Source organism: Ixodes scapularis, unplaced genomic scaffold, assembly GCF_016920785.2.
Source record: "Ixodes scapularis isolate PalLabHiFi unplaced genomic scaffold, ASM1692078v2 PGA_scaffold3__209_contigs__length_174095766, whole genome shotgun sequence".
Taxonomy (NCBI): Eukaryota; Metazoa; Arthropoda; class Arachnida; order Ixodida; family Ixodidae; genus Ixodes; species Ixodes scapularis.
Genome location: NW_024609868.1, coordinates 169506138 through 169578226, shown reverse-complemented (window position 1 = coordinate 169578226; position 72089 = coordinate 169506138). Strand labels below are relative to the sequence as shown.

General features: G+C 45.8%; 1 protein-coding gene across 1 annotated transcript; it reads right to left on the bottom strand.

The window, feature by feature from the left end:
* Positions 1-29937: 29937 nt before the first annotated feature.
* On the bottom strand, positions 29938-69152 carry LOC8043068 (peptidase M20 domain-containing protein 2). Its single transcript, XM_042292971.1, has 7 exons — positions 69138-69152; positions 68838-69045; positions 58841-58992; positions 54074-54223; positions 46415-46556; positions 32468-32713; positions 29938-30246 (listed from the first exon to the last, which is right to left on the bottom strand). The coding sequence occupies exons 1-7, from the start codon at positions 69150-69152 to the stop codon at positions 29945-29947; spliced, it is 1215 nt and encodes a 404-aa protein (XP_042148905.1). The 3' UTR covers positions 29938-29944.
* Positions 69153-72089: the final 2937 nt, after the last annotated feature.

Sequence of the window (72089 nt, the reverse complement as noted above, 5' to 3'; positions counted from 1 at the left end):
CAGTACCTCAGCGTCTCTTATGCTTACAAAGCATTTTCAAATCCAAAACATCCCTCCTACAGTGCCCTTCATACTTGCAGAAACTCACAGCTTTTCGAAAACAAGCCGAGCATTGTTAGACCATTAAGCCTCCGTTTGCAAAGTACTTGTCAATACTTTAATATCCCCCTTCATGAGATTCCCTTGCTTAAAAACACTCGTAGTGTTGCCCCTTGGGATGCTCTGCCGATTTTCTGTGACTGGTCACTCGCAAAATACAGTAAGAGGGTCATTTCACCACAAATTCTCCGGCAGGAGTTCCTCTCCTTGCAACAAAAATATGCAGACTACCTGGAGTTTTATACAGATGGGTCCAAATCGTCGTCTTTTGTAGGGTGTGCTCTGTATTCCGCCTCCTACAGCAAAGCCACAAAAGTTGACTGTAGGGCAAGCATTTTCACCGCAGAGCTTTATGCTATTTTACTTGCGGTCGAACATATACTCGACAATAGTATAATGAAAGCTGTAATTTTTGTCGACTCACAAAGTGCCTTATTGGCTGTGTCCTCCCTGATTCCCACAAAGAATCGCCTTGCACAACATCTACATAATAAGATCAATAGCGCCCTGTGACGAGGTCGGGACATTAAGTTCTGCTGGGTGCCAAGCCACGTTGGGATTTTGGGCAATGAAGAGGCGGATAAATTGGCCGTGTCTGCCCGAGGCTCGTCTATAACATTCAATTGCTTACCTTACCAAGATTTGAAACCAGTTCTGAGGAAATCTATTTTTCTCAAATGGCAGCTGGAATGGGATACGGAGAGCAACAATAAACTTCACATTATCAAGCCCCTTCTGGATGTTTGGGAGAGCTCCTATAACAAGGCACGTCGTGTGGAGGTTCTTCTGTGCCGTCTAAGAATAGGTCACACCCGCGTGACACATCAGTATCTGCTTCGTGGTGAGGATGTTGCACTATGTGAACATTGTGGAGAGCTTCTGACCGTGTTGCACATTTTGTGGCATTGTTCGTCCCATCAACCACTCCGTCAATCATGTTTTCTCGAACTGTTTAGGGATCATCTCCCATTTCATCCTTCGTTTTTGCTTGGTGATAAACCTTTAGTTCCTTTTAGCCGTGTCTTAGACTATTTAAAACAAACAGGATATTTATACCATTTGTAAATATGTAGCCTCAAAATAAACTTTTGTTATATTATGCTCTAAATATAAAGTTTGGCGCATTATGGCTTTCGTTGCTGCTGCGCCAATAAACTCGTAATCATCATCATCAACATCATTCAGCAATAAACTTTATAAAAAGAAATGCGTTAATCATTCGATATTTGCCAGTTGGTTCTGCAAAGATTGTTAGCGAGTGACAAGATTTTAGAGAATCTTCCCGGTCAGCAGAAAGAACAAGCCCTCAGGTTCTCAGAATTAGCTTATGCCTCGCACAATATTCAGACTGAATGCGTGTGGCGCGTTCAGTCATAACAGCTCAAACAAACAAACAAAAGCAAAGACAAAAAAAATAGCTGTTACAAAAAGAGCCCCGGCATGACAGATTTTCACAGAAACCGTTACACTGTGCGGTTATTGTACATAGTAATTTCGAAGCTCATTCACAGAAAGCGAGTCCAGTTGAAAGTCACGACTAATAAAGCTGGTAAGTAAATGTGGTAAAGTATAATTTAACATTTGCAGGCCATAGCTAGTTCTATGAGGTACCATCCTCCAATATTCAGCGTGCCGTGTAGGATAGGTTACAACATTTCTAGTTAACCTCGCGAGAGTCGTCAGGAATTGTGAGTTTCGTTTTTGATCTCTTTTAAAACCAGCGGTCAACCTGTAACTGTACAAGTTATGTATGGCTATGACAGCGTATTTTTTGAACATACCAGCAGTATGAAAGTCATGTGGGGCGTTGCAGATAATTCTAACCATTTTCTTTTGAAGCAGGAATATCTTTTCTAGGTTTCCAGCTGTGGTCGTGCCCCAGATAAGGTGGCAATAGCTGAGATAAGAGAAAAAAAGAGAGTTGTAAATAATCAGTTTGGCGGAAGTTGGTAAGATAGAGCGGTTGCGGTTTGCTAATCCAACAATGCTAGATAATTTAGATATTACATATTGTACATGGTTATCCCATCACATGCTCTCAGAAAAGATGACTCCAAGTGTCTTAAAACTATTAACGATTTCAATGGGCATTGTGTTTAAGATGAGGCTATTAGCGCATGATAAAGCCTTACTTTTCGGACGAAAAAGAATGGCTTTCGTTTTATTTGTGTTTATTTGCAATGAATTTGCCTGTGCCCAAGACTCCAGTTTTGATAACGTTATATTTGCATGGGCTATCAGTAAATTTGGCTCGTCAGCGGAAAAAAATATGCTAGTATCGTCCGCATAAATGACTAGTTTAATCGTTTGATCTATGTTCACTATATCGTTTACATATATATTGAATAGAAAGGGACCTAGAATGCTTCCTTGAGGGACACCTGACGTGATAGTTCTCGTTGCAGATGAATGGCCGTTTAGGTATACGTACTGTTGTCGGTGTTTAAGGTAGGAGTTCAGAAGCATTAACGGGCCGCCTCGAAAACCATAATGTTCGAGTTTCTGTAAGAGTATTTTATGATTTAGGCTATCGAAAGCTTTAGTGAAATCGATGAAAACACCAAGCACTAGTTTTCTATTTTCGAATTGCTCTAGAATATGTTCTTTTTGTGCTAGGAGGGCCGCTTCAGTTGAAAGATTTTTTCTAAAGCCAAATTGAGCCGAGTTTAATAAACCACACCTGCCAGAAAATTGGCTAAACCGGTGATGTAGCACTTTCTCAAGAACCTTTGAAAAGACTGGGAGTATCGAAATAGGGCGGTAGTTTCCTACGTCATCTTTCGCACCCTTCTTATGCAGCACTAACACTTTGGCCAATTGCATCCCTTTAGGAAAAACACTCGTAGCAATAGCAACATTAAAAAAATGCGTTAGCAAGGGAGCAATAAGATCTATAACATACTTCACCGGGCGAATCTGAATATTGTCGGCGTCAGTGGAACCACTATTTTTTAATAGCATTGTTATAGAGATTACTTCCATCGGAACAACTGGGTCCAAAAACATAGAGTTAACATTGCTTTGATCAATGTGTCTGTATGCATTAGGGTTGGTTGGAGTGTTGCCAAATTTAATAAAGAATTCATTAAACACATCTGCCAAGAGGCCTCCCGTTAATTTTTCTCCATTTAAAGTCAACTCGTCAACAGAACCCGATGAGCAATTACGATGTAGCAACATGTTTAGGTTTTTCCACATGATATCCGAACGCCCCTCGGATGACTTAAACAATGCATTGTAATAGCGCGTCCTCGCACGACGTAATTCTTTTGTCAGATTGTTGCGGTACGCTTTAAATATCCGAAGCTTTTCCGGCTCTCTTGTTCTTAAAAACCGCTTATATAATAAATCCTTGTGGTTAATTTGACATAAAAGATCTTTTGTTACCCACGGTTTTCGCGCATTTTTTGATTCCTTCATAAGTTTAGACGGGAAGTGAGAATCATATATATGTTTGAATTCATTCATGAACGCGTCATAAGCATCATCGGCATCATTTTTAAGGTACACCGCACTCCAATCGGCATTCGAAATGCACTGACGGAAAGCATCTAGCTTGTCTAAGGTTATAGGTTGAAAATATACTTCGCAATTGTTTTTAGCATTTTTTCGTAAAGTTGGTTCTACGCACAAAAATATAGGAAGATGGTCACTCAAATCACAGCCTATTACACCAGATTTGTGTTGTTTATCAAAATTAGTTATAAACAGATCGATAAGGGTCTCAGATTTTAATCGTACCCGAGTTGGAGCAGATACGGTGTTCACGCAGCAGTTTTCATTCATAATAGTGATCATATCGCGTTTCGTAGCACTGTCAACAAGCATGTTTATATTAAAATCACCGCCGCAGATAATATTGTAATTGCACTCGTTTACAAACCTAAGAAAAGTATGAAAAAACTCAAAAAATGTCGTGACGTTGCCATCGGGTGGTCGATAACAAACAGCAAACACATTCTGGTTATTACGCAAACATAGTATCTCATAATCTTTGGTGACAGCACTGAAGTCGCTAAGTATTTCACAGCACAAATTCTTTTTAGTTAAAAGGGCAACTCCCCCTCCACGCCTGCAGGTACGGTTTAAAAAGTTGGTGTTATAGGCTGGTAAGCAAAGTACGCTATCTTCGTCCGAATACCAAGTCTCGGTAAGCATGATTATATCGAACACAAAACCGAACTGGTCCAATAGTAGCTCAATATCGGAATGTTTGTTTCTAGCTGATTGAGCATTTAGATGAAAGCATTTCAATGAGTGGTCATTACCAATGTAGCGTTTTAAATCATGGGGAGCTATAAAACACCGTTCGGCCATTACGGTGTACAAAAACTAACTGTGAAGTCAAGACGATCGGAAACTTATACAATTTTAGACAGGTCATCTCGACACCGAACAACATGCGCTCGCTCCCCGTCAGCTTCCCTTACGAGCACGCTACCATTCCTATGCCAGACGTACTTGTACTGACTAGTGTTGCTCCATTCTTTTGCTGCCGACAGCAGCTCCCGGTTGCGCTTCGTCATGTTTTCTTGAATGTACACATAGGGTTTTATACCCTTCAGCTTTTTCCTCTGTTCTAGCCAAAGCTCCCTGCTGCTCTGTCTCGCGAAACGGACAATAATGCCCGGAATCTTATCTGGTCGTGAGGGGAGCCTGTGCATATCAGTTATGTCACTTTCAGTAAGGGGTGGAACTTCCATTCTGGCAGCGATTTCGTTAATTTTGCAGAGTAAGTTTTCTTTTTCAGTTTGGGCGATACCGTGGATCTCGAGATTTAACTTTCTGCTGCGCCATTCCAGTTCATGAACACTTGACTGAAGTTCCTGCTTTTCCATTCGTTCTAACCGTTTATGCAGATCTGTTATTTTTTCCTCCTGTTGGGCCACCTGCTTCATAATCCCGTCGTACTGGGACGATATCAGTTGCTGGGATTTTTCGATACTTTCAACAGTCTCTTTTAACGTCATGAGGGTGTCTAGTTTTGCATTGATTCCAGCAAGAATGACCGCCATGCTGTGTTCCTGCGCTTGCATACTCTTTTGATTGCCTGACGCACCACCTTTCGTGCAGCCGTGGCATTTCCACGAGTTTATGAGGCTATCACGCTTTGCTTTAAAGTTTCTGGCAGACACACCAGAGCAGTTACCCAGGTGGTACTGGGACTGACACTCAGTACAGGACATAAAACGACCGTCATCTGGAAGTAGATCGTCACATCGTGCGCAGAGCACATCATCATTGCTAGGCATCGACACAGTATGGCAAAGCAGCGGCAGCGGTACAGTTTGAAATTTTAGTCTATGCGTTAAAAAAAATGACCAACCTGCGAATAATACAGGTGATAAGTTGGAGCGTGCTTGCTCGAGCTGCCGCTGCTGCCAAGTGTGGTCCCGGTCGCTTGGGGTGCCTTGCGTAGGACGATTTCCGTCGATGATGTCGCAGTTGTCGCTGGGGGCGTTTCCGATGGAACCAAGGGACCAAAGCACGTGGTACTGACGTCGGCTTGATTGAAACTTGATGACCACGCCGAAAGATCACTGCGAATAATACAGGTGATAAGTTGGAGCGTGCTTGCTCGAGCTGCCGCTGCTGCCAAGTGTGAGCGAAGACGGCTTATTGCTTCGCTACATCCCAACGATCGATGAAGCGGAGGGTAGTGAGTCTCCCTTCTGGGTGATGGTTCCCAGAAAGCTACGGAAGAGGTTTATCGGGTACTTCGACGACTCGGCTCTGGCAGGTCATGGCAGTGGCAGCAAGACATTTATTAAGTGATGCCACGTCGCGACCTTGCCGGGGATAAGGCAAGACGCAGTCCGCTACGCGCACAGCTCTCCAGCCTTCCAGAAATCGAATCCCAGAGGGGGGAAGCCTCCGGGCTTGATGCAGTCGGTGGAGAGTCACTACTCGTATGAGATCGTCGTTTGCGACATCATTGGCCCGCTGCCGAGAAGTCCGCAGGGAAACCAGTACCTCTTGGTTATTAGCGATCATTTCTCAAAGTGGGCAGAGTTGTACCCGCTGAGGAAGCTGGTTTCAGAGCGGATCTGGGAAATGTTACTAGGCACTTTTCTACGCTTCGGCACATCCAGCTCTCTCATTAGTGATAACGCTAGTTATTTTACTAGTAAAGTGTTCGTGGACTCCTTCTTGGCTCTGAACATAAAGCACAAGAGGACAACACCGTACCATCCCCAAGCCAATATCACTGAGCGAATGAATCAAAATGTCAAGTTCATCCCGATCGCGCTAGCGGAGATCGACACCGAGACTAGGATGAGCACATCGCCGAGATGGGTTTTGCCATTCGGAATACTGTAAACAGATCGACTGGTTTCACGCCAGCGTTTCTGAATCTGGGTAAAGAGATACCGTCTCCGCTGGAGAACGGGTTACGGAGCAACCAAGGAAGACCAGGACGCCGGCTCGCTAGGTACGCGGAGCGGCTAGCGAACCACTTGTCTGGGGCGCTGCACGATGCTAGAGAGAATCTCCATGCCGCAAGGATCGAGCAAGCGGCGCAGTATGACAAGAGCCATAGGCATCTGGAATTCAAAGTTGGTGACTTGGTCCTGAGAAGAATTCACCCTCTGAGTAACGCAGCTAGCGGTTTCGCCGCATCTCTTGCTCAGAGATGGGAAGGGCCCTATGACGTAAAGACGCGAATGTCGCGGCTTACTTATAAACTCGCTCGAGGTGATACAAATGAGGAGTCGGGTCCAGTTCACATCACGGACTTGAAGGGGTACTGCCGTCGCGATGGGGAAGCTAGTTAATCAAAACTATCGTCGCCGTTCCGGTGTTGTAACAGTGTTCTTTCTACAAAGGATGCCTCCTTGGAGAATCCGACCAAGAGGGCCCTACCCAGGAGGCCTACCGGACGGGCCACGCCCCCTAAAGGGAAGGCACTGGTCCGGTCGGCCAAACCCTCTCGGCGACCGATCAAGGAAACGTCAACACCGAGGGTGGCCGAATGGCGGAACTGGAAAACGCCGCCTCGGCTCCGCAGGCACCGCGAGCCCGGCAGCAGGGGCGCCTGCGTGGCAATAGACAACGCCGTCCGCAACAACATCGCGGCACGGGGCAGGGCCGTCCGCGACGGCACCACGCACAACGCAGCGGTCCGTCTGCGATGAAGGGACCTGCATGAAGTCGGCCCCCCTGCCACATTATGGCCACCTGTACGCTGTGGGAGGAAGGAGGGGCTGTCCATTTCTTATCTCGCGGGCGTTGGAAGAGCCAACCGAAACCAACGCCCGGCCAGCCCGACCATGAAGTCCCACACCCGTTCCGTGGCCACATGCAGCCGTTGGCGACACGGATCTTGGAAGCGCCGGACACTTGCTGGCTGTGCGGGGTCTCAATCATACATCTGGAAACTCACGAAGGAGGTCGACTCCACCTCGGCCTGCTTAAGGCACGACCCCTCCCGGACAACGTGGTGGCAACGGTCCAGACCCTGAGAGCAAGTCGCCCGGACCTTCTGGCTCCCGCTGCATTGGCCTCCATCCAGCAAGCCCGGAATCCCGAGAACCGTGTCGCCGCACCAGTTACCGCAGCCACCGCCGCCGAATTCGCCACCACGACGGCCCCTCCCACATCGGCCCTCTCTACCTCTTCCGGCCCAAGCCATGGGGCCGGTGTCGTCCACCAGCCCCCTCCGTCCCCCTCGACTTTCGACGACGCCATATCATGGCCGAGGTGGAGGAACTCCTCTGCCAGACAGGTGAAACCCCGAGCACCCGGGGCCCCCCGAAGACCGGGCCTTGATGGGGGGGGGGGGGGGGGGGGGGGGAGTGTGGTAAGCCGAGGAGGAAGACGGCTCGGGGGGGCACATGCAGACCGGCGCTCGAGACGGGTGCGCGAGCAGTTTGAGACGAAAAGCGAGCGGGAACGGCCGCAAACGCAGCAAGCCCTGACGACTCGGCGATCCACGGTCAGGACACGGTCAAGTGGGAAGCACAGTAAAACGTTTTCTCGCATCTGCTCGAACGGTCTTGGGAGGGCGGCCCAGGCGGGGTCCGATTGGGCGGCAGTATAATAGAGCGATCCACAAACTTCACCTGTGCTGTTACCTGCATATCATTACACACCTCTTTACGCGATAAATGCATAATGCATAAACGACACATAATGCCTCCTACTAAAATCGAAGTCTGCAAACTATATAACTGGACACTCTGCGGTTTCTTGTAAACATCTTACAAGACATTTTACATTTTATTATCGCTGATTAACCTTTTTTTCTGATAGAAACATTCGATATTCAACTAGGTTTCGTTTTTGTTTAGTTACCATCATTAATTTCACATTAACCTCGTGGCAGCAAACCTTTAAAGGAGCTCCTATGCTACTCTCTGAATGTCACCAGCTCCCGATTCACGCGATAGATTCTAAAGGCGGCAAAGCAATATTTGGACCCCAAGTGGCAAAGCAACCCTGGCTGCGAAGCAACGTCCCGAGGATTATTTGGAAAAAAGGCCACCCAGTAGTGGAACCTAACACACTGCGGGCAGTAGGGCGAAAGGCAACTCAGCATCATTGAATGGATTAAAAAAAAAACGGATTTTCGTCAATTTATGTGTCAAATCGCATCGACTAACATTTAAGTTGGTTGATATGTGTGTATAAAAACGGCCGCCGACCCATGGCGCGCGTGAGGTAAGGTCAGCGATGACTCTCAAGGCCACATGGAGTATGGCGTCAAGGCTAAGCCTAGAGAAGCCGCGATGTTCAATGGTTCAATGGATTCATAACGGAGTTTAGTGGCTTCGTTACACTAATTATATATTTCGCTTCTCAGGACATATGTAACCATCAAAAAAAACAAAAAATGTACAAATCATTCAGACTGTTTTCATATGCTGTAAACCAGTGGTTCTCAAATGGGGGTCCGCGGATCCTTTGGGGTTCGCGATGTCATCCTAGGGGTCCGCGAACCCCTGTCTCATCAGCCAAGCCCGGCAATATAAATTGTCTTTTTTCACATTGAGAAGAAACGTTCAGAAAAATCTACTTCACACTAGAAAAATAGTTATATGCATTTATAAAATCATTATCATCATTAATCTATACCTTTTTATTCCCCTCACCCCAAACGGTGTCCTCCATCCTTTCCGCCTTCCTACAAGGGGTCCGCGAAACATTGATGGTTGAGAACCACTGCTGTAAACGATATAATATTCGCTGGGTGACAATTTTGAACATTCCGCAAAAAATGGCACCTAGAATACTTAGCCGATAAAAAAGTTCCCCATTTTTAGAGACAGGTATTATTTTGGTCACCATTAGGTGATACCTTCACAAATAACAAAGGATGACTCACCTAATAACTGCAGAAACTGAACGTCTAATGGGGCGAAATTGTGCCCAAAATAAAATTGAAGATGGTTAGTGTCGCAGGTGTCGAAATCGGCGAAACAGCAGGATCGAGCTCTGGGGCGAGACTGGCCTCGGACCGCCACGCGGAGAACACTTTGTACCCGCGTGGATTTTTTGAACATTCGGCTGAGAACGTTTGGCGTGTACAACATTCGTACCTCGGTTGTTAGAAGACCAGGTTCTCGAACTCACGAGAACGGTAACTTGAAATAATAAAGAAAAGAAGCGGCCGCTCCAAGGAATCGAACCCAGGGCCGCCGCGCGAAAGCCAACCACGCTAACGATTCGGAAACGCACTCGCTCGCTCCGCGATGCGCGTGGCATTAATTCCCCCTTTTAAAAAGGGCATTGTCCCGAGGCAGCAAAACAAGGCGAATCAGAAAGAGTGAGAAACTAAAGGTCCCCTGGAACACAAAACGGGCACAGTCATAAAGAGTCTAGAATAGCTTGAGTCGAACGAGGCTAACCACCTCGGGTCGCAGTGGGCGTCGTAATGGTGCGTGCATTTTGTCGGGCACCACTTCGTAATTGAGCTTCACTAAATGACGAAGTACTTTATATGGTCCAAAGCACCGATTCGACAGCTTCTCGCTGAGGCCGCGGCGACGGATGGGCGTCCACACCCACACCATCTCTCCGGGCTGGAAGTGCAAGCCCCGCGACGAAGATTGTAGTTGGCGTCGACGCTCCCGTCGGCAGCTGAATCGTTGGGTAACATAGCGGAGCATGGTCGTTCCCTTCCGAACATGTATCAACTCGACAGGTGTAACTCTGGTGGTCTCCTGAACCGCCATGTTGTAAGCGAACGCGACGTAGGTCTACACCTCGCCCCACGTCTTGTGCCCTACTTCGACGTACGTGGAGATTATGTCGGTGTTTGTCTTGTTGAGTAGCTCCACCAGCCTGGGAGTCTGCGGGTGCAACGCAGTGGTATGACGACGGCTGGTGTGACTGAGCTGAAGGATTTCTTGGGCCTGCTATGCCATGAAAGAGGATTCCCGGTCGGTGATCAGGACCTCGGGGGCACCGCGCCGAAGGACGATGCACTCAAGGAAAAACTTGGCGACTTCCATGGCAGTTCCAACCGGAAGGATTTCGCCTCGGCATATTGTGTGAGTTAATCGGTCGCCACGATTATCCGCCGATTGCCTTGCGTCGACGGAGGGAATGGTCCAGACAAATTCATTCGGACCTGCTGGAACGCTGTGGTCGGACGTGCAATTGACTGCAGGAGTCCCGCCGGCTTGGTTGCCGGTTTTTTGCGCAGTTGACACTCCTGGATTGTTTCGACGTAGAAATGGACAGTCTTCGGGAGCTTGGGCCAGTAGTACTTCTCGCGAATCCTGTCGAGTGTCCTGCTGTATCCAAGGCGTCTGGCTGTATGATACTCTACGCGGGCTAAAAGCAAACGTCTTCACGTCTCCTCTGAGAATCCCCAATTTCCGCTCTGAGTTGCTGATGCAGAAGTTCACTTTGTGGAGTATACCCTGTACCAGCACGAATGATTGCAGGATACGGGAAAAGACACTGGGAACTGCGCTTCCTCGGGCCTACAAGTGCTCGATCAGCCAACAGAGTTGAGGGTCGCGCCGCTGTAATGCTGCAATGTCACTCAGACTTATGTGACCAAAAAAAATCTTGCCATCGTCGTCAGTCCTAGCGACAGTTGACTCGACGGGGGCTCTCGAGAGCCAGTAGGCGTCACTATGCTTTCAGCCGGACATGTACACGACAGTCATGTCGAATTCTTGGAATCGGATACACCAGCGAGCAAGGCGTCTTGACGGGTCTTTAATGTTTCGGGCCAAAAGAGCCAAATGGTAGTCTGTTACCACTCGGAACGAATCGCGTACAGGTACAGGCGGAAATTAATTATCGCCTATACGACGGCAAGTCATTCCTTTTCAGTTGTCAAGTAATAGCCCTCGGCCTTTAAAAGTGTCAGACTGGCTTAGACGATTAGTCGTTCTGTGCCCACCTGCAGTTCGAGCAGCACCGTTCTGAGTCGCGTATTTCTTGCGTCGGTGTGAATCTCGGCCTCCGCAAATTGGTCGAAATCGCCGAAGATGGGAGGCTGGAATCCTCACTTCAGATCGCCGTGATCGTTGCTCCTCTTTTGTCAACTGGAACTTTACGCTGTCTTTTTTTAAATCTCTCAGCGGCGCAGACAGCTTTTCGAAATCTCAACAAAAGCGGCTATACTATGCACAAAGTCCGAGAAATCTTCGCACGTCCTTCTTGTCGAAAGGCGGCGAAACTTCTGCCATGGCGCGTGTATTCTCGAAGTCAGGGCGAACACCTTCGTTGCTCACAACGTGACGCAGGAACTTGAGTTTGCCGTAGGCTCAATGACACTTCGCTCACTTGAGCGTCAGCTCCCCGGTTTTGATGACGTGAATCACGCCCCGAAGGCATCTCAGGTGTTTGTCCATCCCGCGAAAATACGACGATGTAATCGAGGTAAACGAGGCAACTCTGTCATTTCAGACCTGCTAGCACGGTGCTCATGAAACGTTGAAAGGTAGCTGGTGCTGTACAAAGCCTGAAAATAATCACTTTTAACTCGTACATTCCGTCGCGCGTGACGAAGATAGTTTTCTCGCAGTCGCGTTTGTCAACTTCAGTCGGCCAGTAGCCACTCTTCAGGTCCATCGACAAAAAATATCGGGAGTGGCGCAGGCGGTCCAATGGGTCGTCGATGCGGGGAAGCGGATACATGTCTTTTTTGGTCATGGCGGTCAGTCGACGGTGGTACACGCAGAACCTTAGAGCTCTGTCCTTTTTCTTTACGAGTAAAACTGGAGAGGCCTAAGTACTGCTTTAGTTAGGATGATTTCGTCTTCGAGCAGTTCCTGCACTTGGTTTTGAATAAGCTGTTTTTCTTTCCAAGAGGATCGGCACACGGCTGGCGAACAAAGAGGGCGTGGTCGTCGGTGATAGGGTGCCTTCATGTCCCGCTTCGCTAAGGGTGGTGTCAACTGCCTGTTCCCCTCTCCCATATCCTCTCCCGACGCCATTTTGTAACCGCTACATTCCACTGAAACGTGCGAGCAACATTGACAATGTACGATTTGAGACAGACAACACTGGGTAGCCTCTTTCGCGAACGGGCTGTAAACTTCGTTCGCTAGATGGCGCAACCTACTGCACAATACGAAGAATAGACCCTCTACTATTTGTCCACCCATCCTGGACCAGCGGATGTGAAAAGAGATGTCGTCCCTACTGAAAAAAACCATTTCGCGCCCATATGAAAATAAACGGGTTCATACCGGTAACCGTTTAACCATACTGGTCACCAGTTTGTCAAAGGGGTCGCCCGTATGGCTCAAAGGGGTCCCCCGTATGAGCCATAACGGTCACCTATTTGGCAAACGGGTCGCTCGTCTGGACAAATGGGCGACTGGTTTGGGCAAAGTTGTCGCACGTTTGCTCAAACCGGTGACCATGTTGCAAACTGCACCGGTTTAATCAAACGGCTCTCCGGAGCCCGTTTGATATTGAACGTACAGATCGGCGGCGTGGGCAGGCCTAGCGTTTCAGCCGTGGCAGGCAATGTTTTCCGGAAGGCTGGCAGCGCCGGTTCATCGATTTCAGATCGTCCGCGTAATGCAAGTAATTATATTTATATTTCAATTGCGCTGATTTTCGATTATACTGCAACCAAAACTAACACATTTTTTTTGTTTTATGTAAACGCGCGACATTGGTGAGCCGATATTTTTGACAGACCTTTAATACTTTGTCCATCTTTGTTGCCTCAATTTACTTATTCAGCTCGAATCTCTCTCGCAGAAGACGCGACCGCGTGAAAGAAGGTACGTCTAGACTCCGTTTCACTTTACTTCAAGACGCAGCGAAGGTAGCACGCGTACACGCGGCTGCAAGAACATCGAGCATTGCGAGAGCTCGCCCGCCGTTGCAGCACTCAAACTACGAGCTTGCGCTGAGTACTTTCTTCGCTCGGGCGCAAGCCGAGCTTCTGGCCGCCCCGCCGCCATTTCCAAAGTTGGAGCGCGCGCGCGCGTTTGTTCTTCCGGACTACAAAAACGCATCTCCCTGGAATGCCTGGGGAGAGGGAGAGGGGCTGTACCGGTGGTCCCAGCGCCTTGACCTCGCCCCCTCCCTCCTCTCTTGTCACCCCTGTCACGTGACCCACAGCAGCGCGCGAGCTACACGCTGATAAGCATCGAGATCCGGAAGGACGCACCTTGCAGCCGCTTTTTTCTTTGTCTGCTTGTTGTCAGTCGCTGCTCGAAGTTCGCTCGTCCTACCTGCTTCAATCTGTCGCCTAACCCTGCGGTCTTATTGGGATGTCTCTCGACAACGTATTGGATGTGCACTAAAGCTATCAGTGTTCGAAAAGACCCACGTGTATGTCGGCAACGAGCGATTCTTCAAAAAAGTCGCAAATTCTCGCGGTTTGGTTGGGTTCGGCAAATGACAGCTTGTGCGCCGCATCGTGTTGAAACTTCCAAGGAGCCGTTCCCTCTCGTTTGTGTTTGTGTGGTTGTCCTGCTTTGACCGTGTCGACAAATATCACGGATTACATCTTTCAAGTCCGCAATTGTTATGGTAAGTGCACTGCAACCTACGTGTTGGCAACGATTGACCGTTCTTCTACGCGTACTCTTTTAGATTATCTAAAGAATTATGCAGCGCCTATTCGCGCGGCAGCCAGGAGAATAATTTCCCCGAAAGTCTACCTGTATAGTGTTCACAGATCGCTTGCACGTTTGTACTTGTCTACAGAAGAAGTAATAAACTTCGAGGAGAATTGAAAACAATATTTTGTGTCGGTTTTCCTGTCCACTTACAAGCACCTACGCGAGTGCATTTGTTCTACGTGTTTTCTCCATGTTATAAATACGTTTACGAGTTTCGGGACGTCTTAAATATGTTTAAGATAACCAACCTCCCAGACGATACCCATTTACGGCTTGCGCATAATTTTCCAATTCGAATGGCACGTTCAAACGTGTGGTCACGTGCCATGTCGAATGGATACTCGTACCATACGGCACCCGTATCAAACGGGCACCTGTACCAAACGGGTACCGTTTCGAACGGGTACCGTTTCCAAACGGGTACCTGTATCCCATAATCACGTTTGATCCAAACGGATCGACAAGTTTGATTCAAACGGGCGACCAGTTTGCCACCCGTTTGAATTTCAAATGTTTTTTTTCGGTAGGGGTCGCTGTGGCTACCGTGGCTGATGTGCGTCGCGTTGTTCCCATCGTTTACTCGATCGCTTCGCGCTCCAATACGGCAAGGCTGCCAAGGCAAGGGTACGTCGCCTCCAACGAAACACAAGCGCCTATTGGTGACTGGTCTGAAGTTCTGCCTCTTGCAGAGTAGTCAGCTGCGAGCTCGCTTCGCCAACGCCTTTGGCTTCGCTCGCCCGGTATTGTTCGACGTGCGTTCCTTAGTGTCAGTGCTTCGTCTTTTCTCGTGCGTGCCACAACGTGTGCCTCCGCGTGTATCACTTACGTGCACACCCTACTGAAAAAAACCATTTGAAATTCAAACGGGTGGCAAACTGGTAAATCAAACGGGTGCAAACTTGTCGACCCGTTTGGATCAAACGTGATTACGGGATACGGGTAGCCGTTTGAAACGGTACCCACTCGAAACGGTACCCATTTGATGCAGGTGCCCGTTTGATACAGGTGCCCGTTTCATGCAGGCGCCCGTTCGACCTTGCGCGTTACCACACGTTTGAACGTGCCATTCGAATCGGGACATAATGCGCTAGCCCTAAACGGGGATCGTCTGGTAGGTTGGTTATCTTAAACTTATTTAAGACGTTCCGAAACTCATAAACCTACTTATAACATGGACAAAATACGTAGAACAAATGTGCTCACGTAGGTGCTTGCAAATGGACAGGAAAACAGACACAAAAGATTGTTTTCAATTCTCGTCAAAGTTTATTACGTCTTCTGTAGACAAGTACAAACGTGCAAGCGATCTGTGAAGTGTGAGAGGCACTCTAAGCTTTTATACAACTGAGAAGATAGCAAGCCAAACAAGAACCGAGTTATTTCTAGACTATGAAGGAAGACTTTCGGGAAATTATTCGCCCGGCTGCCGCGAGAATAGTGGCTGCATAATTATATAGATAATCTGGAAGAGTACGAGTAGAAGAACGGTCAATCGTTGCCAAGAAGTAAGGTTGCAGTGCACTTACCATAAAAATAGCGGACTTGAAAGATGTAATTTGTGATATTTGTCGACACGGTCATAGCATGACAACCACACAAATGAGAGGGAACGGCTTGGAAGTTTCAACACGATGTGGCGCACAAGCTGTCAGTTGCCGAACCCAACCAAACCGCAAGAATTCCTGACTTCTTTGAAGAATCGCTTGTTGCCGATATAGACGTAGGACTTTTCGAACACTGATAGCTTTAGTGCACATCCAATACGTTGTCGACAGACATCCTAATAAGACCGCAGGGTTAGGCGACAGATCGAAGCACGGTAGACGCGCGAAGTTCGAGCTGGAACTGACAACAAGCAGACAAAGAAAAATGCGGCTGCTAGGCGCACCCTTCCGGATCTCGATGCTTATCAGCGTGCAGCTCGCACGCGGCCGCGGGTCACGTGACGTGTGACAAGAGAGGAGGTAGGGGGCGAGGACCACAAGGACGGCCCCTCTCCCTCTCCCCAGGCATTCCAGTGAGCTGTGTTTTTGTAACCTCGAAAAAAAAAAAAAAAAACCCGCGCGCGCGCATTTTACCACGCTCGAACCTTGGAAATGGTGGCGGGGCGGCCAGAAGCTCGGCTTGCGCCCGAGCGAAGAAAGTACTCAGTGCGCGAGCTCGTAGTTTGACTGCTGCAACGGCGGGCGTGCTCTCGCAATGCTCGATGTTCTTGCAGCCGCGTGTACGCGTGCTACCTTCGCTGCGTCTTGAATTTATGTGAAACGGAGTCTCGACGTACATTCTTTCACAGCGGTCCCGTCTTCTGCGAGAGAGATTCGAGCTGAATAAGTAAATTGAGGCAACAAAGATGGACAGAGTTTTAAAGTTCTGTCAAAAATATCGGCTCACCAACGTCGCGCGTTTACGTAAAACAACAACAAAAAAGGTGTTAGTTTTAGTTGCAGTATAAGCGAATATCAGCGCAATTGAAATATAAATATAATTACTTGCATTACGTGGACGATCTGAAATCGATGAACCGGTGCACCCAGCCTTCCGGAAACATTGGCTGCCACGGATGAAACGCTAGGCGTGCCCACGCCGCCGATCTGTACGTTCAGTATCAAACGGGCTCCTGAGTGCTGTTTGATTAAACCGGTACAGTTCGCAACATGGTCACCGGTTTGAGCAAACGTGCGACAACTTTGCCCAAACGAGTCGCCCATTTGCCCAGACGAGCTACCCGTTTGACAAAGGAGTAACCTGTTTGTCCAAATAGGTGACCGTTATGGCTCATACGGGAGACCCCTTTGACAAACTGGTGACCGGTATGGTTAAACTGTTACCGGTATGGACCCGTTTATTTTCATATACGCGGCAAATGGTTTTTTTCAGTAGGGCAGTTAGCGACCAACAACGTTCGTCGGCTTTAGATTGATCTGATCGGCGATCCGTAATAGTTCGACGGGGATCGGCTCGTCCGGTGTCGTTCGATGTGTTTTCCTCAATGCGGGTGCTTCTTCTCGTGCGTGCCCCAACGTGTGCTTCATCGTGCGTCAATAGACCTCTCACAAAATTACCCAAACATCAAAGAGCATACAGGAACGTAGTTACACGCGCTGCGCATTCCGGCGTTGGCAGCAGCAAGTTTTTAACGCAAAAATCTAAAGTGGCACCTCGCACCTGCGTCCGAGAATGCCTTTTTATTGTTATGTATTTCGCATCATTAATACAGGTAACTCGAGCACGCGCAGCGCGTATAACTACGTTCCCTCCATGGCTCTTTGAGCGCAAGTTCTTCGTGGAGTTCCGTTCGTGCACAGACCTGCGTGTCAGTGTTTATCTGTGCCACTGTGTCGCCTTTTTTTCTTGCTTGTTTCTAACCGTGCTCAGTGCTTAGTTTGTATTCGGCATGTCTTCCAAGATCTGCCTGGGTGCGTATTCGGTGCCTGTCTCAAGATGTATTCTGGTGGAGTGTGTCTCTATACTGAATGATTAGCACACAGTTTCGAAAGGTCAGTGGCCTGAACTCGTCCGTGCAAAGGTGCACTCACTTGCGAATGACAAACCAGGAAAGTGGGAGAAGCTGCACATGGAAACATATATTGCTTTTGGGGCCGTGACTGCCGAGTTCAGCAGATTTGAAGATGCCTATTCACGGTGCATATTAACAATGTAAGGAGACAGCACTCCACTTTGACTGTGTTGCAGGAAAAAAAAGCACACTTTTGACTTCTGGAAAAGCTCGAAACTCATGACTACAGAAGCGCTTCCTGTGCATTTATTCCTACCTGTCAAGATTTTTTGTAACATTTAGTTACTTCAATTTCTTTTATAGTTTCCGAGGTTCCTGCTGCTCCTCACCCTTCATTCCTGTTAAAAAAAGGTGCCTACAAATGTTTAATGTCTGGTGAAAGTGCTGCGTGTCATCAACACTGCCAAACGTTTTAGCTGTGTGGAGGAGCTGGTCTATGCAGATCACTGCGGAGAGCCTACTTGAAATCACGTGTTCGGCAATGGTTTCTTGATGCAGCCAACAGAGAACAGGCCCATCAAACAAATTTGTGCCTTCAGTTCTCTCAGTAAATAGGCACAGCCATGTTTCTTTCTAAGCTTTTTCTTTATTTTCTATGTGACAAACCCGTACATACACTCAGAAGCAGTGACAATCCAGTTGCTTACTGACTCTTAAGTAGTTTGCATCTGTTACAGAGGCTTTTTTGACATCAGAGCAATTTCCAAAGCAAAAACAGTAGTGTATCTTTAATTATTTACAGTGTATCTGGCAACATAAGCAGACATTGGGTTAACCGAGTTGCCTTTCAATAATTACTCTGCTCGGCGGTAGGCTTTAAGACAGGTTGACTCCAGCGCAGGTCTTACTAGAGTGGCCACTTGCATGTTTTTCGAGGCGAGCCTGTTTTAGGTGAATTTTCAGACGGAAGTGCGGGTACTTGTTAAGAAGCAGCCTCTCCACGTTGCCTTTGTGTGCAGAGCACGCTTTGGACACAAGTGAGTTGTTTTTACTAAGAACAGCCGCAATGGTCTTGAATGGTGAAGCAAGGCTCAAGATTTCTGTCGTGTACGTGAGGCCTTTGAACTGCTCTTTACATGCATTAAGAAACTGCATGACTGTATGGCTGGGGTAGGTCAAGTTCTCACTTCCTCGCACATGCTCCTTCAGTCTGATGAGGGTGCTGTATTCACCATTGGAGTCTGATGTGAGGGCTCCCTTGCAAGTGTCGCAGTTTATGGTTCTCATCACGGCACGGACGAAAAATCCGCCTACATAAGCCAAGATGTGACCTTCCTCCTTTGTCGTCATGACGAGGAAGTCGTCCACGATGTCCTCCTCCACAGCTGCAGGTTCTTGCAGTGAAGCTCTTCCACTTGTTGAAAACAGGTCTGCAAGATTTTCCCCGTCATCTACTGTGTAGCCAGACATTTTGGGCGTGTGGACGAACTGACTAACAGAGATCATGCGAAGAGCGCACTTAAACTCTAATGCAGTGGGCGCAGGTTTCTTCAGGCGAACGACAGAGAACACGTTCTCAAGGCAGTCCTGAGTCAGCCGACCTGTCAGCAGGCACGCATAGCCATGGTCGTTTAGCAGATCTTCTTGGAGTTGATAGACAACTGTTGTTGAAGATATGACCCCTGCTTGCGAAGGCTTCCAGTGGGCCGTAACAAACATCTCCATTTGCCTGAATGTCCGTGCAGTCAGATCAAGCGTGCGAATGGCAGTCTGGTGCTGGTGAAGGTCATGGTGACTGAGGGCCACAATAGGATGTCTTGACGACATCAAAGTGAACCACCTGGAAACCAACTCGCAGAACCAGGCGGTCCTTTCTGCCTCGGGTGGGAGCTGGCCTTGGTCCACCCTGCACTGAATGGCAGCTGGTGCCTCTCGGAAAAACTGGACAGCGATATTCACCTTCATTTTGGTGGAATGCCCTGACTTAGGTGAACATCCGATAAACCAGGGGCAACCTTCAGGTCGTTCTCTTTGTCCATATCCAGCGACGTTTCTATGTTCTTGAGCTTGATGGTGTCGCTGGGAAGGCCGTTTTCTTTGACGATGTCCTCGCTAAGAAAAAAAAGACTAGAGCGCAAAAACTGGCATCGAATGTTCTTCAGCAAGCGAGCCACATCCGCCATAAAATAAAGGCGGCGTCCTTCAATGGATGGGTGGGGAATGCTGACCACTGTATCCGCGTCTCTTGTGCTCAAAAGTTTTAGCTCTCGCCACATAGCCCGATTCGCCGCACCCATGTCACAAGTCACGGCAAGTACGTTCAACCCCGCTTCAGAAGCCAACTGCACGAGCTCCAGAACGAAGAGATTGAGAAGCTCGCCATCAAGCGACCGCCCAGTGAAATGGTAGGCCACTACCTGCTTCCACCGAATTGTTAATCCTCCCAACATGAACACCAAAGCGCGATTTGCGGCATCATTTTTTGGTGGAAGTGTGATGGACCCGAGGAAACAGTCCTGAGCTTGGTTGTGTTGAATGCCTTCGTCAATCTCCATTTGATCTAGGAACAACACGCAGTCTCGTTCACTTTTGTGCATTGTGTGGGCCTTCTTCTTCAAAACGTTGAAAACCTCTTGAAGAATCCCAGGCAGAAAGACAAAACTCTGCATTTTTCTCATGAGAGTTCTGGTGCTGGGAAGTGGATAGCCGATGGTTCAGAGCAGCTCGTAGCCCGTCGTGCCACAGGCAAACTTGACTTGGAGAGCTCGCTTCACGCTTGACATAGACCATGGCATCCCCCTGCTGGTTTTTCTGGCGAGTACCTTTCTCTGGTCATCAGCCAGGAACTGCGGATTCTGTCCAAGCATGCGAAGTTGCTGCTCTGCGCTCTTTAGTTCCTTCTTCAGGGCGCGAATTTCTTTGGTGGTGACGTAGTTTCGACTACACCTCATGGTCTGGTGGTGAAGTAGTTTCGACTACACCTTTTGGTGCCAGATCCATGCGGTCACCTTCAGAGACCCCGTCATCTTCAGAAATGCAGTCATCCTCAGAGATGCGGTCACCTTCAGAGGTGCAATCATCTCGCAGGAACGTTGCCGAAGTGGTTGCTGACGGATGAAGTTGACGTCTTGCAAGCAAGCTTGAGGAATTTGTCGCTGGATCTTTGAGTGGTTTGTGAATTGATGAAGTAGTCAAACCCCTTGGCACCAGATCTACAGAATCATCTTCAGGGGTTCGGTCATCTTGCACAAACGCTGCTGAAGGAGCTGCTGACATACGATGTCCTGTGGTGCTGCATTCATTTGAAGTGTTATTCAAGATCTTTTTAGGAAACGTCCCGTCAGTCAAGGCCTGGATGGGTGATTCAGGAGAGGTTCCAAGCAGTCCATCGGTGCAACCTTCCTTGGAGGCAGTGCTTGGATTTAAGTTCTTTAAGAAAATTGTGTTGCTCGCAGTTGGGCTCTCCTGATGTGGCTCCGTGGCTCCCGGCCGTCCAGGCAAATTCGATGAGTCTCCGGCTGGCTCGTGGGGTTTTTGCTGTGCAGCTTTCTTGGGGCTTCCGAGCTTGTACATTTTTGGAGAAGCTGGAAGAAATTGAAAGGGAACATAGTAATCACAATAACTGTCATGAAAAGTAAAACCTTCACAATAAAAACCACATGAAATTCTAGTGAGGAAGAGGGGGAATATTGGTGGGCCCTAAATATTGTTGACAGCTCAGATAAGAATAAAATTGTATAAAGAGCTGGAACCTTTTCGTTTGTTATTGTTTTATTTTATATATAAACCAAGGCACACTAAATAACACCGATTTGGTTAACTTAATTTCACACCAGAACAGAAGTGTTTGGGATAATCTGAAAACTTGCAAACTGCAGCACATAGCGAAAGGACATACATCTTGTCTTTCCGCACACCGGTCTTCCTTGTTTCAGTGGGTGTCATGTTCCTCCGCGGGGACGAGGGCGTGTCGAAAGACAAAGCGACACATAAGTAGACGAACAAAATTAATTTACTCACAAGCACAAAAAAGCAGAACAGAACACAAAATTATAGGCGGTAGTGAAAGAAAAAAAAAATAGAGTGGCCAAATAGCTACAGTCAATACAGGCAGTCTTGGTCGCGCGCTGAGAACACTCACAGTCTCGAGCGTCGATCTTGCTTGGAACGGGACGCGGCCTTGTTCCTCGGTGTTACGGGTGTGGATCCAAGCTTGCTAGGAGCTCTAGGCCTTCCAGCACCGGTTCGATGGTGTCGCTTGACCGACCAGGTACGCGGCCTGGGTTGACAGGAGTGTTGCGAGGACACCCCTTTGCGTCCGCCTTGGAGCTCGAAGTCCAATGCTCCGGGTTTCTGGTGCGAGCAGCAGGCACCACGTCGCTCCGGCTCGATTGCGGCGGGAAGACCTGGAGCGGAGCCAGGGTTCACCAGGAGCGAAGCCTGGGCTGCCGGGAGCGTTCGCGTGTCAGCTGCCGCCCTTCAGGTTCAGTCGTCGAAATGTCTTGCGCGAGCTTCTCCTTTCCGTTTTGCTCGAGCTTATCCTTTCCCTTTCGCTCGAGCTTGCCCCCTTCGTCTTTCGCTTTCACCGTCACTTCAGGAACGTGACACTCCCCCCTTCTTCAAGAGCCTCACTTCCTGAGGCGAATAGTGGTCAAAGTTCTGATGAGATGTGCGTCGCGTCGTTGACGTACCTTCCTCACAACGCTCACCACACACACACGCATAAAAACATCAACGCACACATAAAAACAAAATAAGACCTTGATAAAACAAAATAAGACCAAAAACTTATACTACTCCCTGTTTTACTCGAGGCTCTGTTATGGAATTATGGTATGGGGAACAACCACGTCCACAAACTATGGTAAACTAATCGTACTTCAAAAAAAAGGTTCTGCGAATTTTGGAAAACTACCGTGGAAATATTCGCGAATTTCATAGCAGCCCTTATTTTACTAAGCATAACATGCTCAAAGCAAATCAAATCTACTATTTCAAACTTATGCAGACAATACACAAAAGAAAACTCTACGGAGTGGATGAATCTGCTTCACAACTTTATTTATTGAGAAATAGTAAACGTAGAACTCCTAAGGTGCGTACGAACTATGGAAAACAAAAAATCGATTATCAGATTCCTGCATTACTAAACACTATGGAAGATTACACTGATTTTGCACTGTCATTTTATAAGTACAAGAAAGGGATAAAACAAATTATTATAGACAAGGACATTTGTTACGCGTTGTAGAAATGTTTTGTTTTTTGTTACCTTGGGTTCACCACTGGACATGTGAATACTAGAACTTCTGAGTTTTCTTTCTTTATTTTGTTGTGTGAAATGAACATTTTTTTCAGTCCGTTGAATGAAATGTATTTTGCGTACACAGGCATGTGTGTTTGGGCAGAGGGAATGATACAATGATTGTGCCACCTTTTGCACTTCTGTAAACTGTGGGGGGTAGAGGCCCAGTCAGGCAGAAATGCCTTTTGCCACTACCTCCCTACCGGACATGGCCCGTGAAAATCCCAATAAACTTTCAAACTTTCAAACTTTCAAACAATATTCGCACCAGCCATCATAACGCTCGTTCAGGCTTGGCCGTTTATCCTTTGAAAGTTTCAGCCAGACGCCTGCTTCTGGAAACCTTTCTGTAACTTTTCTTTAACCTTGTTTCGAATGGATTCAAAGCTCCCTGGTAAATTATGTAAGCCAGACCTCACTCCTCAAGCGCGACTCATGAAGTCAGCCCCCACGTTGTTTCTACGCTTAATATATTCTACATGAAAACTTTGATCTTGCAGCGTCCAAAGGCTGATGGTCGATCTGTACCTTGAATGTTCTCCCGTACAAAAACAACTTGAATCCTTGCAATGAGTTTGCGATCCAGTGATATCTTTCCTTTTTGGAGAACTTTTCAAAGGAAACTTAAATTTATACCGCAAGCTGTTATTGGACGTTTAGTCGAAAAAGACAAGAAAACGAAAAATCACCAACTTGATTCCAAATAACTGGCCTGAAAGTAGCGAAGCATCATCACGAAAGTTCGAAAACCCGAAGTTTGTTTCGAGTTCGAATACCACGTATAACTCACTTACCAAGTGAAAGTTTAAAAAGAAAACACTGAAACCGCCATGACAACAGTGCGAAATCCAAAGACGAAAAACAATAAAAAACGACGCAGCTTATTACTTGCAGCAGACGCTACAAAAACATGTTGTGTGCAAAATCCTCTCATAATTTCAGTATTAAATTGGCATTCTAAATCTAAATTAGCTAACCGCCCAACCTGGGCCTTCGAGCTGACCAGCTCGGCGTATGGCCTAACCGCGTTTTGGCGTCACACTCAATCTGTGCTAGGCTGGCTTCAGCAGGGTCGGACTCAACCCCTGAGCATTTAGTGCTTCCTTGTGGTTTTTGTATCCGTACTTGCTTCCGCACCTTCTGGACCACTCGTCTCTGACTCCTGCTTATCTGGCGTACGTCCTGTCTCAGCCCAGTGATTCCTGTTCGGCGACGAAGCTTGCGTACCTTGAAGCGCTCTCTCCGCCCTCCTCCGATCTGCTTTGCGTTAGGCATTTGACTCTGTGGTCCTCTCGCAGAAACAATGCTGCGTTTTGTTCGACGAGATTCAGTCAGACATTTCTTTAATTCGAACTTTTCGCCGCTATCTCGTTGTCGGGATTCCGAAGCATCACCGGCTAGAAGCCCCACCCACAATGCATTGGTTGCGTCCTGCACGCTCGGCATCTCAGTTCTCGCCGTTTCTGGGGTGAAGCTTAAACCTCCGCAAGGTTTCAGAGCCTCCCCGAGTAATCTCATTTCCCTGGCAGGCGCCTCTGTGTCTGCACTCAGGCTATGGGGGACTGTTATCAAGTCACCCTCAGGTTTCTCATCCGCGTTTCGCTCTTCAACTGATGCGCACATTGCATCTTGAGCTGAAGTCACTATGGCTTCCAAAAGCCCGATCATCTCTTTCAGGCTACGTGATTCTGCCTGAAAGCACGACAGTCGTGCTGCCGTCTCTCTTTTACATTTCTGCATTTCTAAGGAATCTCCGTCACCTCCATTCTCCGTCTCTTGCCATAGCATTTCCCATTCTTCACATTCCAGCTCCCACTCTAGCTTTACGAACGAAAGGTGACCTTCTAGCCACTTCTTCAGTGACACCTCGTCCATTTCCAAGGACTGCCCGAGTTTCGTTACCCTATTGAGTGTGTCATCTTTTCTCATCCATGCTCTTTCGTCGTCTACAGATTTCTTCAACTCTGGCCCATCATTGCCCCGTTCCTTTCCGACAGCCGTTAATCTCTCTACCTCCATGATCCTGGATGCCTCTCGCCTTCCGACGCTCCTCTACCTCTCAGAAGAACAGGACGTCAGAATGGGCCATTATCCAGGCAGGCTCGCCAATTGTCATGTTCCTCCGCGGGGACGAGGGCGTGTCGAAAGACAAAGCGACACATAAGTAGACGAACAAAATTAATTTACTCACAAGCACAAAAAAAGCAGAGCAGAACACAAAATTATAGGCGGTAGTGAAAGAAAAAAAAATAGAGTGGCCAAATAGCTACAGTCAATACAGGCAGTCTCGGTCGCGCGCTGAGAACACTCACAGTCTCGAGCGTCGATCTTGCTTGGAACGGGACGCGGCCTTGTTCCTCGATGTTACGGGTGTGGATCCAAGCTTGCTAGGAGCTCTAGGCCTTCCAGCACCGGTTCGATGGTGTCGCTTGACCGACCAGGTACGCGGCCTGGGTTGACAGGAGTGTTGCGAGGACACCCCTTTGCGTCCGCCTTGGAGCTCGAAGTCCAATGCTCCGGGCTTCTGGTGCGAGCAGCAGGCACCACGTCGCTCCGGCTCGATGGCGGCGAGAAGACATAGAGCGGAGCCAGGGTTCACCAGGAGCGAAGCCTGGGCTGCCGGGAGCGTTCGCGTGTCAGCTGCCGCCCTTCAGGTTCAGTCGTCGAAATGTCTTGCGCGAGCTTCTCCTTTCCGTTTTGCTCGAGCTTATCCTTTCCCTTTCGCTCGAGCTTGCCCCCTTCGTCTTTCGCTTTCACCGTCACTTCAGGAACGTGACAGTGGGTTAAAATTGTCACTTCACTCACCTTGGGAGGAGAACAATGTTGGCACGGCAGTCAGTTTCAGACGCTGCCACCCATCTGCTCGCCTGTCCTCGAAGCAGGATTTTTCGAAGTGCTCCTGTAAAGGTATGCCAGGTTTCTAAAACACTTCACAGCATCAAAGAGTTTCTACGTCTGCTTAGACCTTATATGGATGGGTTTCATCTACAACATGCTAGATCAAATAGCAATTCGACGTTTCAGACGAATTCTGTATTTGCATAGAACTTAGTAAAACAGACAAGTGGTTTTTGACACAGTACGTTTATAATATGGCCTCACGGGAGCTGCGTATTTTTATTAGATATTTCTCTGCGACAGAACACAGTGAATACTTGTTCTCATGGGGCCGGTCCACTGTTATTAACGGTACATGTATCAGAGGGAGGCCTTTCTCTATCCCAGGTGGCACATTTTCTGTACATCGCTCTTGAGCTGCTGCTGTTCAGGAGCGAGGTACAGAAAACGCGGACGGTTTTTTTTGGGGTAGATAAAGGACGGCGAAAATTGCGCGTCTATCGCTTTCGCAAAATAGCGTTTATGAATGCGAGCGCACGAGCGTCTCGCCCGCGGAAAGCGGTCCCCGATTCTAGTCACCGCCTCGACGGCCAAGATCTGAAGCCGCGTTGTTTGATCTAGGGCACGATCTGGGAGCATTAAGGGACCCTATACTTTATCTCACCTTAGCATGGACTAACCGCCAAGGCTGTGCCAACGCGAGACGCTACCCTTGACTGCCCTAACTGGCGCTGGCGCCACAAGAGCGCTGGCGCAGCCGCCGAGACGCCGTTCAGGGAAATTCACTCGCAATTTTACCACGTCCGGCCAACAGTAGTTCATGCTAAGCTGAGGCGAAGTATATTTTCATCACTTCGTGACACTGCGCGCACTCGGGACTGACAATTGTTGTACTTACATTGCAGACTAGCGAGTTGCTCGTCATTTCCCAGAGAGGCCTCCTACTCCTGATCTGAGACATCCACGCCGTCCTCCGTTCCGGCTTCGTTGGGAATCGGTACAACTTCGCACCATGTCTCGAACTTCCGCGACAAAACGGAATGCAGCGCGCTGGCATCGCGCCTATAAAGCTCGCATAAGCGAGGATTGCATTTTGCTAACCAAGAGGATAGCCCTAACGGGGATTAGCCTGGTTACAAAACGGCTGACGAAAATCAGTGGGCTAACCAGTCTTACAACATTGGTTTGTCGGCAAGTGGTATTACAAAGGATGGCACCACTCTAGGCAAAGGGAGCATGAAGGCACTCCAGTCGATGACAATGCGGTGCTTCGCTGCCGCCGTTTGTCGAACCCCTGAGGACGTGGCGCAGCACTCGCTGTATTCGGCGAGAAGCTCGAGCTGCTGCCGTCCCATTAGCAGGAACCTTCTGGCAGATGCCAAGTTGTGGGGGCGGCGTTCTTTGGTATTGAGATGAAGACAGGTCGTCTGAGATTGCCGTTATCACTGCCGTGTTCCGGAGTTTCAAGGTACGCCCATGGCACGCCCACCCTGAAGCTTCGTTACAGCTCTTGCGCCGCCGATTCCTCTTTCTAAAGCTACTGGACGCTGCCCTCCAGAGGGGCTTCGACGCAGGAAGCTTCATCCGTTCCGACGGGTACAAAACAGACGATTGTGGCGGCATGTTTACTTAGTCGGTGTGGACTGGGACTGCGGGTGACGTCCGTTCGGGTTTCTCCGGCGGTAGGACAGGATTTTCTAGCGTCAACTTATTCGCTCCCGGGTCGACGACGGCGCCACATTCACACAAGAAGTCCATCTCGAGAATAACGTTCCTCGTACAGTCCTGAAGAACGACGAAATTCACCGGGAAGGTTTAAAAGTGGATTTTGACTCGAGCAGTGAACTTCCCAAAAAGGTGTTATGAGATGCCCTCCGGCTGTTTGAAATTGTGGTCCATCCCTCGAAGTTGTTAATTTTTCGAAGTCACCGAGATAGCGTCCCACTCAAAGAGAAGTAGTCCACCTTGATATCCAGAATGCCGATGCATCATGGGTGTCGATGTCTGCGTTGGCGCCACTGCAACCGACTCGCCGGCACGCCTGTTGCTTCTACTCTGGCATCCCACCGATTCGACCAGGGCGACATCGGCACTGAGAACCGTCGAAAAATTGTCCGCGACGTCGTCAGGGAAGAGCTCAGGAAGCTGCTGCCTGCTGATGATCGCCGCACCTTGATCTCCATCGCAGAAATTGTTCACGAAAATTTAAAAAAAATTTGCCATATTTTAATACTTTTTAAGAAATGTATTTGTCAACTTTATTTGAATACTGAGTATTGAGTATTTCAAATAGTGACCAAATACAATTTTGAGCGCTGTTCTTTGCAACGAAATTCGGCGTTCGTCACACTTCGCAATTGGAGTCACATGTTAAGAGCATGATACTTGAAGCACAGATTACGCACAATAAACATCACAAAGAAAAACAATGGATGAACAAGGTGGCAAGAATTATTAACTTTTTTGTTGTGTTATTTAAAAAAAAAAAAAAAAACCTTGCATGAGGTGCATGTAGTTCAAAAAGCCCTTGTTGCTTTAACAGAGACTTGAAAATTAAACTCAGACTGAATACGTCGTTTTTTCTGATGTTGTACTTACCTCCCTTGTGACGAAGAAAATTAATTTTTGGACTTGTAACTTTCGGTTATGACCACCTATTCTTGGTATATGTAAACTAACCTCTTTATTTGGGCCCGGTACCTTTTTTTTACTCCAGTTTAAATTTGAGCCGAATATATGAGACGGGGAACAAAATATATTTGGAAATGTATTTGAGGACTATCAAATACTCTCGTTGTATATGCATATTGTATTTGACTACTCGTCTAAGAGGTAAATTTGTGTTTCAAATTGAATCTAACTTTTTGAAGTATTTCGTATTTCTATTTTTAATAATGTTTTTATTACTTTGCCCGTCCCTGGTTGAGCTCTTTCCCCACAGTGCACTTTAATCATTATTGTATCTGGTGTTCCCAAATCTAAAATTATTCCTGGAGCCTACGGACACCATAGCATAAAGCGACATGAACACGTACTTCGCTCAGGAAGTGACAAACACCGCAATAATTAGTCAAGTCTGGTTCAATGATTGGCGTATGGCTGTCCGAGGACGCTGCTTTTTTTGTAAGTGCTTGCAGTGAGAGTAGACACTAGCACACTGGCGCCACCTATCAGGTAGAAAAGTGGTAATTTGAGCTAGTTGGTACATCACTAATATTAAACAGCGCATAAAAAGTCCGCCGACCTTTTGTGCGCTGTTTAGTATTAGTATTATTAATTATCAGGTAGAACTTGAACTGTGTATAACTAGATTGAATGGTTTGCTTTAAATATGAGGTTGAATCCCCACCCTATTAATGGTAAGCTGCCTATCATAACAATGTTACAAAAATTTCAAGCCCTCGGTAAAAAAATATGGCGTAAAAGATATTAAGATGTGTACCGTGGTAGGCGGGTATGCGAGAGCGCAAAACGCTCGCCCACAATGAAAGGCAGTGTGTGATCTAGCCTTCATCACCTGCCGGTAGCTGTCAGCCTATCACTCACTTGGACTAAAGGATTGACAGCAGAATTAATTTCCTTCACATTACTATAAGTCCCAGAGAAGGCAAAAGCAATAGGAGCTCTGATAGGAAGCACGGACGGACCGGGAAAAGGGTCGAAAATAGACTATTTTATCAATCAATAGAAACATTATACTTATAGGTCTTCCGCCAGGACAAAGCTGTTCAATGATCACTTGCCGTCCGCTAAACGTGCAACAAAATTGCCTCCTCGCAAAATGTTCGCTGCTCCCAAATGTTATGTGGTCTATTTAATTGGGTCACTACAGCAGCCCAGGTATTTTAGATGCTCGAAACAGTGAAAGCTTTGTGGTCAAGTCCAGTTTTCTTTCATAGATAAAAATCATCCCTTAACACTAACGATAAAACTCGGCGCCTTAAAAATAGTTTTTTTTTTCTATTTTATATGTCCTAGATTCTCGAGATGTACATGCAGTAGTTCATTTTATTGTGAATACCGCAACTTCAGTCAATTTGACAAGCACTCAACTCCTTGTTTAAAAAAAAAACGCTCTCATTGACCAATTTTATATTGGTCAATTAGTTCAATACTTGCATAAAGTCACCTTAACAAAGTGAGATCTGCGCATTGCACTCGAGGGCTAAGGTGCACTTTATTGTCTGCAAGTGACCTTTACAGCCTAGATCTTGCCACGACCATGTCGTCGGCCGTGTCGATCTCAAATTGTTTTTTGATTTCCTTCAGGAACTCAGGATCCCGCATCACTTCCAGAGCCGTCAGAGCGAGCGCCTTGGCCGTTTTCAAGGTTAAGGCGAATGAATCTGGTGTGTTTGTTGCCTTTGTGAACTCTGCGGTGTGATTGAAACCTGTCGCATTTAGTTTGAAATACGGGTGGAGCGTCGGGAGGACGTGGGACACATTTCCGGCGTCAGTTGATCCAGTGTTCTCGTCTACCCCGCTCACTGGGGGGAAACCTGATAAGAAAGGGAGAAGGTCACGTGTGCTTCCCATGCATGCAGCTTTCTAAAATACGGCGTTTTGGCATGTAAATTATTACGTTTCTGGCGCTAAATTTTGTTTCTTGTCCACACCATAGGGCTGCACAGATAGAGGCTTTGTTCAATTCATCAACTATATTACGAAAGTTTAAAATTATTCAGACATTATTTTAAACACGCCATGCTTTTAACGAAACCCTCTTGTACAAAACAGTTGCCCGTCCGTCTGTCTTTCTGTCCGTCAGTTTGTCCACTTCTCCGCTAAATTCAGCCCGCTCATTTGCCTCATGTGACCTGATGTCGCGACACCTATACACCAATTCAGCTTTTCCGCTAAGTTCAGAGGGGAAAATCGAAATAAAATATACGGTTTCCTTACCACCAAATCGAATGTTTAATGTGTTCTCAACAACTTTCAACAATCGTTCCTTAAACACTGATTTCAGCGCAGTACAAGAGTTTTGAGATAAAAGTCGCTACCAATTTTTTTTCCTTATTGAGCATTCGTGACTTCTACACTCTCAGAAAAAAGGGCGTAATCTTACACCCTTTGTTCCATATAATACACTCCAAAACTTTAGTTCTACGCACAGGGCGCTGACGTCAAACCGGTGATACCAACTTTCACGAGCGGCTTGATAGCCGAATGGTACAACTTATTAAAATATCTAACGTACGTGTTACTGACTATAAAATAATAATCTGAGTTTTTTTTAGCCTTACAGCAAAACCTCACTGTTTTCTTTTTGTAGTCTGTGATACGTGCTGTTTATTAAGTTATTTCGCACCGTTATAAAGCCCCCTGTAAAAGTTGGGGCCGTCTGTTCGACGTCACTGCTCTGTACGTCGAACGAAAGTTTTGGCTTGCATTATTTGGGACAAAAGGGTGTAATACGACACACTTTTTTATAGTTTAGAGTGAGGTAAAATGTGTGTGTTTTACGTGCCGAACACACGAAAGGCATGTAGCAAGCCCTCGTGGATTAGTGACGATTAATCTGGACCACCTGGAAGGTCCTTTCGTCTGCAACTGAAATCTTCGTTAAACTGCGCCTTCTTAAAAATTAGCATCGGTCTAATTGCAGGCACCTTGGCCGGGATTCGAACAGACACCCGGGAATCTGCAGGCGGCGCTCCGTAACGAAAACACCGAGGAGGCTTGTTGAGTCAGGTACTGTTCCACCTAGAGACATCTGCATTTTCTTTTGTATTTGCATTTTGTCGCATTAATGTAAGAAAGATTTAATATATTTTAAATATTCTCTAAAATAAAACTGTACCTTTTCTTATACGGCCAGGGGGCCAAAATATAGGACCCTGATCGTCGCGATAAGCTGAATAACAGCCTAGCACTTGTTAATTACATCTTTAACTGGTAAAAACGGACATATTGTTCCAACTAGAATCTTGCTGAGGATCTTCGAAAACCACTATATCGGGCAATATTAGAAATATTTTGACCCCGTGGGAAGTATGGTACTGTACTAGAATTACAACTCTTACCGCAGGCACAAACAAGGCTCGAAACGAAAAACGCAAATGATGAGACAAAACAAAAAAAAAAAAAGATTAGCGGATGCATTTTTTTTTGTTTTTTTTACCGGCAGCCTTGTGTCTGTTCCACGAATGGTAGCTTGAGTGCACCACTGCACTTCCCACGCGCTTTAAGGCTTTCTGAAGTTTACTGATTTTGTGGTTTTCGATGACGCTCAGCCAGTTTCTGATTGAAACCAAATATATGCTTTTAATCAGAAACGCTAACTTTATTAAAAGTTAGCGAAAAAAGTTTAGTTTTTTGTCCGACCTATGAAGACCATTGAATCTCATATTATGTCTCCTGGCCGTATAACTCACCCGCACACACAAAATTAGTGTTGCTTCTAGGGTATTTTTTAAACAAAAGAGTAATCCATAGACAAAACACGTTATTGAATGCGCTTAATTACGAGTTTTTTGAGTATTGTTTAATGTTCTAAACCCTAACTAATATGCTTTAATTGGTAACTTTGTGAAAATTTTATTTTCAAAGAGACACTGCTTCATAAACAATATTAAAAAAAAATGTCGCCTTCGAATTATGTAGAAATAGCATAGACAAAACGTGTCCTCTACACTGCTCTCTTCTTGCTCATGTATTTGCCGTAACACAATAACGGCTAACATCCAAATAAGGTCAACTAGATAATTATCAACTTACCGACTGCTCTCGCAAAAGCTTCGAAGACTTTGCTCATGGGCTCGCTACTAATCAGGTTGTCTACCAAGGGGCCGCCATCTTTGATTTCAACAGAGCAACCGGTGGCTGTCGCAGCAGCTTTGAAACAATTCTCCAGCTTTTCCTTCAATATGAGCACATTCTTCCTATCCTGGGCTCTAAGAGTGAACTCCATCTCCGTGTGTTCGGGTATAACATTAGCGGCTGTTCCACCTTCCTTGACAATTCCTAAACAAGTTGAGATGTATATTTATTATTGAACAATCAATCGATCACTCAGTGTTAATTACGATGCCCAGGAATGACCAATCGGTCTTCGTTTCAGAACACTTAGAATACACTAAATATAAAGTTGCATCGATTATACGAAAAACCCGGGGAGCACAGAAGATGTGGTAAGGGCAATATACGTGCATCATAATTAGCTACGCTTGGTTATGGAAAGCTTTGTGCGGTTTTGGATGTGCCGAACACTCGACCCACTGATGTGTTCTCAGTATTTATAATAACTATCGAGCCATGTCTCAATATATTCGGAAGTGAAGTGTGTCCGGAGCATGCATTAGTTAGGCGTTTTTCGTGGGTTCTGCTCTTGTTTGTGGGGATAGAGACTTGAATACTGAATGCTCTTAGATTGCGAGAAGCAAACGCTAGGGAAGGAGGTATACGGTGCCCGTTACGCTATCTGCTGACTGCTGTCTGAAGTTGCTACGTCGTACGCCCGATGCGCTATTCTTTGTTACGTTATGATCCACCCCGTGATGTCGTAAGTCCATGTAGGTAGCTAAGCTTCGGCATTCGGGACCCAGCTGTGCTCACCTACTTCTTCCTGAGAGGTGAGCATACTGGACAAGGTATGACTCGCCGCCGAATTTCGCATATGGAAAAATCATGCAAAACTAGGTATAACTCGCCGCCGACGATCGCTGGCGTACTAAGTATGTAGAACTAAGCATGACTCTCCGCCGATGGTCGCCTGGCTAGTTACGCGCTGAACAAAGTATGCTGAACTATGAGCAAATATACTGCGTGCAGCATACTCAGTTCAGCGGTAAACGCGGTAGACGCGTCTTCAAATTCGCGTTTAGCGCAGGGGACCGTCGGCGGCCAGTCAGCCTAGAAAGTTTTGGCGAATCGTTTTTGCAAATCCGATACGGTTCGTTGGACACTCCGGTAGGAACTGCGCATGTGCTACCACAGAAGACTCGCATATGTGCAGTTCTCAACGAAGTGCCCATCGTATCGTATCGGATGTGCAAACACGGTTCCCTACAACTCTCTGCTTAGTCCAGCTGCTTGCGCTCTCGTTTGCCTCCTCCTGTAGCACAGAGAAAACACGTGGCCTGGCCCGCCGTTAGATTCTTGTTGGGTTTCTTGGTGAATATCCCGGGTTGGGATCAATTGTGCCTTGTTATGATTATTAATGAAATAATTAAGACTCTGCATACCTGATGCAGGGTGTTTTATTTCATATCGAACATGATTTCTAAAACAAGGGGTTGAGAGATAGACGAGTGCCGTCTTCAACACGCATTTAACAGGCTCGGCAGACGTGAGGTGAGGGGATACTCGTCTTGCTAAGTTGGCGAATTACACTAGATTTCTTCATTAGCTTTTCAATTATTGGTTTTAGGGGTCCTGTTGCAGTCACAGTATTGACAGTAATTACTGTTATAGGCCAGATGAATTTAAAAAAATGGCAAAAAGGTAATGGTTTGTGAGATATTCCATCGATGTTCTAGTTTTTTCGCCCTATTTAAGAACTGCACTTAAAATGAGCGTCGCAAGCCCTGCTCACACTGAGTCTTGGAGGAATGAAGGCGTTTCAATCATGTCGTCACTGTCTCTGCATCATGTACTTGGTTGGTGCGACGACGAAGTGACCACCTGACCTAAACGTGTACGTCAGTCTTCCTAACCTCCGTGCGGGCAGAGCACAATGCGCTTTTCATCAGCGCATATTTTAAAAAAAGGCCGAAAAGAAAGAGTGAACTGATCTAGAAATTAATAAAAAAAGATTAGCTGTTCAGAAATTCTTTAAATTTGTCCGGCATCTAATAGAAATCGCCGTCAATACTGTAGTCACAATGTGCTCCCTAAATCAATCATTAATAAAAGTTAATAAACAATATTTCGCTAATTTGTCAACTTAGCATGATGATTATCTCCTCATCCAATGTCAGCATTGCATGACGAATACATGGTGAAGACGGCACTCGTCTCTCTCTCGACCCCCTTTCTTTTCCAGAAAATCTTTCGGAATTAACTTTAACGTACTCTATATGCTGGCGACGCTTATGCTCTACCGGATATGGGCTTGGCGTGACTTACGTTGCTTTAGCGTGCGTGTAACGCTTCTCTCTGTAACTTGAGCGGGACACCTTTCCCATAATATCCATCCCACAAACGCATATTCTGCTTTAAGAATAACTCAAGTGTAGAGCAGGAACACAGTCTACATACGTGACAGTAAGGTAATAAAAGATTTAAAAGGCTGTTGAAGCTACAAGACAGACAAAAAGAGTAAGACTGACACGTGAACAAGGTGTTCACGTTATAAGAAAGTATAACTATAGAAGATTTAAATGATAATAATGCCAATAAATTAATATTTTTTTTTATTTGGCTTCCTCGAGTCACGGTCGGGAGAGCAGCAAAAGTGAGAGTTTACCTGTTGATGCCACACTACACTCAGCAGTAAAAAAGGGGAAAAAAGACAAATCACAAAGATCAAGCGCCTGTGAATAAATAAATAAATAAAAAAAATATACATATATACAGGTTTTTTTCTTGTTTTTTTTAAAGCTTAAAAGAATTTTTAAAAAGAAACCATGAAAGCTAGGTTAATGCGGTTTTAGCAGGTGAGTTATACGACCAGGGGGACATAGTATAGGGGGCTAATCGTAACGATCAGTCGGCAAATTAGGTAAAATTTGTTAATTGACTTTTCAATTAATGAAAATAGACACATAGTTCCAATTATAAACTTGCTCAGCGTCATCGAAAACTACTAAATCAGTCATTTTCAGAAAGACATTGAACACGTGAGCACCGTTTAACTGAGCTTTCGATTGCACGTCAAAAGATCCCCAGGTGGTCGAAATTAATCCTCAGTCCTCCGCTGGCGCGTGCCAGATGCCCGTCGTAGGTTGGGTACGTAAAACCCCCAAATTTGATGTAACACGTGAGCAGCGTATTAGTACACTAAAGTTACCGCTCGTGGAGCAGGTACAAGGCTGGGGTAAATAAGAGACGGAAAAGTTGCGCGGGAGCCATATCGCAACCGCTAGCTTTGTACGTGCTCCACGATTGCTAACTTTAGTGCACTGCTACGCTTCTCACGCGCTCAAAGTCTTTCTAAAAATGACTGATTTAGGGGCTTCCGATGACGCCCAGCAAGTTTCTAATTGAAACTGTTTGTCTATTTTCAATAATTAAAACGTTTATTAACGAATCTTAACGAATTAGCCGACTGATCGTTACGACTAGCCTATTATATTATGTCCCCCTGGCCGTGTCTCTTATCTGCGCAGACCGTATTAATATAACTTTCATGGTTTTCGAAAACAAATTTTGTTAAGCTTAAAAAAACATCCTGTATATATATATATATATATATATATATATATATTGTTACGGTGTTGTCGTTGAAAGAGTAGAGAGTCTCCGGCGGGTCGGCTTTTATTTGGAACCGCCGGGCTCAGCTCGAGCTGTCGCGCGCCCTAGCCATTTGTCTGACGCACTCTTTTTCTTCATCTATATAACATTACCCCCCCCCCCCCCCCCCCCCCCTTTTGTTTCGCGGTCGTCCCGACCGCAATTAACAAAATATATATATATATATAAATATGCTTTTTTTTTTGTAACGAGGGTGGTGGTGGTTCATGGGGTGGGTCGGGGGGTGTAGGGCTTCATGCGGGCGACGTGGACTACATCGGAGGCTGCTCGGCGTCGGTCAGTAGTGTCTTGCTGTTGCTGCACGTGGTATGAAAGGTCGGATAGCTTGCGCACGACTACGTACGGGCCGATGTAGCGGTGGAGGAACTTGGTCGCCAAGCCCTGGTGACGCTGAGGTGTCCAGAGTAAAACAATGTCACCTATTTCATATGAAACGGGGCGGTGAGTCTTGTTATACCGTAGGCATTGGCGTTGCTGGGATGTACGTGTGCGTAGCCGGGCAAGTTGGCGCGCTTCTTCAGCACGACACACGAGATGTGCTACAGTGTCGGGAAGTTCGTCATTTTGACGGTAAGGTAAGAGCGTGTCCAAGAATGTGGTTGGAGGGCGATTATGGAGAAGATAAAATGGAGAATAGCCGTGAGTGCCTTGAACGGCGGTGTTGTATGCGTAAGTAACGAACGGAAGAACAGCATCCCATTGGTGTTGGTCAGACTGGACATACATGGAAATCATGTCGGCAATGGTGCGAGTGAAACGTTCCACCAAGCCATTTGTTTGTGGAAGATATGCTGTTTTGTGTCTATGAATGGTTCCACAAAGATGTAATAGCTTTTGTATCACCTGGAAAAGAAATACTGTTCCTCGATCGCTCAGTATGTGACGAGGGGGCCGTGTCGCAAAATGATTTTGTGTTAGAGAAATGTGGCGACTTCATCTGAGTTTGCGGACTGTAAGGCAGCGGTCTCTGCATAACGTAACAAATGGCCCATGGCAACAATGACCCAGCGGTTACCGTTGTGTGTAAGAGGCAGGGGCCCCAACAGGTTGGCACCGATGCGTTCGAATGGGCAGTGAGGTGGATCGAGAGAATGTAGAAGTCCAGCTGGTGCGGTCGTTGGCCTTTTTCGCCGCTGACATTGGACGCATGACGCTACGTATTTGGAGATGTCGCGGTACATGCCGTGTCACTAGAAGGTATTGCGCACACGCATATAAGTTTTAATGAAGACCAGGTGTCCAGCTGTAGGGTCATCATGTAGAGCGCCTAAGATATCGGGTCGGAGATGTCTTGGAACGACAAAGAGCAGAGTAGGACCATGTGGGTCATAGTTGCGACGATGCAGTACGTCACTCTGCATTGTGTAGGGGCCAACAAGCCGTTGTTCGTGGCGGGTGAGGTGTGGTTTGTTCAGACAGTGTAAAATCTGTTGTAAGTGTGGGTCTCTCCTTTGTTCCAGAGCGAAATCCAAACTAGAGGACAAAGCTATTGCGGCAACGGCAGCTGAGGGAGTTTCTGGAAAGGGTGAGATGGGACTCCGAGATAAGCAGTCAGGCGAGTCGTGTTGTATCCCGGACTTATAGAATATGGAGACGTCGTATTCTTGGAGTTTCAGTGCCCATCGTCTCAGATGTCCATAAGTATCCTTCAAGTTTGATAACCAGCACAGAGCGTGGTGGTCAGTAACCACTTTAAACGGACGCCCACGTATATAAGGTCTAAGCTTGCGGACAGCCCAAATTACGGAAAGGCATTCTTTTTCAGTGATGGTGTAATTAATCTCTGCGTCGGCCAAAGTTCGGCTTGCATATGCGATAACATGTTCGTGAGCGTCTTGCTTTTTCATCAGTACCGCACCAAGTCCATAACCCCTAGCATCGGTGTGAAGTTCGATATCAAGAGCAAGGTGAAAATGTGACAAGACTGGCTGGGTGGTCAATGCGGTCTTCAGGGTTGCGAATGCATGCTCTTGATTTTGAGACCATACGAACGGTCGATCTTTTTTAAGGAGAGAGTTTAAAGGAGCAGAAATGGCAGCAAATCCACGAATAAATCTTCGGAAATATGAACAGAGTCCAAGGAATGAACGGAGTGCCTTAACTGTTGCGGGGCGTGGAAAGTCGGTAACAGCGCGGAGTTTTTCTGGGTCTGGTGATATTCCGTGACGGGTGACGACATTTCCAAGAATTTTGATTTCTCGTGTACCAAAAAGACACTTTTCAGAGTTGAGTTGAAGGCCGGCGTTTCGGAAGCATTCTAAAACAGTTGTCAATCGAAATAGATGTTCGGGAAAAGTAGACGAAAATACGACAACGTCATCCAGGTAACACAGACATGTTGTCCAGCGCATCCTGCGGAGTAGCGAATCCATCATACGTTCGAAAGTTCCAGGAGCATTGCATAAGCCAAAAGGCATGACTCGAAACTGGTAAAGTCCATCGGGTGTTACGAACGCTGTCTTTTCTCGATCTTTTTCGTCAACGCTAATTTGCCAGTAGCCCGAGCGCATGTCAATCGACGAAAAATAGTTGGCGTCATGTAGCGTATCAAGGGCATCATCAATTTGGAGAAGGGGATAAAAATATATTTTGGTAATTTTGTTGAGTCGTCTGTAGTCAACATAAAAACGCCACGTGCCATCTTTCTTTTTCACAAGCACTACGGGAGAAGACCAGGGACTTGCGGATTCTTCAATTATATTTTGCTGTAACATGTCACTCACGTGCCTCTGGATGACTTCTCGTTCTGAACTTGAAACTCGATACGGACGGCTGCGTATGGGTTTTTCTGTTTCAGTACCGATAGTGTGTTTAACGGCAGATGTTTCAGCCAGAGGCCAAGAGTTAAAATAAAAAATGTCAATGAAGGAGCATAATAGCTTGTATAGGGTATCCTGCTGCTCTGGTGGCAAATCAGTGCTAACGTTTTTTCGAAGCAACTTGAAGGAGTCTTGGCGATCATTCAAATGAGATGTCAAAGGTACAGTATGATCACTGACAGTATTTACATACTCTATGTTGTGAATTGTTGTGAACGCCACGCAGGTACCAGCCGACTAGTCTTGCGCAATGTTAGTGGTATTTGCTATAAAAACGGTGGTTTTGGCCGCAGCACACGTTATAATTGTCATGTGTAAAGCAAGTCCCTTCTGAAATAACACTTCGCGATTTTGTTCCAGCACGTAGGTGTCGTCCGTCACAGATCCTGCCAATTGTACAATAGCGCCAGTAAATGGTGCTATCCGTGTGTGATTCACTGCGCGGAAAGGTACACATTGTTGTCTAGATATGGAAGCGTCATTACCATCTTCGCCGAGGAGAAGTGTTGTGCAACAGTCATTAAGTGCACGTCGGTTGCCTAAGAAATTCCATCCTAAAATTATGCCGTGTGTGCAATTTTCCAATACAGAAAAGCAATGGCGATGAGGCTCGTTTTCGATAGAAATTTCAACGGAAACTCCCCAAGAGGATGTATCAGGGACGTGTTGGCTCCACGGAGACTGCCACCGTCCCAGGGTGTGGTAACAAGCTTTAACGTTTCTCAAATGTTCTCGTTAATTATTGAAATCGATGATCCAGTATCAACAACTTTTTGATGATTATGTCAATTAAATTAGATGAGGACACAGTCGGTGCGGGATGTCGAGGAAACCAAGAAGCAGCCGTACCCCCTTTAGCTGCCTCATTTAGTTTTCCCCATCGAGGAAAGCTTTTGGAAACGTGGACTGCCCGCGGAGAGGGGAGGGCTGGCGGTATACGGGTGAGGGGCTGTGGTGTTTGCGACCACGGTTGGAAGGAGATGACGAGCGCCGTTGTTGACCGAAGCGGGGATCATCAACCTCGTTAGGTTGGTTGTAGAGCCGGCTGTATCCATATGGCGTAAAGTGCCGGGAGCTAGATGCGGTTCTTGCAGTGTCCGATAGCCGACGGCGACAGAAGCGCGAAATATGACCTGGTATACCACAGTAGAAGCAAGTTGGTCGACGGTCCGTGAAGTAGTTCGGAGGAACTACTGGAGGAGCCCAAGGTCGTTGTTCAGTGTAAGGCCGGGGAAAAGGTGCTCGAGGGTCAGGATGGTATATCGTGATGGGCTGATAATATTGTGCCGGAGACATAGCGCATACTGCGTCGGGTGGTAGGGGTGCCGCTGGTAGAGGTAAAGATGTGGTCTTGAATGCGTCCCACGAGACTATCTAATCTTCGTTGTTGTCGAACCATCCCTTGGCGGTGTCATGTAGGTAAAAAACCACATTGGCCAATTTTAGGGTGTTGTCCTAGGCGTTGTGAGTGCTGACGCGCTCGAAGTTGCGGAGCCAGTCATCCACGTCATCGCTTCCGAAGTCGCCAAGTTGGGAGGGTCTCGCTGCCGGTAGGGGACGGAGCCAGCACGGAGATTTTGAGTGTCTGACGCCTCACCTCGAGACATTGTTGGGGCAAGCTACCTCACACTGCGGAGAAGCGTTGTGGTTAGTGAACGAAGATGCGCAGGGGACGCACCTCCACCTAAATGTTAAGGTGTTGTCGTTGAAGGAGTAGACAGTCTCTGGCGGTCGGCTTTTATTTGGAACTGCCGGGCTCAGCTCGAGCTGTCGCTCGCCCCAGCTATTTGTGTGGCGCGCTCTTTTTCTTCATCTATATAATATATATATATATATATATACGTATAGAAGACGAAAAGAACCCTTGGTGAAAACAGCAACAACGGACGATCTAATCTTCGACGTTTCGGCCGCACTTCGGCCTTCGTCAGGAAGGTCTGACGAAGGCCGGACCCCGGCCGAAACGTCGAAGATTAAATCGTCCGTTGTTGCTGTTTTCACCAAGGGTTCTTTCCGTCTTCTGCACCCATGCCTTCGGCCCCTCCGCCACCATGCCCCGTTATACATATATATATATATATATATATATATATATATATATATATATATATATATGTCACAATTTCAGATAGGCTAATAAATCTGAAACAGGACAGAGTGAATTTCTATAACCGAACCACCACCAGAGTACAGATGGACAGAATTAGAAGCTTATAAATTTAGAGTACCTTATTTGTTAATAAAAAAACGAGGGTCCATGCGGTCATGGCTGTTTATATACGCGTTTATAATAACAAACGCAAATGAGGAGCCAGACACGCAACACTACATAGTCTATTAGTCTCGCGTTATTTTAAACGTAATAAGGCAGTAATGACTACATTAACAACAGTGTAATCACTCAGCGTTTCATTCTAAAAGATGTGGTCCGGATTTAATTTCAGTGGGTCCGAGGCACGGGTCACCGAAATTCGCATCGTAAAACATATTAGGAATCTCTCGTTGTTTTGTACCTAAGTTTACCATAAAACAAAATCACCTTTTGTAACTAAAGTTGCTCACTCTGATATCGGTGACGCGTGACTGCAAGCGCGCTATGTCATATTATCCAAAATAACTAAAGACGTTTTCTCGTAAGTCGAGTGGATGCTTAACAATATGAATTCCAAACTTCAACTTCAAATGGAATAGAGAAATATGCGTTTTCAAGCGCAGTATTATGAGCATGTATTTCGGTCTCTTTCGACTAAACCTAAAAGGTGGTTTATTTAGACGGGATAACGCGTAATACAACGCTGAAAACGCTATTTCCCCTAATATGTTTTTCTTCGAAAAGTATAAACGATTATTTTTTTTCGAATTTTCCGATCACGCTGCGGGTGCCTTAGCTTCGTTGCCAAGTTCTGAGATTCTTGAGATGCTACGGACACTGACAGCCTAAGAACAACGTGGAGTGGTTTCTTTTGATCACGCGTTTCGCCGTGATTTGTTCATTGGCACGCGTATGGAATAAGACCGCGCTCGCAGTTTCTACGGAGCCATAGGATTTCGGAGACTCTTCTAACCCTGCATTTCTTAAGCCCTGGCGTTTGGAGCGCGTCTTCGACTGGTGTGGTTAGCGTCCTATGCTGCCCATACATCAAAAGTGGTTCCAAAGTGGCAACAAATGACGTCACAGTATCCCAAGTGCCATGCTGTTGCATGTCGCGATCCCAGCGGTTGGTCGTAGAAATGCTAACGAGAAGATTGCGACTAGCACGACCGAACGCGAGTGTCGCTGTCGTCACGGCGTCCCAACTTCCGGCTGCCGAAGCTTTCGTAGACTTTCACACTGGAGAGCCGGACCTGCAGCAGGACAGGCGTCTGCTATATACACGACAGCTGTTGGGACGCTGCCAGGATCGCGACAAACGACAGCGTGACACATCTATGAGGTCATCGGGCGGAAATTGAGGGACCACTTTGTCGGACGCGGTAAACACACCAGTAGGAGACGCCTGCCAGACACCGTAGCGGAAGTATCGCGTTATCTAGAAACAGCTATTAAGTGTGAAACAACCTGATGAGGGGTGCCGTGAACGTAGGCGTCTGGTGTCTGGGAACAACACAGCTGCCTAGCAATTCGCCTTTTTTTTTTCTAGTAACGTCTGCGGGGCTACTGTGAGCAGGTACCCTTGTGCTGAGTATTTCAAGGAATACTTTTTTTTAAATGCCAAAGATTTTTAAATGCAATTGCAAATGTTGCGGCACCCACTCCGGTAGAAAATCTGCTCTGTCACACGAACCAAATGCGCAGGAGCAGCAGAGTGGTGAGTGGATCAATTGAGAAGGTAGTAATAACTTTCCTGAAGCCCCGCAGAAGGATCGAACCCAGTACCTCAGGATTGTGAGCCCGACACCCTATCATTCTGCTGGAAGGGGGACGATATTAAAAGTCTCATTTGTATGAGAAATTTTTGTATCCAATAAACACATATAAATGATATAACATATATACTAACATAAAAGAACCATATTATAACCATACAAGTACTATATAAGATATGTAAGATCACATAAGAAACTTTTCACAAGTTTCTTATAATTTTTTTACATGTTCTTATATAGTTTTTATACAGTTGAAATGTGGTCCTTATACGTTCTCAGATATATTGTGTGATTCATATGTGTTTATTGGACACTAGGAATTTCTCATACAAATGGATTTTTCTCTAGAAGGGTTGGGGGGGGGGGGGATGAGGGGGCATGTGAAGGGGTAGTTATTAAATGCGAAAACATTTTGTTCGCCAATCGACACCGCGGAGCATGCGAGTGGCACCCGCGGGTAGCTCCGAGTTTAGCTCCCGCTGTTCAGGAGTTTGTGCAGCCGAGGCTCAATCGAACGCACCAAGCTCGAGCTTTGTGTCCGTCATTGTACAGAAATGTGCAGCTTCAAACAAAGGGCAAACTTTGAAAATGGATTATAGTATATAATGCACGTGGCATACATACGAAATGCATTGCAGGAACTGACTCGTTTATGCGGAGAGGAAAGGAGCGATTTATGCCTGAATTTTAGTACTGACAAGTCTGGAGTAATGGTGCTTAGCAATGAAAATAGGAAATCCCTGACAATACTAGGCATTACTAATAGACCAGGTAGAAATATTAAAATGTGGAGGTATATGGCTCAATGAGTGAAGGAAGTATCTAGAGGAACCCCATTAAAATATATAGTATTACCAAGAAAAAATTCAGCTATGATGAGACTCGAGGCACCACAAAAATTAATAAAGAAAAATATGAAGTGCTCGGGGATATTTGGATGGGAGTGATGGTACCTGGACTATCTTTTGGCATCGCGGTACCGTGCACGAGGTCGGAAGATTAATAAGTATCGGAAATTCAACAAATGAGGGTGGACTGTTTGGCACTTGGGATGGTAGTCCTTTGGAAGAAGAGAAAGTAGTGCATATAAATTTAAACGAAACTTAGCAGCAATGGAGGACGCGTGGCAATCACGAGAACCATTCGATCAGGTATGGGTGAAACTTAAACACGCAAAATGAACAAACTGAACCCGAAAGTTGATATTTAGATACCTAAGCACTCGGTATGAAACTAAGTGGACTATTTCGAGTGGAAAAAGGTAAAAGACTCATATATAAAAATATGAGAGGAAACAATGGAAGAAACATTTAATTCAGCAATGTACAAGTAACACGAACAGATGATAAGATAGGAACAAGCGTTTGATATTTCACCGGAAACGTTTTCTTCATGTTCGAGGCGATAACGGAGAGTTAAAGACAAAAAGATATAGGGTTAAATATCGAGAAATAGACACGTATGCGCCGCATGCTATGGTAACAGCGTGCTCTTGAACTCTAGTTCTGAAGTGCAGCCGTCTTTTGGCTGCCGTCCATGAAAAACTAACGGATTTGTTCGGAGCACTTGGTTTTGGTGGCGAGGATGGAACGACGGAGCCATAAGAAATTACATTCACAAGAGGGAGGCTTGAAGACTGGCGAAAGAGCTCTAGCAATGTCTGATAATGCACAAAACTGGTAGTTTAGGTGGTTCAAAGAGAAACGAAATGTATAACGAAATTTAAAGCGGAAGAGTGCAAATGTTTCTAGGCTAGGTGGCGCAAACTACCGCTCTAAAAAGAAGGAATAGCCAAGATACTTCATCAATTCATCCAACCTAATATAGAAGACATGAGGTTGCTGGAAGTGCTCTGGTCGTCTTAGCAATGCCTATCTTACAAAAGAACGTTTTATAGTAAACGGCGAAACGGAACGATAAGAAAAACGAAAAAAACAACAACAACAGAATGATGAAACACAGCTTCTAGTTTATTTGAATAACGACCGCTCTTATATATGCGTCGTGATCCTCCTAAGTGGGCTTTTATATATACGTCAAGATCTTCACCAGCTCGCCTGTGTTTTTGCCCTATCTCCAAAGAGAAGGAGCCGACTGAAGAGGACACGGCTGAACAGAAGGAGCAGCCCACTGAGGCTCAGCTAGATCGCCGAACAGTCAGACGCTGGAAATGGGAGAATAGCTGTGGGCTAGGGAAAGAGAAGCAAGGCTGGCTCGTTCACCTACGATCCAAGGCTGAATGACGGTACGAAGTGCGTCTATTTATAATTAGCGGAGGTTCGTCTTCATTAAAACAACGTCGTAATGGTATCTCATTTTGAAGCAGTCTGTAGAGAACCACCGTAAAACAACCCATTTGTGCTATAAAGAAATATTATTTCTGAACAATAATGGGCCGAGCTCTCTTCTAAGACGGCTGTAATTGACTCTGCGATCACTCCGCAAAAAGCCAGACATGCGGATATTTTTTTATTCTTTTTTTTATTTTAGACCTAGAGGATAATCGAGGCAGCGCCAAATAGGGAGTCGGTTAAAATCTAAAGTTTTATAAATCTCTAGCCGTGTTCTAAGCTGTTTTATTCGCCTAATCTCGAGTAAGCAACTTTTCTAAATTGCTTACTCGAGTACTTTTGTTGCTTGTATGTCTGAAAGTATCGTTAGAAATTAAATTATTTCCAACTCTGAACAGGGTTTTTTTTTTTTTTTTTTTTTTTTGTTATCGAGTTTAATTGAATTTTGATCATTCGCAGGTTCGAAATTGGGATTAGAGAGGTTATCTCTCTGAACCTATAATCCGTCAAGAAAAGCCAACATTTCCAACGTAAACGTATAAAACTATAATAAACAATAGTGAACGTCCTATTTGTCCGTGCAAGGGAGCAGAAACTTGAACGCTCTCGTAGCAGCGAACAAGACGATATTCCAGATTTACTCTTTTCCACAAACAAGGACAGGTATGAGAGGTATAGTGAGCATCGATTGTCGTATAAAAATGTGTATAAAGATGCGTAGATATAGGAAAAGAAACGTTCTAAGATATCTGCGCATTTTGTGAATGCGTTACCTGTACTGCGCTAATTAACTTGGATGCCTGCTACTGATGCAATCCTTACTGAGAGGACAATATACTTGATGTAATTATACAGTTCTTACCTATTTTCTCCCTCCCAGTACAAGCTGAGCAAAAAGCCACCCATACCTTAATTAAAGGCGAGGAAATAAGCGATAAACTAGGAACGTCCAATACACGCTCGCTTGTGTTTCACATATTTCACCATATCAATATATTTGACAGACAGATATTACGGAGCGTAATTAAATCCCATGCTGTTCTACATCATCAAATATTGATCGAGTCGAGACACATATCGTGCATAAGTGCTGTTTAAGTGTTGGGCTGGGCCTTTTGTCCGGTGAATGAGCTGAAGGATGATCGGCGTTCGGCCCAAACGCCGAGTTGACGCCATCCGATTGTGTTGAAGTGATGAGGGGGTAGAAGAGTCTGTTCGCAGGCTTCGATTATTCTAGGCGCTGTTGATAGCTATGCTCAGAAGGGTTGTCTTACCTGTGGCCCTATAATCGGTCTTCATCTGCTGTCTCAACATGGATACGTTGACGTAGGCTCCCACGGCGGCGTCCAAGGCATTGATTCCATCCCAAGGGGCACCCCCCGCGTGGGCGGGTTTGCCGTCGTACTTCACGTGAAGCTTTGAGACATTTTTACGAGAAAACAAACTTCTGAGCTATTTTTGACTCAATCAATTTGAATCGCCTACTTCAGCTAAATTTCCAACGTATTTAAAAAACAACAGAAACAACAAAATTAGTCCGGGGAAAAGTAAAATCCAACTCATCGGTTTCTTCTGAGAGGAATTCGCCTAATAAATTTATAAACATACAGCGCCCTTTCTTACCGCTTTTTTTTATTCTCCTTTCTGGACATTCTAAATTACGCTACAAACGCAAAATACGCTCACTCTTTTATCCAATACTGGGTGCTGTACCTTTTAACCATTTCAATCGAGAAAAGACGCTCCATCGTATTCTCATGAGTTTTCATCATTCATGAACAATACGTCAAGTTCCATCATTCGGTGTCTTTCACCAAACGTCTACAGTTACGTTGGAGGCCAATAAACCATGACCATATTGCCATGCTACATGTTTCCATAAAACACCACTAAAATAGAGGCCATCCCTTCGCGTTCCTTTCCTTTACGGCCTCTGAAGGTCAGTTATTTTCAAAAGCGTTTATGCGGAAGTCGGCGTAATTGGCAACTGTTTGCCGCGGATCCGGTACATGTACAGTGTACGGTGTGACGAGCTAAATTTGACGAAAAAAAAAAATGTATTCGGTAAATTTAGCGTCGAGCCTTTCCCCGGACACCGGGACGTCAGGTACCAGTGTAGTGTTTGCACCTTTGATCAATTTCGAATGGCGCATGATAATGTGTGGACTCTGTGTACGACAGAGTGTGCAGTACCTTCTCGGCACCCCAGAATTCCTTTGCGAGACGCGGCAAAGAACCGAAAAGTGTTTTATGTCTTGCGTTTAATAGCTTTTTTTACGTTTTACATATATGCACGGACACCAAAAAAACATAATTGATGATTATGCGAGGTATTCTGCGTTTGTGCATTGTGCCTACTTGACCTTGTGACTGAGCTCTTTACCTCCGCACTAGGTATGGATGTACACATGTGTCCAGGGGCGGATGCAGGAATTTTCTGAGGGAGGGGTGATGTGTTGGACAGCGTACCATATATTTAGGAGCCCCCTTCCCCTCTCCCTGCTCTCACACCCTAAATTTTACACAGGCAGAAATCAAGAGGGGGGTCAGGACATCCGGAGCCCCCCTCTAACTCCGCCTCTGCATGTGTCGTTATTAGACTCAGCCGGTCGTTATTACAAATTAGCAACGTCAGGAGCACGTCTGCGTGTTTGTTCGATGTCCTGTGACTTCTGAATTGATTTTTCCGGCTGATTTGTATTTATTCTTAATATGTCAGTGTGGTGCTATCTTGTATCGTGATTGCACTCACGAAATCTCGAGGGGAGCCGCAGTGGGCGACTACATTTACTAAAAACAATAAGAAAAAAAGAAAACGACGAGAGCGTATTTAAATTGTATCGCGTTCTCCGCTGCAGGCTGAATAATTTTTAGATGTTCATTGATATCACAACCATATTCCTGCAATACCTGTACTAGCGATTTACCGTGGATATGAACAATAGATCGCTAAATCAACTTTTATTTTTGATAAAGAAAGACGTCAAAAACACCACCACTAATTGATCAATTGGAGTTCGCACTTTTTCGTGAAACAGTGCAGGATAATGTGAAATAAAAAATATATATTAGTATGTAGTTAATCCAACGAAACAAAACGAAACATTGTACGAACACGTTTTGAATATTTGCGTAAGCCTCACGAATATAGTATTATATAGTGAGTGTAAAACTGTTCTCTTTGTTAATTGTTGTTAATGCATGACGCTATTGAAAATTGAATCATCTGGTTAATAGTAGGGAGCCTTCATGTGCGCTTTGCTAGAGTGATGCCACCCTTTGTAATACCACTCGCCGACAAACCAGCAGCCATTTTGGTTCTCGGCCATAATCCGTGGGGCTTATAACCCTCCCGGAAACAAGCACTTATCTCACAAGTTTGGAGCAGCGTTGTGGAACCCACGGAGGGAGGATTGGCATTTTCCCCCTCGGATGGGTGGACCGATGGACACAAAGGCCACTTTCCGGCGCACGGGGAAACAATGAGAGCAAAAAAATAGCGGTGGAAGAGGGTGTGGGAAAGGGAAACAGGCAGTTGGCATCACTCTATGCAAAGCGCACATGAAGGCACCCTAGTTAATAGTCGATCCGAAAGGCAATAAACGTCGTAATCTTCTTGAATCATACATTGCACCGAATAGTCAAACTCAATGAAAACCTTAGCGCCTTTCTTGCAAGCGGCAACAAGCAACATGTTAACGATGCACATCCTATCATCCCGCAAACACCCTGTTTATTGCGAATTGCGCACTATTTCATGGTAATTCATAAAGACACGCAGACGTGGGCAGATGAGCACTCCTCGGGTGGTTATTACAGGTAAATATGAGAGCCATACGTAGCAGATAGTAATATTCAGAGGCTCCACGACTTAAAAAACAGCGCACTAAGGACGAGACAATATCTGGAACACACACGCTTTCTTTTTACTCCTGTTGGCCTATCTTTTGTGCGTTGTTTTTCATCGTGTCGTCTAAATATCAACTGGCCAAACTTACCACACAGCTTCAGAGGCTTCTACTATCATGAAAGTTTGCAGAGGCAAATATGTGCTTGAGCTCGCTTCACTGGACGCGAAATTCGTACTGAAAGCTTTGTCCTCGTTGACTTATTCTAATCTTGGTAAGACATCATTTGTTTTGTTAGAAACTGCCGCGGTTACTGGAAAAAGCACCGACGGTGGTGGCTCACAAAGAAATCGAGGCAGTTTGATACTTTAGACCCATGTTCCGGATAAAAAAAACAGGACGCGGGATGGCCAAAAAACCTGCTTTTCGTGCAAGGCTCGTCAAATTATGAGGCGCTGGAGAAATGCAGCCTTCTGCGTTAAGTCCTTATTTCGAACTCTTTTTGTTCGCCTTCCGCCCATTGAAAAGCATGCGGCAAGGGCCTTAGAACGCGCCTGGTATCGCTGCGCCGCAGCGTTCTTCCGCATCAAAAAGTTCGTCTGCTTTCCTCGCCGTCACCATGGCAACGAACGCCGAATGAATAGAAGCACGCACGGTACCGCCGCGTGAAGCTAGCAACAGCTGACGCCATTTTTACGAATGCCGTCTGCTAGCCAAAGCCGAACGCGGTGTGTCAGATCAACCGCCTCCGCCGGTGCGCCGCTAGCAAAGACGACGAAGCTGAGACACGCCGACGGCGATCGAGCAAGCAACAACACCGCGGGACGGCTGCAGCGGCGGCATTTATTCGGATCAAAGGCCGCCTTCGCCGGTGCGCCGCTACCAAAGACAACGAAGCTGAGGCACGCCGACGGCGAATGGGCGAGCAACAGCACCGCGGGACGACTGCAACGGTGGCATTTATTGGGATCAAAGGCGCGAAATAAGCAAGAACAATTTTTATTTGAATCATAACACCCGATATCCAAGTTGGGGACCACATACCTTTGCTGGGTCTTTCCTGTGAACTTTTTACAGAGACAGGGGGTGCCGCATTCAAAACATAGCTCCGTTTGCAAAATATGGGGGCCCTGAAGAGGACCGTTGAGACCGCTACCAGAACCTATAACTGACGTAACGATCACTTGACGAGCGGTTGGCGCATAAGTCGTCTTTACGCATGCAGGCGGGTAACGGGCTCAGCGCAGCGGATCCCTCGAAGTCACCGGGGCCGTCAGAATCCTCGCCCTGTCTGCGTCGGGGCTCTAGATTTTGGCGGCCGCGGCGACGAACGACTGGAATCTATCAGTGTTTCCGCGCCTTCTCTCTCCTCCAAAACATGAACTTTGCAAGGTGACCAGTGAAATGGTGGCTCTCGCGCCGTCCACGTGGAAGAGAGTTTTTGACGTGGGCCCAGGTGCCCTCCACCGTATTGGTGTGCGCACCAGTGTTCGGGTCGACAAAGTGCAGCTTGTGGTTAACGGTGAGGTGCGTGAAGCGAGCGTCATCTGCAAGCTTGCGATAGCCAGCCCAACAATCTGTGATTATTCTTGTTCCAGGGCGGACCCACTTGGCTATTAGCCCTTGCAGGGTTTTAGCGTCACGGGTCTCCACGGGAACAAAAAAGCAGCACCCGCTGCAACGCGCCACACCACCGAAAACCGACTGGCCAGGCCTTAAATACCTGCGATGGTACTTGTGCCGACCGATCATACTCTCGTCTAGTTCTACAGTCACGCCTTCGCCACCAATCATGTCTGAATGCTTACAGACGGCATTTACCACAACCTCCCGACAAAGGCTCGCCCAATCAGTTATTGTATTACTAGCGATATCAGCCTCCCGCTGAATGACGGCGCACGGTAGGTTCTGGCATCCGGAGGATGATTTTCATGAGTTGGAGAAACGTGAGGTGCGTGCGATCCTTCGAAAAAGGAACCGCTCCGTACCGAGACCTCGCCCCGGCACTGAACTTTGACCGGTTTCCTCTTGGGCACCTCACGAGTCATCCACACACCGCAACCCCCCCCCCCCCGTGTAGCCATCCGCAGATCTAGCGCGGACTTGCAGCTTGTCATCGCAGCTTCGCACTCTGGACACGCACGAAAACCCAGGAGCCAGGAGCAGGCCAACGCGCTGAAGCAAATTAATTGCTTCAAGAGGGTCTTTCATGGCGCCAAGAAGACGGCACAAGTTGAACGCCATGGCACTGCGATGCTCGCCTCTTGAAGAATAAAGCGCCGAAGGGGAACTGCGCGCTTCTTTGCATTTATTATATTTATTTCATCCGCCATTTTATACCTCGTGACACAATTCTAACAAACTCATTGGTTGATCTGTCGGACCACACCATCGCGTGACATAAAAAAAAAGAAAAAAAGAAACGCCAAACGTATGTCCACGGACGGCATCGTCACAGAGAAGGGAGCAGTCGAACCCAACAACAAAATGAAGTAACAAAGTGAATAAAAATAAAAATAAAAAAATAAGAAGGGAGTCGTTGGAGTTTCGGACGGCGTCTTCTTTGATGAGAGGAGCTGCTCTGTCCAGAGCGGCCAGAGCAGCCGTGCTGCTCTGGCTGCTCGGAATGTTCCTTTTTTATTCTTTTGCTTACTCTACTGGGTGCCACGACCCTTATTTGAAGCTGATTTGTTAAAATAATAACAAACAACGCGTTGGAACGGAGGAGGTAGAGAGTCTTGGCGTCAGAATTTGACGTGGTAGAAAAGAAAAGAAAATAACGAATGCACAATACATACCGTATGCCAAGACCGTTATACTCCGCACTTGGCGAGGCCTTATGACGCAGCCGACGACCGTTAGGCTATTTATTTTGTTTCTTTAGATTTTTTATCGTGACGACTACTCCACTGTGCCTCGGAGTCTCCAGCGGAGATCCGGCAGTTTTTAATTATTATTATTATTATCGTTTGAAGGGTACTCTTTCTATGCTGCTTCGTTCCTGACGCCATAAAAATATGGGGCGGGATTACTTTGCACCACGTATAAAAAAATAAAAAAAATGCATAAAGACGACTTATGCGCCAACCGCTCGTCAAGTGCTCGTTACGTCAGTTATAGGTTCTGGTAGCGGTCTCAACGGTCCTTTTCAGGGCCCCCATATTTTGCAAACGGAGCTGTGTTTTGAATGCGGCACCCCCTGTCTCTGTAAAAAGTTCACAGAAGAGACCCAGCAAAGGTATGTGGTCCCCAACTTGGATATCGGGTGTTATGATTCAAAGTAAAAATTGTTCTTGCTTATTTCGCGCCTTTGATCCCAATAAATGCCGCCGTTGCAGTCGTCCCGCGGTGCGGTTGCTCGCCCATTCGCCGTCGGCGTGCCTCAGCTTCGTCGTCTTTGCTAGCGGCGCACCGGCGGAGGCGGTTGATCTGACACACCGCGTTCGGATGTGGCTAGCAGACGGCGTTCGTAAAATGGCGTCAGCTGTTGCTGGCTTCACGCGGCGGTACCGTGCGTGCTTCTATTCATTCGGCGTTCGTTGCCATGGTGACGGCGAGGAAAGCAGACGAACTTTTTGATGTGGAAGAACGCTGCGGCGTAGCGATACCAGGTGCGTTCTAAGGCCCTTCCCGCATGCTTTTCAATGGGCGGAAGGCGAACAAAAAGAGTTCGAAATAAGGACTTAACGCAGAAGACTGCATTTCTCCAGCGCCTCATAATTTGACGAGCCTTGCACGAAAAGCATGTTTTTAGACCGGAGTTTGGAGATAGTTTTTTTTACAACAACATGGGTCTAAAGTATCAATGTGCCGAAATCGATATATATTTTAAATATGGATTCGTGTTCTCTTTTAAACGAAACAAAAATATCTGAAGAAAACTCGCCAGTGAAGTTTCCGTCAATTCGAATGTATTTGAAACACCCAAAGTTTCGAGGTCACGACAAAAAAAAAGGCAAAAAAAAGTCAGTGTTGCAAAAAAAAAATATCTATGAGAGAACATGTCAGTAGTCCTTTAGGAGAGGCCTCTTCAGTTGCCTTTTAAATCTCGTACTACTGACAAATGGCGATTGAGATTTTAGCTCGTTAAGGTTCGTCCATAAAAACGGGTTTCGGAAGACCCGGGTCTCGGCAAAAGCCATTGTTTACGCTTCCAGTTTAAACCATACTTTTTCTGTTTCTTAGAGGAAGGATGAGTAGTTATTTTGTAACAGTAAGGGCTATGAATCCGTAGATTGCGATGCAGGGGGAGGGCAGCTAAAGCTTATGTGCTTCCGAGTGACTACGTTGCAGCGTTTAGTTATTTCAAATAATCAACCGTTATTGAGGTAACACTTCTCCGTAATAATTGTCGTGGGATACTAAGTACTGGCAACGCCCAGGGTGCCAATGCCAAATGCAGCTGCAGAACTATTATTCGAAACAGGTAGCTTGTGAAGAATTTAAGGTATGTTTGTGTCCGGACTTTATTAATTGTGTCTATGAATGTACAAAAAATTGACAACACATTACGATTAAACTCTAAATTTGAGAAAAATGGCAAACTAAAAAAACGTATGAACTACAAGTCATGGTAATGCAGTTAAATGCAAAGGTGCAAGTGAGCTTGGCAAGAATGATGAAAATTATTCCCGGAAAAGGGCAACAACGAGGACATATAAAAACACAAATCTGCAAACGCAGCCAAGTCGTTCACTCTTGTTGGTGTTAGACTGGTGCCAGCTGATAAAATCCGTTTGTTCTACTGACCTCTCACTCCTGGTCAATTCAGTTGGTAGAGCGCTCCTCTGGAAATGGAGAGGCCTCTAGTTGGATACCAGGAGCAGGCAGAGTTTTTCGGTCGCGCACCAGTCACTTAGTTGTGCTTGGAGGTTTGTGCTTGTGATGTCCTTTGTTCCCCTTGTTGCTCTTCTCCACAGATAGTTTTCACCATAAATTTCAAACTTTTAGCAATAAATAAACTCTTAAGGACACCCTCCGAATTTAGCGGGAAATAAACGAGAAAAAAAACGATATCATAGTTATAAACTAAAAATAAAATCGTTAAAGCCTTGCGACCAACGGCATCAGTTCTTAAAGGTTTACCTGAGCCAGAGCACTGGTAACAGGATGTGAAATATTTTTGTCGAACGGATGCGCCATTAAAGCGACGTCCGCACCTTCGAAGGCTCCGTCTCGAAGAAGGTAAACCTTTCCTTGGCCTCCTTCTTCTCCTGGAGTGCCAAGCACTACAACCTGGAAAAGTTTTCCAAGTGTGAAACATGTTAATACAAATCGGTTCCTTTAAGCAAACTTCGTTTTTTGATTTACAGTGTGCCTGATTTGAAGCATCTTGATTATTTTTGTAACGAAATAGTTACTGGGAAAATATAATAGCCACAAAAGGTCGATAATTATTCGCCATGATTAGATAACTGCTGGAGACCAAACCTTATTAGTGAGACCTAAATGGGCTGTAGGTTTTTCTGGCATCTACTAGACTGTTATGATATAGGCTATAAATGGCTAATGCTGGCAGGCTATACCATTTTATGTTAATGACTGGGTGGTGGATGACACTTTGATTGGTTTACTCAGGATATAAATTTAACCTACGCTGTGTGCGTCTTTTATTCAGTCACTTCGCAGCATTGCTAACTGAGCACATACAAGCTGTCTTGTTGTCAACTAGACACAAAATAACACTATATACCTTGTTGCTTGCATTGTATCTTGCGGAGTTCCAAGTGTCGGCATTTTTGTCATCGGTTCCTCATGGTGAGGGCATTCACTCCCTCCTTAGCACGTGTGTACAAATGGTGGTCAATAAGCTCGCCGTCCTACTTTCTCCCCCGCAACAGCCGATACGTGTTGTCGGAAGGGGGATTTGATGGAAACCCGAGTTTGCATCAAGGCGCGTAGACATTGCTGCTCATGACAACTCAGGTTCTATATCTTCCCGCCGCGTCATTACATAGTGTAATGTCGCGACGGGAAGATGTTTACGGTTGTAAGTCAATCCAAACACGCCGGATTGACTTACAACCAGGATAATTGCGTCATTGGCGTCGAGGATATTGCCTTCCTATTACATGTAATCGCAAAAGAAGGCATCAGGCTGTGCCCATCGCTCATCATTTGCGTGCTGGAACTTCCAGCGCCGGACGACAAGCTAGCAGTTCAAAGAATGCTAGGTGGTGTCAATTATTTAACCAAGTTTTTACCGCCCTTGGCTCAGAGAACATCACTTCGGAGAAGTTTGATCAAATAAGTGACACTGCGTTTGATTCGACGGCCACTCATGCGATGGAATGGAAGCGACTGTGTGGTAGCCAATGCAAGCAGCTGCTGGTTGCAGTATTTGACCCCGCAAAAGCAACAAAAGTTTCCTGTGATGCGTAGCAAAACAGCATCGGAGTGTGGCGTTGTTGGCGTAGCACAATGACGGCGTGGATGCCGGTGCAATACGCTTCTCGAACACTCACGGAAACACAGCAGCGATACTTTCAAATAAAAAACGCGGCGATGGCCACCGCGTTTGACTGTGAAAGTTTTAACAGATTTAACAGATCATCGCCCTTGGATCGCTATCTTGCAAAAAAGCGAATGGCGACATGCCGCCAAGGTTGCAACGTTCCTTTCTACGGTTGCTCCGTAACGACATTAAAATGTACTTTGTTCCAGGGAAGCAGCTCCTCCTGGCCGACATGCTGTCATGCTCCAGGGTAAGAGGCCACACGGGTGGCGGCGAAAACAACGATGACGTAGAAGTACACGCTCTAAGTGCGGTTTCTTCACTCGTCAGTGACTCAACATGGAAGCGGTTAGCTGAAGAAACACGTCAGGACGAATTTCTAAAACGTGCGCTTTAAGACTTGAAAACCGGGTATATTGTCGAAGGCCAGTGAAAATTGTTTGAGAGGCAGCTTTTGCAAGTTAAGGGAGTCCTCCTGGAAGGTTCTAAAGTGGGAATTCAAGCCAGGATGAAGCAGAAAACGTTTGAAAGAATCCATCAAGGACAGATGGGCTTCAACAAATGCAAAGTGAGGGCGCGATATCTCGTCTTTGGGTTCAGAATAAATTCAGATGTAGAGGCGTTCGTCAAAACGTGTTCAGTGTGCAGGAAACACCCATACAACAAGTCACAAAAGCCTTTTATGATGTTCCCGGTCCCAAACGAACCGCGGTACCGGGTCGGAAGACATTTTCAAGGATGGCGGAAGGTTTTACTTGCCTGTTAGGCCCTGTTTATATTTCCTGAGGTCGAGTTGCTCAAAGAAACCTCCTCAAAACCTGTTGTGAAGGTAACGAGTGCCGTCTTTGCCAGTGGAGGTGTGTTCCGATAACGGTGCGCAGATTTAAAGAGGCGGCTTTTTGTCGTTCTCTTGAACTCCGAATTTCAAGCACACCGCCTCTAGTTCAGGGTTTACGATATCTAACGGTCTGGTGGTAAAAGAGGTGCAAGTGGTGAAGCGAATCTTAAAAACGACTACTTAAGCGAACCACAACTTATGCCTGGGATTTCCTGCTTATGGGACCACCCGACTGAAATCAAGTCCATGACCCGCCGAGGTACTTCAAGGCAAAAGGCTGCTAACGACGTTACCGGACAATCACGTCGATCCTGGTCACCAACCTATGTAATGGCCTAAACGAGTCCTTACGGTGAGATAAATGAATGAATGAACATAGTCAACCAGACCGTAAGAGGGGTTCATTGGTACCCCTGAATCGAGGAGACACCGACCGGGTAAATGGGTAACTAGAACCCAGGCTCTGAAGTACTCCAGGAATCCTGGATCATTTAGACCTTTACAAAAAAGGCTTTCTGGCCGCCGCCATTTTGCGACTCGAGCGACCCCTATCAGCCAAAAATTTCTGCCACCCGCCTGAGCTGTGGAAACCCGGTCAGCGCGACTCCCCACCTGCATTGTGTGTTCGAAGTTCGCCGGCTTTCCTTCAAAGTGTTTACTCTATTTGCCTGTACAGGATGCTTGCGTGTTTTTGTAACCTTCAACTGTGAGAACCAGGGAATACCAAGGCTCGTAACCTGCTCGACCTTCGCAGGAAACGAACGAAGAGAGCGAGCGAAGAGAGCGAACGTCAAGCAGCCCACGACGCGGGCCGTTCGACGTTCTTCGAGGATTATTTCCGTTGAGATAATCTAAGAAAAGCCTTCCCGGCTATGTTCCCGGTCTTGGCGAGAAGTAGCTGATAGGGTCCGGGGTATGGGAACTGAATAGACATGTTCGTTCATTTGCTTTAGTGCTGTGTAAAAAAACAACAGGCTTCAAAACGTACCCCAAGACAAGCCGGATTCCGTCCGATCGTCGTGAAGTGACTATCGTCGACACTGTATATTGGATGTGCTGTGTTGTTTGAGACCTTTCTCAAATCCTGTTGGAATAACGCGGCACCGTGGGGTACGTACAATATATGTTGTCCGATTGATGAGACTCGTTAAATTTCATATAGTAAGCGGGCAATACCCATGCAGTTCGGCTATCCTCTGGTGTGGTCAAATATGTTTGGCAGTTAAGATCTTTGTAGTTTTACACGGCTGAGTATATGGCGCCGTTAAAAAGGTCCGCATAAAATGAAACAAACATCCGAGTTGCATTTGTTCTGTCGCACACGGACTCGCCGAAAATAGCTTTCGTTTGTTTGTTTTTGTTCCCAAAAATAGTTCAACGCTTTCTTAAAAACTTCGAGAAATTCTCTTCGCCATGGAACAAAAAACAAAAAAATTAAGCGAGGCGATTTTGCTGTCACCAGCGCTCAAAATTACTCCTACGCAGGCTTCCACAGCCTACTGACGAGAAAACCCACAGCTCAGCGCAGTCGGGCAACACTGACGTACACTCTCGAAACCAGGGACGCGCGCTGGAAATCGCTTCGCTCGAGACTGTCGCTGGAAAGGTCTATAGACCGACACGTTGTTTACAAACAAGCCCGCGTTTGCCCACACCAGGTGTGGGCACTGCGCATGCGCAGAAACCGAATTCGAGTGAACTGAAGCTTCTGCGCCTGCGCAGTGCCGTCGACAGCGCCACCGCAGCTGCGTGACGTCAGGGACGCGTGTTGGTCTATAGCAGCATCACATCCGAAGGCAAATTACTGCGGCGGAATCGACAACACTTGCAGGCGACCACAGAAGCATTTCACTCGGGCACTGCAGACTACAGCGAGGATGGTACGCACTAAAGTGAAACTTCAGCTTAAGCCTCAAACCACACACCGAGACCACGTGAGGAACCGCGAACGGTGACCCGTGTCCCAAGAAGTGCGTCACCAACCCCCGCCCCAAGAACGTCGCTGAGGCAGCGTAAGCCCCTGCAGCGATTGACATATGATCGCAACTTTGTCAAAGTACCTCCAACTGCCTGTTGCAATAAGTATTCGGCTTTATGCTCTCACCCTCACCTATGGCTTTCTGATTCTTTTTATAAGAGTGATGTTTGTGTCATTTATAAGCGTTATGTTTTGTTCTCATTATAAACAAAGATAGATGCATCATTTAGTGAGCAGTGCCACGCGTCAGCACTGTTTCGCTATCTGTTTCTCGGGGTGAGAGGCTCCCTTTGCCCCACTTGTGCACAAATAACGACCAATAAACTCGAAAACGCACCCCCACCCACTCCCCCCGCAAAAGGCTCGTCGTGTTTTATCGGTCGGAAGAGCCGATGCAGTGCTGTAATTACTGAAATGCAATCAGAAAACAACATGCCAGAAATGCACAATATCGATGCCGCCTAGCTATACTGTAACTAGAAAGAGTTGTCACTAGTCTAGAGAGCCACATTTCGCAAGAAATAATTTATTTTCAACGCAGGCTGATAGTTTTTGTGGTATAAAAAGGAAACAATCTCTTACCTTTCCAGAGAGGGAAGAGTCACTTTCAAGCGCTTTTTTTACAGCGATTCCGGTTGCTACAGCGCACTCAGCGATGAGGTTATGGCCGCAAGCATGCCCGATCTCCGGAAGTGCGTCGTACTCACACATAATAATGACGAGTGGCCCTCCATCTGCTATTAAGATGGTGTGGAACAACATAAGATCGGGCTTTTTATAAATATATATGTTATTATTACCTAGTTTGAGAGTTACGGACGATAGGAAAAAGCCGGCCGAGCAAGGTGCTCAGAATCCCTTCAGTGCTATGTCTCCGAAGGAAGCTCGAATATTATTCAGGCTTCAACGGCTGCTTAATTTTTCGTCGTCGCTGCCCGCTTGAGCGGCTGTTGCAGAGTTAATGCTAATTTGTAGTGGCGTTCCGCGACAAAACTTGAAATCAAGCGCGGCTGAAACTGCCGGGTTGGCAAGTTCAGCGATCAGTTTTCAGACTTTCTATGATAATTTTGCGAACAAAAATGAGGATAAGCGTTCTTGTTTTGTTTTTAATTTCACTGAGCCTATTTGTCGATGTGTGCATTTCTCTGTTGAATTCAACTTTATAAAATTAACAACAAAAAAAAAACACTAATTTTTAATCTACGATCTTACGAAGCAACGCACCACGACTGCACGCTCAATTCTAGGACCCCTCTTTCTCGGATTTTGTATTGGAACGCGAAAACCTTGATCCAAAACTAGCGCCGAGGTGTTGACTCAGCAAATCGTATACCGACAAAAAATAAACAGCCGCCGAAGAGCCTGTTGAGCGCACAACAGCCTGATGATAGCTCAGATTTCTTTCATGATTTAGCACTGAAGAGCTTAAGAGCTACGCCCTCACATGGGCTTTTTGATATCGTACGCGCCTTTAGGTTACCTTTGTAAAAAAAGTCTTCATAATCCTTAAAACCTTGCAGACAAAAAGAATATTTAGGCCGAACTCAATATTCGCTTGTCGTATGTGCAACTGGAAGACCCGCATGCGAAAATTATCATTACAAAGTGATATGTTACGGTCGAAATATGAGAAAATTTGCTTTTATTAAAAAAGGCAACAACAATACATTTTCTATATCTGCATTCACCATGTAATAAGCAAAGTGAAAGCTGAAAAAAAAAGTTGTGTCAGCAGCTCGACCGGTCCTAAGCCTCCTACATGTAGAGAGCAATGCCAAAATGAGAGAAGAAAGAAACGCATTTCTCGAAACGCAGGCAAAATCGCTCCTGCAGAAATACGCATTGCAGAGAAAAAAGGTTGCTGTTCAATTGATTTCTGCCAACGTGTCTATTTAAAAGAATTTGAACCTTTCTTATACTAAGGTTCCTAATACTTTCCAGAAATTATCTTTTATATACGAGATTCGAAGGTATTAATTTAATTATGAAATTTAATTTATGAAAATATTCGAGGCATGTTTACATTTAGTCAGAAAAGAAGCGCGCCCCGAGCATGCATTATTTCGAAGTCTGCATTGCTCCTGCCTCTGCCGGGATTCCGTGGAAAGCCATTAATTCGTAGTGCACTAGGATTGCGAGGATTCCCTTTTGGTAAGTCAAATAATCTGGAGAGGAGGAGGCGGTTCCCGCCCTTTGCGCTATTTATTGACTGCTACCTAAACTCGCGACATCCTACACCCGCTGCGCTATCTCCTGGTACGTTATGACGCCTGTCCTGATGTCCAGACGTAGTCTGCCTCGTTATTCGGGCGCTAGCTGTGCGATCTGATGATCGCCTGCCAAGTCATTATGCCGAATTGAGTATAATACGCTGCCGACGGTTGCGTGCGTACGCAGTACGCTGGGTTAAATTTGACCTTGCTCGACGGTCAACTGCCGAGTAGGACACACCACCGACGGTCGCATGAGGACTCAGCATACTGACCGAAGTATGGCTTACCGCTGACGGTCATTAACATACGGAGCATATATGACTCTTTCTGGACTAAATTTGTGCAGGCGACCGCCGCCGGCGGTCGCCTGGGGAGTAAGTATTCTCCATTAAGAATAACTCGCCCCCGACGTTTGCCTGCGAACTAGATATGCTAGACTAAGTATGACATCCCCCCGATGGTTGAGTGCGGGCTAAGTGTGCCGACTAACTATGACCCTCTGCCAACGGTCCTCTGCGGACCCAGTATCTTTATTAAGTATGACACGGTGCCGAATGTTACCTGTGGACTGAGTATGCTGGAATAAATATGACTCGCCGCCATCAGTCCCCCGCGGACTACGTGTGACGGGCTCGCCGTCGAAAATCGCGTGCTACCTCAGGCGATCGTCGGAGGCAAGCCACACTTGGTTCGTCTGCTTGTGCTTCCTTTAACCTCCACTGTTTGCTGCCAGGCACATGTGCCATGCTGCGAATCGCATAATCCGTGGTTTGATTGCTGCTGATCCCCATGGTACAGCTCGGTGGTTGCGTTTCGTTGTGCCCAGTTATTACTATGTATAAATCATAATGACTAAATATGATTCCATACGCTTTCCATACTAATGCATTGCCTGCTATGGCAATGCATAAGTATGGAACCCCGAGGTGAGTGAGCGCGCGGGAACCTCATGAAACTTTGAAGCTGAGCCACGAGATGCAAAAGCGATCACTGGCGTTATTAATCTTCGTCCGCCCACGTGCCGATGCCAAGGCAATGACTCGCGACAAGCCCGACAGCCAAGTACGGTCAAGCTCGACATTGGCCCGGTTCTATGCTGTGTTTACTGATGTAAAGACGATCCTTCAGCTACGTCGCAGAATGGTCCTTTTTACCTTCAAACTTGTCATAGGGGCCCCTTCTGCTGCATGCGGAGAAGAGACATTTGGAGTCGATGATTTCCGCTTTAAATTCATATTCTAATGGAAAGAAAATGTTGGATAGCAAGGAATATTCAGCTGCCGAAATTTCAAATTGTTTTAAACGGCGTCTCTGGAACTGATTATCTTCTCTTGACAGTGGTCGTGTGGTAGCGTGTACGGAACGACGTCTTCCGCAGAACGGGTCATGTTAATTTTGCCTTTCAGCATAGCGTGACAGCTGTCTGGATAATACCCCCTGCTGCTACAATTCGAAAAATGGTCTCCGCCCGATGTTTATGGACAATGTGCTAAATTCACTTTATTTGAATGTCGGTTCGTACTGTAGCTGAGCGGCTTCCGCACCCCCCCCCCCCCCCCCAAAAAAAAAAAAAGAAAGGGTGGGGGGGGGGGGGGTCCTTAATGGGGCTCCTCCTAGGGAGGGGTGGAAGAAAAATTCACTGAAGCGGTGGTTGCTTGGCTCTCTTGTTCCCCTGCGATTATCGTTGACCTACAAGTGGTGCCCCCCCAGTGACCCCTTCACGGTGTTGGGCTGCGAGGCCCTGATCTTTTCTTCATTTCCATTACCTATTGGCTTTTTTTATAAAACGCCACTTAATCCAAAGATCATATTTATTTCTGTTTTGTCTTAGGTTTAAGTCTGCGGTGCCCTCGAGGCGGTAGCGGACAAGGGGACTTTTGTTCGTCGGTCTTCTTATAGTTTTTCGATCACGAAATCTCTAGCTGGGCGGCCCGCAGGCCTGTCGTCTTCAACAAAAACCTTTCCTTCTATTCAATGGCAGACACGCTTAAGGACAGGGAATAAGTCATGTCTGCGCCACCATACACCTGCTAAATCACTGAACCATTTGCAAGGCTCTGGAAGATAATGTTCACAGGTTTTGGCAAAAAGTGAGGCTTGTCCGCTGCTCCGCTGAGGTATAATTCCATTCGCCGCCGGCATTTGACCACCACACACAAAAGTGCGCCGTCTCTCTATAGTGATATGTCGTCTGCTGAATATTTTTAGTGCGTGAGGAACTAATGAATGTCGCTACCTCTACGTGATAAGCATTTGAATATGTTGACTGAAGTTACACGGCACTGCGACCGGTCGTCGAACTTCTTCATTTCAGTGAATGAACGAGTATTACATCGGATAGTTGAATCAAATAGCATCGTATATGGTATGTCTCGAGCCGGCTTCCCATTTCGATAAGCAAAATCCTAAAGTGCGAGAAAGTGCTTTAAGCATTTTCTGACACAAGTAAATTGAAATAAGTTTTTTTCTGAAATCCCTAGTTGACATATTTCAGTTTTTTTTCGTTTAGTCGTGCAGTTCTTAAGGAGGCCGACTTTGTTTTTTGCGTTGCGGGCGCTTTTTATTTTAGAGCACGTCTGGTTGTTTTTTTTTTGTTCATTTTGCTATGAACTTTTTTTTAAAATTTGTTTTCTTGCCTCCGACCAGCTTTAGTGTGTAATTTTAAATTTTATTTGCAGGTGACTTATAAAGATGTTAATAAGTTAGTAAAAAAAAAAAACGACTTTTGTATTTATTCAGCATAAGCTTGGTCTGCCTTTAAGGTGCGGCGAGAATGGTTAACGCAGTAGATGAGAAATTAAGCCAGTAAAGCATCACTCTAGGCCTGGGAGTTTAAGTTCCATTCCACTGTAACAGTACACAACAGCACACAGGTACGATGCTCATCCACACAGGAACGGGCTGGGGCGGGGCCCCTACCCGGCCCCGCCCATGCCCGTTTTTCGTCCACCGGTAATGTCACATTTTTGTCAAATGTAAGTTGAAAGTAATTAGTAATTTTCTTGAAAATAAAAATTTAATGACTTACAACATTTCAAACCTAGGAAGCAGGTACGTCATATATTACATAATTTCTGACAGCGCAGAGTCACTTAATGCAGACATGCTGCAATTAACCCTTCAGAATTATTGTTTCTGTCTCTGCTTAAAAACATCGAAACCATTTAAAATGAAAAAAACATGGGATTAATTTTGTTTATTACGCTTCATATATTTACTATATACTGTCATGATGTAATGTTGTTTTCGTCCTACCTCTGAAAATAAAACTAGAATTTGGACACAACCGTCCTAACTCACTTCAAATTTGATTCATTAGTTTAAGTGGACGTGTAAAATGTTTCAGTATTTTTTGCTTGTAATGACGTGTTCTCATTGTAATAATCATTTTCGAAAACAGACGACACTCTAAGACCTACACATACTATTCGAAATTGTGACATGCATTAATATAAGACGCCATTTAGATATCCAGTGAATTAGTGTGGTCTCTGCATAAGCGCATCGAGAAGTCGCAGACAAAACAAAGATATAATCGGTAACTTTTACTGATTATTTAATTTCATCATGCAATGATGTAATCTACTTTGTCTCTTTACACAGTATTTATGAAATGCATGTAAACAACGCGTCCAGTTATGAAATTAATATGGCCTATACCAAATACTGTAAACGACTTAATTTTTGCGAGGACCGAACTTTCGCGATTTCGCGAATCACCTAACATTCCCGAAAAATAGCTCCCGCCAAAAATATCAGTAAAATGTAAACACATTAAAATCTATATCGATATCGCACCGCGTCGCAAAAATTAGAAACCACGAATTATATATACCAAAAACTTAAGCTTTGACCTAAACCGAGAAATATTGAGCCCAGAAAAAATAAATCGTTGACAGAAACCGTCCTAAAACACGTCATTTTTTCGTTTCCTAGATTGATCCGTCACCTAGGTTATTCTAGCACCTGTTTCTATGCAAATTCACGAAATGCCAGCCCCAAAATGAAGCTCCCGTTGTCTAACCACTGGCGGTAAGCACCGTCGACGTTGTTTAGTATTTACCTGCCAAGCTAGGTTGAAGCATGGAAGATGTATTTTGCCAAGATGAATATGCAATTCTGCCGATTTGGCAGTCCGAACAAGCTAGCACTCGGCTTGTTAAATCGCTTAACATGAAAAAAAAATCATGGCACTGCAGTCGGAATACTGGCGGATAAATGCTTTGACAATGCAAACGGCGAACATGGAAGTGGTGAAGGCCGACATCATTAACGGAGGTTAGAGCAGCCCTGACTGTTGGATAAACTTCTACGAATATGGACGTGGTCGAACCCCCTGGTATGAAGAGGACGACAATATTAAGACCTTGCGTCTTTTTCGCGGTGGAATGTCCAAGAAGGGGTAGGAGCTCCGAGTGCTCTCACATGAACAAATATCATCGCCGGAATGGAGGTAAAAATTTCCTCCGGCGAAAATGCCTGGAGTCGAGCGATATCCTTCATGTACAAGGGAGGACCCAGGCTGCTCTATTTTGCTTTGAAAATGAGGCTGCTCTAAATCGCGGACTCAAAACTACCGGAGTCTTCACTGGTTTCCCTATGATCATTCATGGGTCGACAAAGGACCTGCAGAAGTAAGTCCAAGTGAAGATGCCCTCGACCGTTGAGGAATCGCTACAAAGATTGCAAAAGCTAAGCTTGAATCCGTCATCAGAAACCAGCGATGTACTTAGCGCGTGCAGCTCGGCGCTGCCAAAGCGCAACAATGTGCGCGTGTCAGCCCATACGAGTGGCGGAATCTCTGGGGGTATCTGCAGGTGCAGTTCAAATATACTAAACCAATTCTACGTACCGCTTGGACAAATACATCTTCCAGATTATTGGAGGCGAAGAACGACCCATTTCATCACAATCGACATGTCTCAAAAAGAGAAAGTGTAAGATAAAATGAAAGATAATATAAATGTAAAAAAAAGGTTGCAGTGTCTACTCATTGATACCAAGTTAGATTAAATGTCTAAATAACGCTACCTATCGCATATTAAGGTCACTCTAAACAGCAAAAAAAAAAAACTTCTAGCTTTAGTTCACAGTGAGGCTAGTCTTGGCATGGTCAACAAGAATCAAGTTAAGGACGCCGACATACTTTTTGATGACACTGTTGAGGTTTAAATTTACAATGGTGGAAAGCAGGCGTGCAACCAGTTGACAAAAATTACGATAATCTACTAAACAATTTCATTTGAAGTAAAGACCCGAATGCAGCCTATTAGCTGCTCCTGCACAGACCAGTCACTGAATAGATACGCCCAAACATGTCCTGGATTGTGGAGGTCGGCGTGTACAGAGATAAAAGGACTTCAAAACGACTCATGGCGAATTCCACTCGTAGATCTGAAGCGCTTTCCGAAATCCGCGAGGGAGGCAAAATTCCGCTCCGTGGGACCCGCTCCAAATCGACGAGGGGAAGATAAACTTGCATTTTTGGAGCGACCTCTCCCACACCCCTCCTCACCCCTTCTCCCTCCGTTGTACAAAATGGCCGCTGCTCAAACTTGACCAGCCCACCAACGCCTCAGCCGGCTGATTTATCCGACGACCTGAGACGACTGTCACTGCTTAGCTGCAGAAGTAACACGCGACACAGGCCGGGCGAAATTATACGTACCACAGCGCCCAAGTCACAAATAACGAAGACGTCCGCGTTCGGCACCGTCACCTACCTTTCGGCCGCCTCGAAGCGGCGGGGCACGGACAGCGATTGCCAGCGGTGGAGTTCAGATTTCTAGTACGACTTAAATAAACACAGAGGTAACAAACCATCACTTGCGCGGTCGTTGCCTAACCACTTCTTGCTTTATTTCACGGGAAAACGCCGACTGAATGCAGTGTAAAAAGGTAAACAATCACTGGCTGCAGAATGGATAGGCCTAACCTTGCGTCTGCCTCCGGCTTTTCTGTCGTTCTTTTTCTCGTTCTTCCTCTTACGATCACAGATGTCAGCGCTTACGATTTGCCACGCTCCACATTCCCGGCTTTTTATCCCTGATCTACGCGAGGTAGAAGCTTTCGAGCCGTCACAATCCAGAGTAAACAACCGACGCACCCGAATAAATCCAACTCCACGACCCCTCCACCCTGACGTGGCCCGACCGGCTCGCCGATGTCTCCAACCTCGCCGCGCATGCGCACCATCGATTTAGACGGAAATCACGTGGGCCGCTCTGTCAACTTCCGGAGAGATCTGTGAAACCCCGCAGAGCAAGTTCGGCGGAGTTTGGGGCGCTCCGTGAAGCGTGCGCTGCCAGAGATCTACAAGCGGAAGATGACCAACTTGAGCCAGATCTGCGAGCGGAATATGCGCGCTCCAAATGGAGCGCTTTTGAAGCGCTCGAGATCTGCGAGCGGAATTCACCATCAGTCAACACCGGAACAAAAAAGCTAACCCTAAACATAAATCACCGGAAGAGGTCATACGGATGTACCCGAAACTTTCATGTGTCAGAGATTACTGAAAAGCAACTTCAGCTATTGAGGTGTATTTTAAGCTTAAAGATAAATCTGTTACCAAGAGAAAGACCATACCAAATAAAAAGAAAATAAAGTGCGGCTGAAATGGGAGCTGCAGAAGATGCTAGACGCAAAGATCACCTGATTGTTTACATTGAGCTTCGCATCACCAGGTACCATTGTTTTAAAAAGATGTTACCTCCCGTTTGCTTTCGGATTATCATCTAATCAATAAACAAACTGATCTATTTTCTTTTCTCATGCCGCGTATCGCATTCATCGCTGATGAGACGAATGGTTGTAAGATGTTCTCGCGTATCGACTTGTGCAAGGATTCTGGAAAGTGCAACTTAGGAAGAATAGAACTATACGGTCTTCGTTACCCCATTCCATGTCTATGAATACAACGGGCTGCCGTTCGGGCCGAAGAATTCGCCAGCCGGGTTTTAAAAAATGATGAATCAGGTTTTCAATCCCTTTATAGGAGAGTTAGGACTGCAGAACATATTTACCACTTCGCGAAGGTGCTGGGAGATTCGAGAGGAGCACGCTTAAAAGTTAACGCAAAATAAAAGCTCTTCAAAGTCAAGGTTATTTTCTTGGGTCGTGTATTATAATGGCGCAACGGAGACGACAAAGCATGCGTTTCTTGATCGCACCTCAAGCTTGGCAATATCATAGAATGTTCACTCATTACTCGTCTTCCTTGGATTGGCAGGGCATTTCCGGGTCTTCAAAAGTGATTCATTTGAGCTAACAAAATGTCTCACAAAACATATCAAGAAAGAAGTGCCGTTCGAATGGTCTAAAAAGTGCAAGAGGGCGTATTAAGGTCGGATCAACCGTATTTCCAATGAACTGTCCCTTGCACCACACAATGTCCAACTGTTGCAGGTATAGCATAGCAGGGCAAACCCCTCCAACGAAGCTTTTTGCTCGCGGTGATTGGTGGTTTTCTCCTCTCCACTCGCATCCTCTTCACTCTTCTTCTTTGCACTCGCCTCCTCTCTTATGTTCACTTTGTTAAAGTGGATAATGTAGGGCATTGTGGGAGGAGCTTGACCTGCTACTCTGAACCTTTGACAGGTTATAGAAATACCAGTATTTTTTATACGAAGGGGATTGTAAATTGTAATTCCTAACCTAAAAATTCACGCGAAGAAACAATGATTTTTGTCCTCGCCAAAGCCTTAGCATATGTGAATTACTAATCTAAGACATAAATTCTATAAACCTAAAATACTATACTATACTACTATAGTATATACTAATACTATATACTATAGAATACTATAAACGTACAATTGTTCGTTTCGTGCAGCTTTCGTCTTCGTCCGTGTCCAGTCTCAATGTATTCATATAAATCCTTACCAACTCCCCTAGCGTAAAATCTTACTTGTATAATAAATCTCTTGGCCCAATTAGCGCAAATGGTCAAATCAGATTGTAAAAGAACATGCAACAACCTTATACAAACATATAAGACGGTATAAAAAAATTTTGTTTTAACTTCTTATATACGCCCTACATTCTTCTTAAATGTTCTAATATGATTGTTAGAAGTTCTTGTTTAATCTTAGTTCATCATACACGCTTATTGGACCAAGACATTCCGTCTGCAAGGTCTTTTACTAGGGCTGCCCAGCTATTCATTCTATTAAAGTATAAATATTTTCTAGACAACCGGCAGTTTATGAAAATGGAACTGATTGCCCGGTGAGTTGTGAAGACAACCTTGTTAGAACGCATGCGCTGGTCGCGGCCCCGCTCTAAAGTAAGAAACAGCACAAACCCATTTACCAAATAGCCAGTTTTTTTTTTTTCTTATCTTTAAGTACCTAGCATGCCGCACCTACCTCCGTGCTCGGCCCTAAATGCGGTGTCCAGGATATAGTTCTTCGTCACGGAAAAACCTTCGGACTCCAAATATTGGGTGATGTAGTCATGGGCTTTCTTCTCCTTGAAGGCAAGCTCCGGGTTCTCCCACAGATATTGGCCCAGTTCGTTGAGTGCATCTGCCTTTTCGTCTATCGTATCGCTAACGAGCTGGATGTAGTCGTCGCTCTGTGTATAATAAGATAAGATAACATAAAGTAAGCCTTCTCTTTTGTTCTATTATAAAGCTCTCGCTCCAAATTACTACAAACTACACATACTTGTGGTGCCCTCATGTCTCTAGATTCAAGCTGTCTGATGTTTCACGAGCAGTGGCATTCGTCATAGTTAAATATTACTGACCTCCAATCCGTACATATAGTTCGTTAAAATACATAAGATAGAAAAACATATTTATAAATCAATGCCCTACCTCGATGAAATTTCTATATTATACTAAATTTTGATAACTTGTATAAATATTCTGGAAGCAACGGCGGAATTATTTTTAATTTCACCATAGGTGCTTCCGCAGCCGATGCTCCATATCGATGAGTCCAATCAAGGAGTTCCAAACGCGGAACGTCACGGCGTTTGCATAGTTATGTAACTGCGCTATCACCACTTAAATGGAAACCGGAGCGGTGCTGTACTTGAGAAAAAAACAAATAAAACAAATATTCTTCATATGACCACCAGTATAACGAAATATTGATATTATACTTCCGATTGTCGCGAAGCAGCCGTAACAGCGCTTTCGAAAATAGCACAGACGCCCGTCCTTCTCGGCGCTTTCGGTGGAAGGAAGGAATCGTGACGTACAGAAATTGCAACATTTACGCGCCTTCCGCAAGCCTTACCGTCGACGTCAAAAACTCCGCACACGTTCCATCAAGCGCGGCACGTGCAAAAGAGTGGAAACTAGTTGAAACCTCTGGGTATGACGGCACACCCAGTCGTTGTTTTATTCTCGTTTTATGGCGTCTATCAATATGTTCGGGTCAAATGTCGAATGCGAGTGGAGTAGCGCGGGCGCCACTAGAGCGCACGGCACGAGAGCGCTGAACGTTCAAGCATCGAATCACTTTCATGTTCTCAGCACGCGCATGTTCATCGCTTCAGAAAGCAGCAAACCACGCTCCGTAGGCACGAACACTGAAAATGGAAGCGGCCAAAAGCCATTTTTCGGGAAACGTCTAAGGGTTGTTATACTCTGGATTATCTCATACGCGAGAGCCAGCACTGCAAAATCTGTGAATGAAGCTTTGTATTTTGTCATTATTCGTAGGAACTAACTGATTGATTCCTAGCGCGTTCCAGAGTCGATGTTTTCCCGACGTTTGCCAGAATTAAGCATGATAATGTTGCAAAACCTGCGAGCATGCGCGCACGGTACACTCCTGTAGCCTCACTCTAAGTAAAGAAGTAAAATGTTCAATCCAACCTCCGCCCCTCCCCCCCCCCCCCCCCCCTTAAAGAAAAAAAATAAAAAACTCATCGCCAAACCGATTTTTTTTCCACGGATATTGAGACGTGGACCGAATTTTTGTTTCTGGAGGACAAAAATGACCAATAAAATTACCCCGAGAGCGAAAGTAGCGACACATTTTAAAAGGAGCACCCTATATGTGGCAGCGATGAAAAATGCGTGGTAATGTACTGCGCTCAGACGGATGACCTGAACAAAATAAATCATCTTAAACGGTGTGACTGCAAACCGCTGCGTTCGACAAGCTTGTACCACTTCCCCCAGCTTAATTTGCGTACTCAGGCATTTAAACGACGTCGAGCGTTCGAAATGCGACTCCATTTGGTGTCAATTTCAGCTCCGTAAAAACAAGTCTTTGAAGACCCCAATATCAATCATTCCCAAAACGCGCACACGCGCTCTCGTGACGCACGCTCTAATGACAGGAGCTCTCTTGTCGTGGCGCTCTTCTTTCGTGCGCTGTAGGGTCGCGTTCTCTCGTGTTATAAAGAAGTTGAAATGTGTGGCTTTCGTCTGAGATCCAAGTCATAAATCGCTTATTTCAGAATCGGAATCTGCTCAAAATCCCGCGTCCCGTTTTATACTACCCAACAATCATCGCAGATCTATTGTGACTGCAATAAAATCGAGCTTATCATTATCTCTCCTTTCACAATGTAGAAAATTGTTTTGTCTCTGCTTCTTTTATATTATTTACATAACTCGATTTTGAAAGAAGGGCTACTAACAGCACGATGACGAGTGAAAGAAGTTGAAGATGGGACTTCTTCACTTTTTCACTCGTCCCGGGTTCGATAACCGGAAAAGGCGAATTTTTGCGGTCGCGTACCAGTCACCTTTGGAGTTTATGCTTGTCCTTTGTCTTTTTGTTCCCCTTCTGCAGGGATTATTTTCGTCATTCTTGTCCAACTTTTTGCAACTTTGCATTTAATTGCATTATAATAAATACTAACAGCACGTCATTATGTTTCAGCACGCATCGATCACCATCACAAAGTTGGCAGTCCATGAAGTCGCACGAAACATTTTCGTGACTGTTTCAAAGACCTCAAGAATGTGCAGTCACCTTCATGGAGCCATCGCCGAAATCCCTGATAGTGCGGTTTCAAGAAATGTCATAATTATCTTTTTTTTATTTTTTGTAAAGAGCTCGTACTCTATACTCTTTTTTAACTGTGCAGTTTTCTCTCGTCTTTTTTTTTAATTTGTTTAACATCCCACTGCAACGCCTCTGGTACTGAAGCTAAATAAATAAATATAAAAATATTCAACTTCACAGGGCAAAAATACGGTAACGTTCACCCCTAACTCGTTTCTTTCAAGAACATCTTCAGGTTTCATTTAAGTTAATTAGGCACGTTTCATGCGGCATGACTTTGCGCTCTTAGTTTGAGCATCTGTGTTTGTACATCTTGTAGCCGTTGGATCTACTCGCACATGTCACGAAACTAAGTATGGTAATAAATAGCTCCATGAAATAACTTTTCACAGCATGATCTATTGTATTGTACTTTTTTTTTTTTGACTTGGAATCCAGCACACTCATTACAAACACCATTTCCCGGTACAATAAGAGACGTTCGCAAGTTTTAATTTTTTCATCATATCTCCGAGAAAGACCCTTAGTACATACCGCAAGCCGATGCACCTGTCTTAGACAATGAGAAGGGCGAGCAATTTCGCACCACACTTATGATAACCTTTTGGGGGGCAGAAAGCTTTTGCTACTCAAACTCTGCGGCCG

Bases quoted from the DNA above. Each gene is read 5' to 3' on its own strand.
- LOC8043068 (XM_042292971.1), bottom strand. The intron at 54,224-58,840 runs GTAAGAGATTGT...AAACTTTTCCAG, and splicing joins ACTCTTCCCTCTCTGGAAAG to GTTGTAGTGCTTGGCACTCC. The intron at 46,557-54,073 runs GTAAACCTTTAA...AATGTCTCAAAG, and splicing joins TTACCAGTGCTCTGGCTCAG to CTTCACGTGAAGTACGACGG.